Below are 72,089 nucleotides of genomic sequence, written 5' to 3'. Positions count from 1 at the left end.
TTATATGTTGCTACTGTCTGTATTATACTATATCACAACTGGAGTCAATGATTACCCACATTCTTGTAGTCCTTCAGGCAGCCGTGTGGACACAGCATGTGTATGTCATCTGTGATATCCATCACTAACTAATGGACAGGAAAGGTCTAGCAGTCAGCCCTAATGTATGGAGCTGATCACTGGATCTGAGATATAGGTCACATCAAGCATGTCAGCGTAGTAAGATGCCACGTATCTGTTACACTGGTCTACCCATTTGGTGATATAACTGTTTATGACCACATATGACAGTGCTGAGTAAATACCTCAGTGTGGATTTGTGTCAAATGCCTTGACCTGGTAAAGTTCCACAAGATGACACTGTTGTCATCACACATGCCCTCAATGACCTCTTTGAGGACATCTATCAGATTTAACATACACAATGTAGCATTAACAGCTCACACAGGTCTGTTGCACACAGCTGGAATATGACTAGTGTAAATGAACAAGAGGTCCATCTCAGTAGAGGCAAATCAGGATGTCTCTATACATGCATGCATCTGGTGCTGTCTCCTCTACTCAGATGGATGCATGTTGATGTACACCCTTGTATGGGAATATAGCTAATGTGGAGGGTGTGTTAAAGTGTGTATTCAACCATATCAGGAAGATGCATGTGCTGAGTCATGCCACAGGTGATCTGAGATGTTGCCACAGACTATTGCTTCTGTGTAAAAGACCTGGATGAAGGTAAGACAGTGCATACTGCCTATCATAATCTGGCCTAGGGTTTTGACACAATCCCCCATGAGGTATCATCGAGAAATCCTCCCAGCTGGGGATTAACCCTTACGTCAGTAGATGAGTAACCATTTTGTTCACTGACAGAATACATAATGTGAAAGTTGGTGAATCAATCTGTACCAGTAGAGCTGACATCACTGGAAAACCCCAGAGGTCTGTGTTTGACCCTTCACTATTTGGACTCTATTTCTCGACAGTTCAGGCCAAAGTATATGGACTTTGGCTTACCAAGATTTCTAATTCTTGCAAATTGAGTGCAATCATCGAGTCCACCAATAATGATAATATAGTACAGGAGGAGCAAACACAGACAAATGAATGGCAACAAAGGCACACAATGTACAACTAAATGCAGAAATGTGTCTTTTTTATGTCGTCTGTCTGAAAAGTGGAATTCCATGGTTAATCACAGCACTGACAACAGTCCTGCTATGCTAACACCCAGTGATGCCAGCAATGGGAACACAAACTCCATCAGAACAGTAATAGAGTATGATGGTATCTTTTGCATGTACCGCCCCAGATGCAAGCAGCAACTGTAGAGACTACAGGGCTTTCTCAGCAAGATAACACAGGGCCTACAAACCATGCCATGATGTATGTGGATAGAGTTAAAGCCATGTCACTGTAATCTGTCTAGTATAGAATGAGGTGACATCTGTGTAGCCTCCAAGCTAGTATCTGACCCTGCCCTGGTGGGAGTACTGCATATCCAAATATCTGATATAGCTAATGGCATCAGCAGTGTTTGTTGAGGAGAATATGGTAATAACAGTATCCCACATGCTCATGTAAAAGGCTCTCTGTAATGTCAAGCAAGAGCTCAAACACACACACACACACACACACACACACACACACACACACACACACACACACACACAAACACACACACACAGTTGACTGCATTGAGAATACAACCCTACCTAAGTACACAGACTACAGAACTCTGTACTTTATGCAACCACCATGGCACAAGTCTGACATTTATAAGATTGTAGGTAAACTTATAGTAGATGACATAAGCAGATGATGTGAAAGACAATATGTTGAGTGGGCTGCATGAAATGGATGTGTAGACATCTGCAAGAATCAAAATACTGTCAGTCCATGGTATTGCAGCAGTAAATATGGGATAGACAATTCTGCTCTTCTGTCTAGACACACACACACACACACACACACACACACACACACACACACACACACACACACACACACACACACACAGTGAGACCAAAACCTCTTCATATCTAAGTACACAGGCTACAGAACACAGTACATTAAGCAACTGCCACTGCACAAGTCTGACATTTATAAGAGTGCAGGTGAACTTATAGTAGATGAGATCGACAGGCCTTGTTGGAAACAATATGTTGGGAGCTTTGCATAGGCCCATAGCTTCATAGGTTCCTAGGAGGCTACTAACCTAATGGTCTTGGGTATTTAGAAGCTCAGATTTGTAAAAAATACAAGTACCCTTATTGAGCATAGCTGGATGGTCATTTTTAGCAGAGCAATTTTGTGAGCAGCACCAACTGGCTCCATAAGGGACATAGGTACCACCCAAGAGGTGACTTTACAATCACCCAACCAGTAGTCAAGGTTATCGAGGAGCACTGCTTCACATGCAGTGGAAGCCTATTACAGATGAGTACTAATTTTGGGGGGATATATCTGTCTCCCCAGCATGTTCTGTTTATGTCACAGGTTAGTTTGAGAACCCTGGGGTAACTTTTCTCATCCCATTTCATTTGTAGATGTCCAGCACTTCTAGAGGGGCAGGGTCTGAGACTGCTCTGTAAGGCAGGCATAGATCACCTCTCAGCAGCCTGCATGATACTGAGTACAGTGACAGGTCTTTCAGTTTTTCCGTGTATGTCATGTTTGGAGGCTTTGGAGTCTCTCGGGCACAAACCTGTGTTTTTTCCAATTGCTGCAGGTGTCCAGTGAGGTACAGACAGAAAGGAGCATTGTACTCAATTAGTAATCTGATAAGGGTAGAGTACAGCAGAGGTATGACCACCCTGATCTTGGATGTGATGTCCATATATATTGTGTGTGCAATGCAGAATGAGTGTATCACCACTATGGACACATAGGGATGAATGTGTAGATTGCTATCAACATGTGTCCCCATAATTAGCAGGGCTACTTCACTGTCAAAGTGGACAATGAGACATTGTATGCTTTAAGGTTCAGCCTGTGAGTTTGGCATCAATTATTTTTGTGTGGCAGTCCCTTCTGTAATACATTGAGGAACTCTATATTAGTGTGTCCAGTTACCAGCCATCTGCAATCTTGGTAAACCACAGGCCATCTACAGTTGCCTGCACTTCAGGGAAGTATTTTTCAAACAGGTGAGGGCCCAGACCAAATCCTTGTGGTATTCTAATGGTAAGTGGTTACTAGTAGAGGTGAAGTTCCCAACTTTGAGTGTGTGTGTATGTGTGTGTTCTGCAGGTGAGCCAGTTGCTTATCCCTCTACTACTGTATGGCTTAATTCCCGCATGGGAGATCTTCACTATGCGACATGAATGGGGAATAGTGTCAAAGGCCTTGGATAACTCAACATAGACAGTATGTCCTGTTATCCCTCATCCAGGTCTTTGGGGTCAGTATCCAAGAAGTCCACAAGGTTCAATAAGCAAGATCTACCCTTGACAAAAACAAAATGGGTCAAGTCAAGTATGTTGAAGGTCATCTATGTCCCTGTTAATATGTTCCATGTTGATTCCTTCCCTAGCCTTGCAGATAAGGCATTTTAGGCATATAGGTCAATAGTTATAGTTCTGCATGTTACCAGATTGATGTGCATTGCATAGCACAAAACATTTGACATTACATTTTGTGGTGTGATAGATATATGTGTGGAAAAAGTACTGAGACACCAGGGAAGCAGTGCTTTGGAGGGTGGCAACACATGGATGTATTGTAAATCTGTGACATATTGTTAGATATGGCTCTTAGTTTGTAATGTTTCCACATGTAATTTCATGCCATACACAGGAAATGGACAGAAAACAGCAGTAATACAGCATAATATGTACATTTCCATAGCTTGAGGAGCAGCATGTTTGAGCCTTGGTTAGCAAATTACATACATATCCAAAATACACATTTGCATGTAGCTAAGCACTGCACAAACACAAGCCAAATTGCTAAAGTCTGACAGCTAGTACTGAGTTTGTGAAATACACCTGCTGCTTAACTGACGCAGTTGCAGCATGTGTTAAAGTATTGATGCATTCCTTTTTTGGGAACAGGTGGTACCGGGTTCAAATACAGGTGCATTTAATACTTTACTTTTCATTGCAGAGTGATAATGCAATGATATGAATTGTTTATATGAGATGTATTGCTGCATATTGGAATAGTGCAGTGGGGTTAAGTGACATTGCATGGAGGTAATTGCAGAAGTTTTCTGCTTCTCACCATTGCTGCACACCTCCATGCAAACATAGAGCTTGAAAAGCAACTTATGTGTGTTGTCTGTGATTATAGTTTTTGACCATATTAAAATGTGAAATGGGATAGATAGGAAAGTGGTGAAATGGGAGCAAGCAGGAGGAAGAACAAAGTGAAAGCAGGACAGGAATTGTCAGGAGGAAGGTAGGAAAGAACCATAGCTATCCATTTCTTTAACAGTGTAAACTGAGCATATTTGCAAAATATTAACTGAATTTGGACTGTTACCTCCAGAGAGAGGGGTGACCATTACAAACATGTTATGTAGCCAAATGGACAAAATCGAGTCTGTCAAGAAGACACGTGTGTGAAATGGAGACCTACGTATGGGATGATTTTTTTTTTGTGGAACAGTGCCCATTTAATTTTTATTTCAGAGAGACAGGAAAGTTGGGGAAGGGTATTAGGAATGTCTGGGTTAGCTAAGTTGGTTAGCTGAGGAAGCAATTGCAGACAGACAAGACAAACAAGACAAGAGACAGGGATAGTGACTGACACAAAAGGTTGGGGGACACCATGATTAGGATGAGGGTGGGGACATCCCAAGCTCACAGTCATCAAGCTAGATGACAGTGAGAATTGAGTCCTCACCCACTGGACTGTCATCACTGTTACCTGTCTCCACCAGTGGCTAAAGTGCTTAATGTCTCCTCCTCCTCTTAGTACTATGCAAAATGAGGGAGAGCAGCCTCTCCAGCCAGCATAGGCATGCACCACCTCTGCCACTGCTCCCAGAGGGTTCCACTTGTCCCACCTCTGAGGCAAGACTAGCTGAGGTGTATGCAGTGCAGGGACAGCAGAGGCAGTGCTGCCAAGTTGGCTCCCGGGCATTCTGGGAATCGGTGCTGGAGGCGGTAGGAATGAGGCAGGCAGATCCTGTGTGGCTGGCCTACTCTGCTAGGATATGGAGCATTTAGTGATGTGGTACACATGGATGACATGGACACATTTTGATGACATATATTAAAATTTAAAAAAAAATTAAAAAACAAAAAAATACTTTTTACAATAAAATAAAAATAAAATAAAAAAGACAAAAATTTTTATAAATAATATGAAATAAAATTAAAATAAAATAAAAAAAGAGGGGATAAGCGTTGGGGGTGAGAGAAAAAAGTGATAAGGTTAGTACCTTTGTATGTTGCATACAATGCATTAATACAACTATTTGACTCTATTGTCTTAACTTTTACATTTAAGACTATCATTTCCTAACAGATGTACACTATACTACAGATTGCAGCAAGTAATTCTTGAAATGTGCATATATTGCACATATGCGGGTTCCAATTATACAGATTACAGTTTACAGTAGGGTATTTGTGCCTCTGGTATAGAGGTTTTAATTTAATGTAAATATTATTGAAGAAAGAGCAGTATTGTATAGTTGTGAAGTGTGGTATTTGAACCTACATCCTCGGACTAAAGTCTAATATTGTACTCTTGGTTTGTGCTACAGACTAGCACATGCATGCTTCTTTTTATAGTTGGGATATGCATGCTCAATTTGTTACAACTCTATAAAATACCAAAAAAGCTATCTAACTTTTAATGCTACAATAATGCTACTCTTCTCCTGCATATATACCACATGCTTCCCTCATTCTCACCAATCTGGCCACATGGGCTCAGACAATGTACTTCTGATCACCGGCAGCTGTAGAAAAAAGAATAGAACAGAAGACCATTATGAATACCAGCCTTGTCTATATTCAGCTTTCTGAGCCTTACATGTACTCTGTAGATGATATGTGCACAGGTATGGGATGTCCTCATTCCTAAATTCCTAAATCTAATATTGGCTAAGGCTCTTGCCACCCCCATAGTGCCTTTTTTAGGCAAGGCTCAAATTCTAAACCTACCACCCTAGAAAACAAAAATGGGAAGAAACTAAGGGTAATGCTGCTCAATGCCAGAAGTCTAAATCTCAAAATGCACGCACTCGAGGCCCTTCTCAGTATGGAGAACATCGATGTCTGTGCTGTGACTGAAACCTGGTTCAAGGCTCCTGAGAGCACCCCGGCACTATCAGGTTTTACCTCATATCATGCGTTCCGGCCCCAAAACCCGGACCACACCACAAAAGGAGGGGTGTATCCATATTCATCAAGGATACCCACACCTCCAGGTTGGTGGCAACGCACGAAGCATCGGAAACCATCCAGGTGCAATTAACCATAAGCAAAACTGCTCTACAATTTGTAGCATGCTACAGGCCACCCTCTCAAACTCAGAAACCCCACACAGCCTTCCTGAAGACACTGGAGGGTATAAATGTATCTCCAAACACCATTATATTGGGTGACTTCAACTACTCGAATATAGACTGGGAACATTACTCAAGCCCCAACTTTCTAGTCCAAAGGTTCCTGGAGTTCATAAATTCAAATGCCATGGAACAACTAGTCACCGTTTCCACAAGAGGAGAAAATATACTAGATCTCATCATCACAAACATGGGGACAAAATGCTCCACACCAGAAGTATATCCCTCATTGGTGAGATCAGATCACAAACTTATCTCACTGGAAATCCACATCCCGCCCCCACCCCAAACAAAAAAGACCACAGTGAAGAACTTCTCTAAAGCAAACTTCACACTACTCAAGACTGGTGTGGTATCCTTCAAGGCCCCCGAGCCAGTGGAAACCACAATCCAAGCTGCGGAAGCCCTTACAAATGCCTTCTATGAACACCTCCAGGACTGCATGGATCAGGCAATCCCTAATAAAACCAAGACTCTTTCCACCAGGGGCAAGCGTCCAGTCTGGTGGACCCCGGCCATAAACAAACTTTACAATAAGAGGAGAAAGCTGTTACATGATAGAGCAAAATCCATAAAAGAGAAGACACCCTTGATCATTATTAGTAAAAAAATACGAGCACTCATAAAATCATCCAAGGCCAACTTTGAGAGAAAAATTGCAGTAGTTTCAAAAGAGAAGACACCCTTGATCATTATTAGTAAAAAAATACGAGCACTCATAAAATCATCCAAGGCCAACTTTGAGAGAAAAATTGCAATAGATTCAAAAGACAATCATAAGGCCTTCTTCAGCTATGTTAGAAACCTGGGTGGGAACTCCCAGATATGTGCAGAATTAGTCCAAAAAGATACAAAAATCACTGAACCCACAGACATTGCCAACATACTGGCAGACAGGTTCAGTGCAAACTTCACCCCCCTCTCCCCCCAAAAGGAGAGATAACTATCTCAGCGGAGTGTAGCCTCCCAGACATCTCAAATGCGCAGGTGAAAGCTGCTCTCTCTAAAGCTAAAAACACAGCATCAATGGGACCGGATGGTGTCCCCGGCTGTGTGCTACACAAACTCAATGAGGAACTAAACCCGCATACAAGGCAACTGTTTAATCTTAACCTTACCACAGGATACGTGCCCAAGGAGTGGCATACGGCAACTGTGGTCCCACTCCACAAAGGCGGTGCCTCTACGGACCCTGGTAATTACCACCCCATAAGCTTAACAAGCCTGGTCTGCAAAGCTATGGAGAGGATCATAATGGAACTCATAAACAAAGACATAGGGGACTTGCAGACATTGGACCCGACCCAGTTTGGCTTTGTCGAGGGCAGATCATGCCTTTTGAACTTGGTCAACTTCTTTGAAACAGTCACCAAGGCCATTGATGAGGGAAAGGCAGTCCATACAGCCTACCTTGACCTTGCAAAAGCTTTTGACACAATACCCCACTTGGGTACTATAGATAAACTTACCAGCTTAAATGTAAACCCATATGTCACAAGATGGGTTGCAAACTGGCTAAAGGACAGAACCCACAGGGTTAGAGTTGCTGGCACCATGTCAGACTCCAAGCCAGTCACAAGTGGTGTCCCACAGGGCTCAGTCCTTGGCCCCCTGTTGTTCGGCATCTACTTCTCAGAAGTACAGGCAAACATAGGAGGACTATGGCTGACAAAGTTTGCAGATGACTGCAAACTGGGCGCCATAGTGGAAAGTACATCGGACACAGATATCCTTCAGAGGGGTCTAACGGAAACTGAAAACTGGTGCCAGAGCCATGGCCTGAAGTTAAATGCCAAAAAATGTATAGTCATACCCTTCGGGAAAAACAAGGTAACCCCAAGCTACCATATAGGTGGCAATCCATTAAGCACAGAAGAGGTTATCAGGGACCTGGGGACCCAGGTTGACAGTGGCCTTTCTTTTGACACTCACATTGCTAAAGTGGTTAGAAAGACCTTCTACATTGCCCACCTGATCATGAAGGGATTCACATCCAGATCAAGTGAGGTCATTGTTCCCCTGTACTCTTCACTTATCAGACCAATGATCGAGTACAATGCCCCATTCGGGATGTATCTCACCCGACACCTGCAGCAATTGGAGAGACCCCAAAAGTTCCTCACCAAAAGGATAAAGGGACTCCAAAATCTGTCATATGCTGCCAGACTGAAGAAACTCCAGCTCTATTCAGTCGCATACCGCCTGCTCAGAGGTGACCTGTTCCTGACATACAAGGCCATGTCCAACCCGGAATTAATGGACATGCTCCACCTCAAAAAATCCAAATCTACCAGATCCACTAGAGCAAGCGACTTAAACCTTAGCACAGATATAAATAGGACATGCTGGAGGGATAGATTTGTCACCCAGAGACTCCCTATGCTGTGGAATAAAATCCCGGTCCATGTGAGGCAGAGCACCTCGCTGGCTCTGTTCAAGAGAAATCTTGACCGGTGGATGGGAGATCATAGGTTTACCCCGGGAATCATCTCTGTGTCACTGCTGGACAGAGGCACAACAGACTAATGGGCACAGTATTTTTTTTACATAAGGGGTGGCGTAAGCCACAAAACTTTGGGCTAGGCTTATAAATGCCTTAGGGCAGATAGCCTAGTATAAACCTATGAACCTATGAACCTATAATCTTCCTCCTCTGTAGGTCACTGTAATGATGCCTACATTGCTCTGCAGTGCACGGGATACCAGTGGTACTGGACAGTCTGAGCTAAACTATCCAAAGCCTCAGACTTGTACTAGGAGCCAGAATGGTCCCCCTGCAGAAACCTTTGGCTGTGGTTATTAACTAGGAATACGATGAATATGTTGAACTCCTGGATACCTCAACTCTGTGCCCTAAACCGGGCACCTTCCCCAAAAACACTTGCCTTGTCTACCATGGATCTAGAGCAATGGAGACTGATGCTTTCTCACCAATTCCACTTATTCCATTTACTGGAGTGCACACACTGTTTGGCATTGCTGTATTCCACTTACCACCACACAAACATGTTTCACAATGGTAAACAGAGAGTAGCAGTGTCAAGCAGTGAGCCATTATATAATTGCAAGGTTAATGGATGTACAGGCAGTTGTGTATGTGTCTTAGGCAAATGTGAAGGCCATGCTAGTACAGATAGCAGAATTATACTTACAGGAATATAGTACACAGTATACCCCATCATGCATCTGATAATAAATGTGATAATACATAGATAAATAAATAACTGACACAGTACTACTGTCTCAGCCCTCATACTTCTAATTAATATCACCTCCACTATCTGAAGTGCTATATGTGGGAGTGATTATAATGGGAAGTGGAACAGCCATAAAAGTGCATGGAATATCCTGTATTCAAACCCAGGATCATGTGTATGGTAGTCCTACACTTAGACCTGTTGCCACAAGAAGGTTGAAATAACACTTTCCTATCCTTCAGTTCATTGCTATAAACTGCAGTGTCACAACAGTAAAAAAAAGGTTACACACCCTGTACTAACACCTAGGACCATCTGTACTCCAGCCCTACACCTGCTGCCACAGGACTAGTTACATATCATTCCCTATTTAACTAATCATTCTTAATGTCACTGTTAAATGTCACACAGCACCAATTAGTGTGTATGTGCATGATGCCCAATAGCATTAAATGAATGTGTCTGGTTTCTATTATTGGCTGTCTGGGTCCTGTCTGCTTCCTAGGTGGTCCAGTTATCCAGTTTGTGCACAGCTGCGCTTTGCACAAATGAGATAAGTGCACCCAAACCTGCCATTCATTTTCTCAGTTCCTATGATTGTGCTACCCACTGCATTGTGCAAATACTGGTCCCCCCAAAAAAAAGACATGAGATAAACAAAGACAGAAAAGGAGAAAAGAAAAAAAGGGCAAGTAGTTGAAATGAGGAAATTCAATGTATGACATACATACAAGAAAATACTGCGGTGGTGGTGCTGCGGTAGCATTGTCGTCTCACAGTAAGACGTTGTCCTGTTCGATTCTCAGCTAAAGCGTCTTCTGTGTGAAGACATGCGTGAATGGGCATACCTTCATTGAAGGTTGTGCATCAGGGCTGGCAACTCAGTATGTAAAAACCTACTGCCAATCATTAGCGGACCGGAGTTCCGCTGTGGTGACCCCTAACTGGGAAAAGCCGAAGGATACAACAACAACAACAGCAGCATACATACAAGAAAATGATGGCTCACATGAGATATGTCTACATAGATCTGGATCTGAACTTTTACTCCAATGCCCCTTCAGAACACAGGATTGGTGCCTTATCCCTCTCTGCCACACAAACATCTTTGCAGCAAAGAACTGGAGTCATTCTGCACACAACCAACTGCAACAGCATCTACAGTGATATCAAACCATACAACTGTTATTTGTACATGTTTTATTTTTGGATGTAGTGCACTTAATGATCACACAACCTGTTCAGATTACTGCTTGCAAATATACAGCTCGGTGCTACCTTTCTGTGTTTCTTGGTCATTCTTGAGTTATCTGACCATTACTCTGAGGCATGCAGTGTGTAAGCCATTCTATATCATTGGCCTTAAAATGTGTGGGGATATTGACTGGAAATGATATCATATCAGTTGCCAACAAATGAAGGCTAGGTTGGGTGTTAAGGAATACAACCTGTGAACTGTGTGCTGCTTATTTACATTTCCAACCTTACATCTAACACTTTGTAGATCTAACCTGACACACCCAGTGGAAGTAAGGCAGCCTGCAGTGCTGCTGTGTTTTCCTTCTTCTAACCAGCAGTCATTCACAGTTGCAATCCATTAATAAACACTGAGGGAGTGCCTGCACTATGTTTACATCTCCTACATGGATCCAAGTATTTGGGATTCAGACATTCTAATGAGTTTGCACCTCATTTTCATCTTCACTGTGCTAACAGCCCTGAGTCTACACCAAATAAAAAGGCAACCGTGTAGCTATGCAAACTTATAACAAGGAGACTTGTTTATGTTGTGAAGATTGCACATAAGCTATTTCTTTGGGATATATCTGTACAGAGTGTTCCTGAACTTCAGAAGGTATGCATGCATTTTGTCAGCTACATACTGCATATGCTGGAAAGCATTTAAGAAAAATCTGAAGCAAAAGGCTTTTACACTATCTGTATGCATTAGTTAGAAGTGTACTGATGGCAATGGCATGTTTGTCAAGATATTTCACTGGTATACATGATTGCCAATACATGAAAATGGAAGGATCTGTAATAAATATGTACAAATCTTTCAGGGACAGCTTCTTTGATAGCACCTTTACCATTTCAAAGATAGTTTGTTAGCAAAAATGTGTAATTTGCCTGTTCTTTTGGCAGGGGGAGCAAAGATGAGTTACTGTTATGGTACAAACATGGATATACTGTTCTTTTGGGGGGAAGCAAAGTTGAGTTACTGTTATGGTACAAAGAAGTATAAATTGTTCTTTTGGGGGGACAAACGTGAGTTACTGTTATGACACAAACAAGGATATGTGTCTGCTGTTACTCTCCTTGTTTTGCATCCTGCCTGTTCATTTTTCACATCTCTAGACTGTTTTATGTTTCTCCAGTGGATAATACTGTCTGACTACCTTTTCTATTTTTTCTGGAAATAGTTATTTTGTAGTTATGTGATACTTATGTCTAGCATCCTTTTGTTGTCTTTTAGGACACTAAGGAGTTTGTCACACAGGTGTGCCAATCCTCAGATACACCCCTTCATTAATGTTGAGAAGCAGGGGATTGTGGATGCCTTTAGGCAACATGGTGCTTCTCTACTGGAAATGGGATGGGGAGATATGGCACATAGGATGCAAATATGGTGCCAGATAGTTGATTATGTGAATGCTGTGGATGGTCACTAGCAGGTGTGCCACTGGGCCACTGACATGATCATGTCTGCATTTAGGAAAGCAGTTGTAGTGGGCCATGACCAGATGGTTACTAGGGGAGGGGCTGCCAGGGAACAACCGCTAACATGCAATGAAGAGTTCCTGGTCAATATCAAGGATCCAGACAGCTCACAGGAGAGTGCAGTACAGCATATCCTGGATGTTGGACTAACAGATTCAGAGACAGAGACAGCATGTCCCAGGAGGAGCTTCCAGTTAGACTTTGGTATCTCAGCAGTTGAATACTGCTGTATAGTAAAACAATTGAAATCAATACATTACTTTTGTGTCACATGTATTTTTTTGGGATCTATATCAGAAGCACAAAAAGACTAAACTGTGAACGGTCATATGAGCAAAAATGCCAGGAATCGAAAGTGTGATTGGGGGGTTATGTTACAGTGAGGAGTGGGATATTTGCCCTGTCCTCACTGTAGTGCGACCTTGGAGTTAGAATATATAGTCACAATACCAAGCTCGATTACTGGTATTTTCACTCATGTGAGCGTTCGCGGTTTAGTCTTTTCGTGCTTATAATATAGACCCATTTTTTTGAGGGGGGGGCTGAAGATTGCTACAGTTATTAGCCACATTCCTGTTGAAAGTATAATTAATGGACATATAAAGGGGATAAAAGCATTACCCCTTGTGTTAATGTTCCTGTGATGATGCTGCCCTTACCTTTTGCTTAACTTCTTCCAGGACCATGTGACTTGCAGAGGAGAATATCACCTGCAGATGGTAGCACAACATTTTTATGTCAGTACTGCTGCGAAATTTAAAGAAATATTTTAGTGTAAAATACACAAGTTGAAATCAAGTTATTTTTCATTTTTTATATAGTATATTATGCATTTATTTATTCATTTACATTATTTTATTGTATTATTCCTTTATTACATCATATTATCTACTACATTACTATTTATTGCATTACTGTTTATATATAGGTTTTAAACTACATGCTATGCTATATATATTTATATTTATATTTTTTATATATATATTTATATATATATATATATATATCTATATTTATTTATATACAATATATTTATTCTCAAGTTCATTAGTTTTTCCCCTATAGGTGTCAATTGACCTTGGTTTCACAAAATATCGAATTTCAGTATTTCGAGATTATAAAGTCGAATGTCCAAAATAGCGAAAGTGCATAACCACAAATCCAGATATGTCGAATTCGCAGTTATGGTTTTATGGTACGTGATGTGGAATGCATTTTGTGGATGGTGACCAGTTTAGTATGTGGATTTAGGTAGAATTTAAGGTAAGTGATTATTTTGTAAGGGTTTTGGGTATGTGTTTGAGTGTATGTGAGTGTGTTTGGAAGTTGTACGTGTGGGTTAGGCTAGGCAGGTAAAAGTATGAGTGTTTAAGTGTTGAAAGTGGTGGTGTTTGTATATATGTGATGTGTGCATGTGCGAGGGATTTTAGAATGTCTGGTTGTGAGTTTACTGCCTTTTTCTGTTTGGTGCGATCACACAGTTAGTATATATAAGTAGCAGGGATGTGGGGGGCACAGTCCCCCACATGTGGAGTGCAGGGGGCTTATTTGTAGTGTAGGTTTGTTAATTTGTGTTTTTATGTTTGTGTGTGTTTTTTTTTTTTGTAGTGTGGGTAGTGTGGCATATGTGTAGTGTGGTGTATGGCGTGTTTAACTTCGCAATTTTTAATTTCGCACTTTTGGGGTTTTGGTATTTTGTAGTCAACTTTATAGTCTCGATATACTGAAATTCGATGTTTCACTATTTCTAGATTATAAAGTGAGTCTCTCTCTCTCTCTATATACATATATATATATATATATATATATATATATATATATATATATATATATATATATTCAAAATTAATTTGGTCAAGACCATATGTTCAAGTTTTCGATGAGTCAAGAAGGCAAAAGGGTAAATTCCCCCATGGAACATTTATATGCATATTGCGGTACAATGGGATTGGGGAATTATCCCTTTTTAGCCATATGAATTTAGAACTTCCAAAAACTCAGCAAACTATATTTTATGTAAATACACACACACTCACACACTAACACACACACACACACACACACACACACACACACACACACACACACACACACACACACACATACATACATTTATATTATTTATTTACTTTTTGTTGACTTGGATAGTTCCCCTTGGCCAGTGTCCTCTTTTGAGGAAAGAACTGAGGATACATTCATACAAACATGGTGAAATTTGCTCAAGGCACTGGGGAGCATCCCCCTACTCATCATTGTTATGAGGGGAACCCATTTTGTAGGAGCAGTTTCTATTTTCATTCCAGGTGAAAGGTGGCCTGGAAGACAGGGAGGCAGATGGGCAGAGAAGGAGATGATGGAGTGGTGAAAGAAATGAAGGAGAAAGTAAATATCAAGACCAGAGAATGGATGCAGGATTCTGAGGAAATATTTCAAAGAAACCTGTTTGATGGAGATGAGTCAGCAAATGATGGATGTATAATTACAACCCTCCATTTGGGAGGGTTGTGGGATGATTTGCTTAAAGAAATGGTGGTGCAGAGTGAACCAGAAAATGAAGGAGATGTTTCCTGGGGGGGGGGGCATTATGGAGAAAATATAAAAGGAAGATACAGATACAATCTAGAGAATAGTGGTGAGATGGAAAAGAAAATATGTGCAGAGAAATGTAAAAGAAGGCAAAAGTGGAGTAGCATAAAAGAAGGCAAAAGAAACTGAAAAATTGGAACTATGTGGTAAATATTCAAAGTAAAGAAGACAAAGAAATGGACAGGTATTATTTATGAGACCATTTAATAGCTCGTTTGGGTGTAAAAGCACATGAGGTAAGAGCATTTATTCTTATTAACAAAGAGACGTTTTGTGACATTATATTTTATACTGTTTTTTCAATGGAACATTTTCTTGGAGAGTATGAAAAAAGAAAAGACTGTAACCCATGTTATATTTATCTGATAAAAGCATTTAACAGGGAAACAAAAAAAGAAGATTCATGCACAATTTTAAACAAAGGTAGAAGTAGAGACTTTGAAAGGACATTTGAAAGCTTTATGTAAAGAAGTACTGGACATTGCAACATTTTATGACAAAAGGGGTTTATGGACCACTGGCTGGGATTGTAATATTGTGTTAAATAGAAATAGAAAAAAATATGTACATATACCAAGCATCATAAATGTGGAGGGGCATAGTGGTGGTATAAAATAGTGGGGACAACCCAAAAACATGTTTTTTTGTGGAAAAGAAGGGAATTTGATAAGTAACTGTGAGAAAAGAAAATGTTATATTTGGTGTAGAAATGGGACATGATGCAAACAAAATATGAGCTGAAATGTTATAAATGTAACAAGATTGTAGTTTTATGGATGGATTGCAAACATGAAAATAACAGTAAGGAAAAGAAAAAGAAAGATAAGAAAACAAACAAAGAATGAATTTTAGAGGTAGTAGAAATAGAAGAAAAATTAGAAGAGAAAAAATACAGAGGACATAGAAGACTGCTCTAAAATAAGTGATGACATAAATTGGAAGGTAGGAAAAGGGAAAATAAAATTCTGTTGGTAAAAGGGCAAAAGACAGAAAAAGAACATTTAAAGGGATAAGTATAAAAGAAAAAATAAAAGAAATGGATGAAAAATAATGCATACAGCTAAAGATGGAGGCTCGGTATAATGGTTAAGGTGTTTGACTTACAGACACGAGGTGCAGTGTTTGATTTTCACCTTTGGAAAGGAAATTGGTTAGGCTTAGAATAAAATATTAAGAAAGCTGGCCTAGTAATTAGCTATGAACTTATGAAACCATAAATCTAAGGAAAAGGGAAAATGAATGTTTTACAGTGTTTTCTGTAAATCTGAATAGTATTAAGGATATAGCAAGAAGACTAGGAATTTTGTAGTGGTATAATACATGTTATGTAGATGTAATTATATTAGAAGACACAAGATTTTTAACAAATAAAGAAAGATTACAAACAGAAAAAATTATGGGGAGGAAAGGTAATCTGGAATTTGGGAAATGAGAGATGTTATGGACTAGCCATATTCTGTAGAAATACAATAAAGATATTAGATGTAACTTTACCAAAAATGGGAAGATTAACCATTGTAAATTTAAAATGAAAAGAACAAGTATATATAATTATAACACTATATCCTTATATTAATTGTAAAGAAAGAGAGTTTATTTCATTAGATTTTAGACTATGTAGGGGTAAATATGAATATTATACTAACAGGAGATTTTAATTGTGATTTAAGAGGTAAGCATAAAAAGAAAGGGAATGATATAAGAAAAATGTTAGAAGTTATAAGATATTGTAGGTTAAAACTTTGTTACAAAAATTCAAGGAGTTACAAAAGAGGTATGTAAAGAACTGAAATAGATTATTTATAGTAGCAGAAGGTTTAGCTATAGGAGAAGGGGAGATAGTTGAAACAGGATTTTCTGGTCATCTTGCAGTATGGCTAGAGATAAAGAAAAATAAGGAATATATAAAAATAGGCAAAGGAATAAAAAGAATGAAAGAGAAAGCATGGAATGAAGAAGGAAAGAGATTAGTAATACAGTTATGGAAAGAATACATTGCTATGACAACATTTTATAAAAACTGGTCTAAATGGTGGATGATATTTAATGAAAAAACATAAAAATGTTTTTATAGTGGCAATGTGATGTGAAAAAAGTACAGAAAGAAAAATCTAAAAGAACATAACAATGCATCGGAAGATTTCAAGCATAGTGTTAGAAAGCACTTTGACAAAGAAAAATAATTATGTGAAATAAATCAAGAAAAATACAAGAATTGTTATAAAAGCAAATATATTTTTTACAAGGAAAAAGAGAAGCAGTATCAAGTCACTTAAGCCGATTAGTAAAGGAAGATAGTAGTGTAATGAGAGAAGTAAAAATGTAAAAGGAGAAATGGAAAGAACTCGGGAAAAGATTATGAATAGAGTAGCACAATATATACAAGAAATATTTAAAGAAAAAAGAAAGTAGTGAAAACAACAGGGAAAGTAAAAAGTTAGAAGAAGAGAAAAAAAGAGTTGGAAAAGGAGATGTATTTAAATGAACTAGATAGAAACTATTAGGACAAGTAAATATAGATTTGGCTGCAGGCCCATATGGATAGGGTATGAAATGTATAAAAATTTAAGGGACTGAATGAATGGTTAAATGAATGTTTTATGTATAAAGAATTATGTAGTGGAATCCTTAAATTCATAAGAAAGCAGATAGATAGAAGGCTATTAAAACTGGAGAGAGATAGTATTGAATAATAGTGATTATACATTCTTTATGAAAATAGTACAAAAGCGATTTGAAACTAAAAGAGAAACTATTATGGAAGACAGCATACATAGTATAAAGGGGAAGGGTTGTCAAGAATTATTAATGATAGCAGAGTATATTGGGCAAAAGATGTTAAGGGTGAAGCTGCCAGGTAACAGGAAAAGAGGAAGATCTATGATAAGGTTTGTGGATGTGGTGAGAGAGGACATGCAGGTGGTTGGTGCAACAGAGCAAGATGCAGAGGACAGAAAGAAATGGAAACAGTTGATCCACTGTGGCAACCCCTAATGGGAGCAGCCGAAAGAAGAAGAAGCAAGAGAAACTGTGGATGATAGTCTGTACAGGAGAGAAGCAGCCAAAATTATGATGTGACCTTAATAAGGCATTTGATACAATTGTATATGAAATCTTATGGACAATAATGAAAGAATATAATATAAGTGAGAAAATTCAGAAATTATGTATGTCAGCATATAGCAATAATAAATTAGTAGTAACTGGCTGGTTAAGCCAAGTGGCAAATATGAAGAGTGTTGTAAGATTGGGATGTCCAGTGAACTGTATACTCTTTGTTATGAATGATAGTATGTGAAATAAATTATAAAATGAAGGATGTGGGCTATCTAACACCTGAAGGGTTAAGAATTCCAGTTCTGTTAACATATGCAAATGAGATTATAATGATTTCAAAAAACAAAATTTGGGGAAAAAAGTAATAATTTGCACAAATACATGTCTAGAAATTATACAGATGGTTTTAAATAAAGAGAAAAGTAAAGGTTTAGCTGATGTAGTACAGATTGGAGGTATGTATTTCACAATGAATGAAATTTCTGTGTTAGGTATAACATTTGGGAATAAAGATGTAAGTATAATTCAATGGGGAAAAAAACAATAGAAGAAATAAAAGAAGCCTGTCTTTTCTGGAGAATATATAAATTATCATTCAGAAAAAAAAGGCTTCTTTGATAAATGCAATACCTGATGTGAAAATAGCATACTCAGCAAGTGCATTTATACTGCCAACAGTATATGAAAAGGAATTATTCCAGATATTTTTTTTTTCATTTATATGGGGTTCTAGATTAAACACAATAAAAAGATGAGTTTTATGTATAAATAAAAAAGAATGAGGTTTAGGGCTAATTAATCCAGTAGTATATGCTGCTTCGTTAAATTTGTACAAAGTGCTAAAGTGGATACATGAAAAAGATGAGAGATTAATAGTAAAACTGTATGATAAATTTGGATGTATGGTAAAAAAGAGTAAGAGAGAAAGAGAGTATATAAATGAAGAAATAAAATGTTACCAAGAAAAACTATTTTTGTGATATAGAAAAAGATAGGAAAGAATGATATAAGAATGTAATGGCAAAATATTACTATGTAAAACCATGGGGAAATCTAACAGATGAGGAAATTAAAGTTATTAAATAAGAAGCAAATGGTGTAACCAAAAAGTAGAATGTTAAGATTTTTTGGTGAAGACTGGTAATAGATAAATTGCCAATAAAAGGAAATATCCCATATAAAAAGAAAAGTGAGAGAATATGTTTACATTGTCAAGAATAAGAAACTTCAGAACATGTGTTTTTGAAATGTAAGAGTAAAAAGGTTATGGAGAAAAGGGTCTATATCACTTCACCAAATACATGAATATTGAACGCTCACATGAGCAAATATTCATGTATTTGAAGTTTATGAAATTTTTTTGTTGCGGTACAGTGAAGATTGGGATTTTTGCCCTTTCCTCACTGTAGTGTGATCTCAACATAGGAATAAATATTTAGTGGGGAGTGTGGGGGGTGCAGCCCCCCACAATACCATTTTTGAGTACCTGAATATTCGATCATGTGAGCGTTTGATATTCACATATTCGATGAAGTGATATAAACATGAAAAAAAATATATAAAGATGATTTTTTTCAAAGATATAAAAGAAGTGGATAAAATAAACGTGGGTATAACTAAATATGGATATTATAAGAAAAGAAAGTAAAGAATACATTAAAAGAATAAATAAAAAGTTATTTTATGTTATATGCATTATAGGGAATGAAAGAATAAATGCATTTTTGTTTAATGGTAAATGGATTTTAGCAACACTATTAAGTAAAATCATATGGTGCTTATGGAAAAAGGAATGGGGGGGGTCTAACAGGGATGAAAAATTAGTATGGCTGTAAAGGAAATTATGAATATGTGTAAACAGATGTATATACTTATTATAAATATGTAAATATATATTTTGTAAAGAATTATTTTTGTATGTGTGTGTGTGTGTGTATATATATATATATATATATATATATATATATATATATATATATATATATATATATGGATTCCATACACTAGATTGAAGGTTCACTACTTCGAAATAGTGTATGGAATGCACACTGCAGTGAAAGTGCACTTAATCGAAAGTGCACTTACGCGAAGTTCAGTACAACGAACGAGAGTTGTACTGAACTTCTGTGCAGTACTCATGGACCTTAGGGTTAGGGTATGGGTCATGTATCCCCTTACCATGTCCCGTGCCCTAACCCTAAGGTCCATGATGACTGCAGTGCAGTGAAGGACATAGCAATGTCCTCCACTATGGTGCGATAGTCACGAACCTTAGGGTTAGGGCATGGGCTAGGGTAAGGGGATAGCTTTACTAACTATCCCCTTACCCTAACCCATGCCCTAACTCTAAGGTCCATGAGTATCACACCATAGTGGAGGACATAGCTTGTTTTTGATGTCCTCCACTGTGCTGCGGTACTTTTGGTGAAGTGTACTTTTGCGGAAGTTCACTTTTAAGTGAACTTTCGCATAAGTGAGGCTTCCTATTACAAGTTCGAAGTTATGAACTTTCGTTCTTGTAATAGGAATCCATCTATATATATATATATATATATATATATATATATATATATATATAAGGACCCTTTACTCTTTGGAGGGGGATAATTGTAGCACTGTTTGGAGCTGCTAGGTAATGTGAGAGGGCTGCTATTGCAGTTTCGGGAATTCCAAGATGGATGAGAGTACAGCAGAGATGGAGGTAGGAGCAGGAGTAAATTTACTGAAGGAAGTAGAAGGAGATAAAATTGTTACAGTTGGAAGTCTGAGGATTAGCAACATTTGTCTTGGTATATTTGATGAACCAAGTAGACCCAAAGGAAGGATATGAAGCGTGATGAGTGTCATGGTTAAGAGAGTATCACAGCAGGAAGAAAATGAGGGGATGGGAGCATAAATATCATCTGGTGAAGGGAAAACATATGAGGTATTCTTGGCTGGTTTAAGTAACCTATTTTAGGGGTTTACCTCTGCAACAGTTTCTTTTGCTAAAAGAAAACTTATGCATGTACAGCAAAGCAAGGAATAATAGAAGAATTAACTGAGAGAGCACATAGATTTGCATTTTTTCTGAAGACTTCCAGTGGTAAGAATAAAAAATAAAAGCAATAACAGTGTGAGCAAATATAATATTATGGACAGTACTGTTTTACCACAAGGGTTTGATAGTAACCATGTAATAGCATTAAATCATTTCAGAGCTGATCATTGCTGTGAAGTGATATTTAAAAGTTTTATTTTGCTGGAAAATGTATGTCTAAGATGTGGAAAGACCATTTCAGAGCTTGGGACTACAATTGAAATAGAAAACAAATTCAGGACTTCAGATATGGAAGAGCGTAAGTTAAAAATAGTTTTCTTTCACTGTGTGGTAAAGTACATAAAATTGAAAAATATTTGATGAAAATGTATGGACTGAGGGGTTGGTAAAAGCAATTAACAATGGAGGTTAAGGATGGGAAAATTCAGCCTATTTCAAATACAATAATTGTGACTGATAAGAATGCATTTGTTCAGTACTGGGGCAACCTAAAGCATGTTATTTCTGTTTGGATGAAAATAATGTAGTAAAAGACTATAAAAAAATGAAGGTGTGGCTAATAGGTGAGAGGTGGCATAAAGCAAAAAAACTATAAGCCACTTTGTAGAAAATGTCCAGAATTTGGGCACTTCTAGTTTAACTGCCCCATATCAAAAAAGGAAAGAGTAGATGAAAATAGAAGGTGGTATGGATAAGGTGATAGCGAAGAATGATTAGATAATACTGAAGAATGATAAGATAACGAACTGGTAATTAGAAAAGAAATAGTTCAAAGTGGTGATATTAATATAAAGTAAAAAAGGAGATCTGCACTTTTAGAAAGTAAAGATGAAGAAAAGGGAATGGGGACAGAAGAAGAAGAAGATAATGAAAAATTAATTTGTGGGAGAAAAAAGCGCACAGAAAGGAGAGGGTAACGCAGGAACTTTAACATTAAATGTGAATAGCATTAGAAATTATATAAGAGGTTTGGTGGTGGTGGAATGGTGTGCTTGCTGGATAGCAGATGTAACACAAAAATAAAAAAGGAAAAGAATGCAGACAGTATGGGGGACTCAAACTGTTTGGTCAGTAGGAAATGAGACATGTTGTGGAATAAGGATTCTTATAAAAGAATGAAGAAATAAGAATTATAGATGCAAAAATTGTAGTATGGGAAAAGAGTTTGATATGTGATAAGAGAATGAGACAAAACATTTGGATCTCATGTTTGATTCCTGCTTCTACACAAAATGTGTTTCTGTTTCTTGGTTCATGGATGGGCTGTCTTCTGGGTGGAATCTGTATGTACTCCTCTGCCTGTGAGTTTTTTTGTTGCTTGTTCTTGTTTCTTTTTACATCCCAAACATACACCACAGGTACACTGAAACCCCTTCAAACCACATATATGTGTTGTGCCATGTGTGTGTGTGTGTGTGTCTGTGTGTGTGTGTGTGTGTGTGTGTGTGTGTGTGTCTGTGTGTGCGTGTGTGTGTGTGTATGCCCATGCAAATGCAGTTATCATATAATACTCTCGCAATTCTCTGTCTTGTGTCCATTCAGTGGTAAAATGTGCTTCAACTCCCCAATGGCCCTGACCTGGATAAATAAGGAATCAGAGAATACTTGAATTAATGAATGAATTGCACCTACAAGAATGGCTTCCATTTTCTTACTTACATGGAAAATAGTTGCTGACTTACCATTCTCCTGAAATAAAGATATTTTTCCTCACTTTATAATGAACGTTGTCATCCTTTTTTTTTTCAACTGTTCACATCTTCCATTTGAAGCTCTAACCTCATAACATTTTTCTATCACACACCGATCAATCTTTTCCTCCCCATTGGTCTATCCTCTTTAGTTTAATGCATGAGGTGGCAGCATGGGCAAACATGAGCAGAAAGGGGAAGTGATGAAGATATATATCGATAACAATGACCCGATAAACTGTATCAGAATATTTCACAGATGACATGCCAAAAGACTGTATTATGTATGCCAGAGATTTTTGGTATTTATGTCTAAAATGGACTACAATCACTTCATAGGGAATTACTAGGCTATCTGCCATTGTGAGTCATTTTAAGCCTAGCCAATTTCCCTTTCAAAAGTGAGAATTAAACCTTGTACCTTGTAACTACAATGTAAACACTTTAACCATTACCCAGAACAAACAGAAACACAACTACATTTTAAAGCAGCACCTTTCAAACTCCCAGATGGTTTAGAATTCACTTTTTAAACAGCATACCTTAAATGATACTGTAACAGAATCCAATATCAAGATTACGAGGGGTCATGCACCTAAATTAGCATACTTGCACATGGCTTCTCTTCCTTTAACAACAGTCTCTACCTTCATACCTCATAACCTCTTAGCACAAAAAATCTGGGAAAAGCCAAAACAATGGAGGAAAGAGCTGAAAAATAGGGACAGTTTTTAAATATTGTTCTTACAATCTGAGAAAGCTGTTAGAATAAAAGGTTTTGCATTAGTATGTATTTTTCTGAAAGATATTAAGTCCAAAACACAAACAAATCTGTTATTATTTACTGAGTTCAATCTTCCTTAAATAGAAACATACAGAAAATGTGAGGCAAATATCTGGATGTTCTTCAAAAACCTGGACAGTTGAGAAAATTACCTTATACATGCACCTCTCAGTTTAAACAAAATGCAAACATTTAGACAAAGATACTCACAAGGAAATAATTTCACAGGCCGTAGAAGTTTTACAGGGTTTACCTTCATGTGTGCGTATTGCACACGGGTGAACAGGAATTGTTCAAAAGACTGTTTGCAAACGCCGAATGGAAAAAGGTTTGAATGCGCAATGAGTGAATGCATATTGACATTCGCTCATTGCACATTTGGCATTTTGGGGCGGATTGCACTGTAGTGGGGATCGGGAAATGGTCCCTTTCTCCACTGTAGTGCGATCTCGGAGTTGGAATATTAAAGTAGGGGGAGTGCAGCCCCCTACATGGGGGTGCAGGGGGGGCTTGCCCCCCTGCTTTAAACCTCAGTACATTTTTTCGACATTAATGTTCAAAAATCAGCGATCTGCTTTTCGATTTGCTGATGTTCGAACATTTCAAACTAACGCTGTTTTCACTTTCATGGTTTCGATTCACTCATATGAGCAATTGCACCACTGTGATTCAGCTTTCTAAAGGTAAACCAATTTACAGATATATAATGCCTGTCCCCAGCTCATGGTAATTGTAGAAAAGTCCACAAGCTACTACAGTACCAGTTGTATCTCTGAATGGCAAACGATTTGATTGCCATTACTCAGATTTACTTAATTTATTTAAACTTAAAATTAGAAGTCTAGTGCAAGAATGATTTGCTTTTATGTACTGCATCATCCTTAAAAACATTCCTTTACCTGAATGTTAAACATTTTGCTATTGCTCAAGTCAATTAATTAATATTTTTAAAATCCCATTTGTAGTTCAGGTTTACCTTTGATTTGCTAAAATTTCAGTATAGAAGAGGAAACTCAAACATTTTTTTTTTATTTTTTACACAAGTACCATATACGAATCTTCATTTTACACTCCATAAAATCATGATGGCATATTTGTCTGAACTTTGCTTTGTACTCATAACTGATTATATCATTTTAAATCATAACTTAGGTAATCTTTGAATGTGTAGGTTTTATATTAATGTCCTAAACATTCCTGTTACATTTCTGTAGATCAAAGCTTTTCTCAAGATCTCCTGGTTCAAATGTAATCATAGGATCATAGGAGGTTACTAGGCTAATGGCCCTGAGGCCCTTACAAGCCTAGCCAAGTGTTTAGCCCCCCCAAAAAAGAATCCTCAGTCAGCACCTGTCACCTCTGTCAATGAGGGACACAGGTTGAATCCATGGGACAAATTTGTGATTTCTCATCCACTCATCAAGATTGCATTTGAAGAGGGTCAGTGAGGTACTCTGTCTGATGTGTATGGGAAGTCTATTCCAGAGACATGGCAGCCTCTGGGAGACAAACCTGTCTCTTCAGCAGGTTTTGTTGATGTTGCATATTAAATTTAGGCCTTTCAAGTGTGTAATGCATGAGTAGTTAGACTTATGGATATGGAGAATCTCTAGTAGGGCAGGGTCCAAAATTGACTTGTAGATGGGACACAGATCACCTCTGAGCAATCTGTACAATACTGAGCAGAGTAATAGTGATTTGAGCCTGTCTGCATAGGACAGGTGTTGGAGGCTATGGATCTCTTTGTGAGGTATTTCTGTGGCCTTTCCAGTTGGTACAGGTGTTTGGAGCAGTACATACCAAACTGGGTGTTATACTCAATTACTGGCCTAATGAGGGAGGAGCACAGAGATGTAATAACCTCCTTTTTTCTGGATACAATCCTTTTACTTATGAGATGAACCAAGTAAAAGGCTTTTCTGACCACTGCTACTACATGATGGTCGAATGTGAGATTGTCAACCTGAGTACCCAGGTCTCTCACCACAGGTTGTGTGCTTAGGGGATTGCCATTGGTGTGGTAATGAGTAGGGGCCATGTTTTTGCCGAATGGTATAATAATACATTTTTCTGCATTTAACTTAAGGCCATGACTGGCACCAGTAATTTGTTGCTGTGAGACTCTCTTGCAGTATGCTAACATCATTTGGGGAGTCAATGACAGCACCTAACTTACAATCATCTGCAAATCTGGTCAGCCACAGGCCTTTTGTTTTTGCCTGGACCTCTAAGAAGTAGATGCCAAACAACAGGGGTCCCAGGACAGATCCCTAGGGAACACCACTAGTGACAGGTCTGTTGGAGGTGGAGGCACCTATTTTGACCTTGTGAGTCCTATCGGTAAGCCAGTTGACCACCCACCTAATGAGAAAGAGATTTACAGTTGTGTTAGCTTTTTGATGATGCCCAAGTGGGGTATTGTGTCAAAGGCCTTGACCAAGTCAAGGTAAGCTGTATGTACTGACTTTCTCTCATCCACGGCCTTGGTGAGAGTCTCAAATAAGTCAACCAGGTTCAACAGGCAAGATTTTCCCTTGATGAATCTGAACTGGGTGGGATCAAGTGCTTGGAGATTGCCTATGCCTTTGTTTATGAAATCCATAATAATACACTCTATGACTTTACAGATCAGACTTGTCAAGCTAATGGAGTGATAGTTTCCAGGGTTAGTAGTGGCACCACCTTTGTGCAAAAGGATGACAATGGCAGTTCTTCAATCTGCTGGAATGAAGCCTGTACTTAGGCTGTGGTTGCATAAGGTGCTCGATGGCAAAGCTAGTTCTTGCTGAAGATGGTGCAGAATACAGACTGGGATACTATCAGTTCCCTTGGAGGCTATGTTCTTTGCCTTGGATAGGGCCTTTAACACTTGATCTATGGAGATGCGTGGTATGGAACAAGTATCAGGGATGTTAAATGGGGTCTATATTATAATCGAAGTTGCAAAACTTTGAATGTTATAATATCGAACCCACTACATCGAAGGGTGAAAATAGCGAAGCCACAGAACATCGAATTCTTACCTAGGGCAATATTTCTGTGGGCTGTTCCATGGCTGCGCTATTTCCTCCACTGTGGTGCGATAGTTACGGACCTTAGGGTGAGGGTGCTGGTTAAGGTTAAGTGGATAGGTGGGAATGTATGTATGGTTTAGTGTATGGTTAGAAGTAGCGTTTTGTTAAGTGTATGTGTGTGTGTATTAATTTGTTTGTGTATAGTTTCTTAGGGTAAGTGTGCGATAGTTACGGACCTTAGGGTTAGTGTGCGGGTTAAGGTTAGTGGATAGATAGGAATGTATGTACGGTTTAATGTAGGGTTAGAAGTAGAGTTTTGTTAAGTATATGTGTGAGGATTATTTATTTTGGTATGCTTGTGTTGTGTGTATGTTTCTTGGAACAGCGAATTTTTTCCCTGGGAAAAAATTCACTATTCTGAGTGTTCGATGTTATCACATTTCGAAATTCCAAGTTCGAGCTTATGGTGTTCGATATTCTGGAATTTTGATTACGTGATATAGACCCATTAAATGAGCCATTGGGGGGGACAAGGGGTGAAGTTTAAATGAGCTATTGAGGGTGACAGGGGGTGAAGTTTGTGCTGAACGTATCTGTTAGCAGTTTGGCTAACAACAGGATCACTGTAAGTGATACCATTAATTACTAATTCAGAGCAAACCTGGGCTTTGCCATAGAGGTTTCTGACATAACCGAAGAAGGCTTTGTGGTTTCCCTTTGTTTTGGAGGCTAGTTTCGATTCATAATTGGCTTTGTAGGTTTTCACTAGTGACCTAATTTGCTTGTTGAGACTAAAGAGGGAGTTTTCCCAATAGGGAATTTGTTCCTTTTTACCCTTGGACAACAGTTTATTCCTTTTGTTGTAAAGCCTGTTGATAGAGGATGTCCACCAGACAGGTTTATGTTTCCTTGAGGAGTAGGTTTTAGTTATGTGGGGTAAAGCTGAATCCATGCAGTTGTACAGGTGCTTGTATACTGCATTGGCGTACTGTTCAGCATAGTTGTCTGCATCCTCTGAGCAGGGTGGCGGTGTGAAGCTACTGATACCCTCTCTTAGGAGGTTGTTGTCAGCTTTTTGAGAAGATTTTTATCCTGGTTATGGCTGGGGGAGGGGTTGTGTGGGAGAAAAACTTCAAATGAGATAGACCGATAATCTGATCCAACCAGGGAAGAACATAGTATGGGAGTGGTACAGTGGTCACCCATGTTGGTGAGAACCAAGTCTAGAATGTTATCTCCCCTTGTGGGGGATGAGACAAACTGGTCTAGTGCATTAGAACTGATGGAGTCAAGGAATCGTTGGGTGAGCACATTAGTGTAGGAATAGTTCACAACGTCTATGGTGGGGTAGTTGAAGTCACCAAGGATCTGGGTGTTAGGGGTACCATGCTGGAGTCAAGTAGGTCCAGGTAGGTGGACTGGGCATCCTGAGTCATGGAGGGGGGGGGGTCTTGCCAACTGTCAGTTGTACCTGGAGTAGTTTCAGTGCATCATGCTGGGAAACCAGTCTGGAAGTCTGCCTGTCCTTAATGAAGATAGAGACTCCACCACCCTTAGTCTTCCCAACCTCATTTTGGGGTCAGAATGTGTTGAATGAGGTATAGCCTGGTAAGGCAGGGGTATTCTCCGCAGCCCTAAATGAAGTTACCTTGACCGCACAGACAGCATCTTCCAGTGCAAGGAGACCCTCCAGTGAGTGCATTTTCAGGTTAAGGCTCCTATCATTAAACAGCATGACCTTCAATTTGCTTTTTGACAGATCTTTTATATTGGAAGATTTGTCTTTATGACATTGCCTTAAAAAGGCACAATGGGGGAGGCAAGTGCCTTGACCAGGATCCAGAAACCCAGGGGTGACAGGTGGAGGCCATCTCTAGCAAAGCATAGAGGCCTGTCAATCATGTCATCCCTGGCAGACACTGGATGCCCTTGGAATGACACTAGAAACTAAGCCAATAGTTAAAGTCAATTATTTTTTGTTGGTCTTGTGGTATCATTCTTGGTGAAGGTAGGATGGTGCTTAGGGCTAAGGTCATACCTGCCTAGGACACATACACTGAGAGCTCAATCATGTCTCTATTCATATAGTCCAGGGAAGTGCATCTCAAGTCACTCACACCAACATGGACAATAGCAGTCATACTTGTACCTGTTGTGGAGAGACTTCAGTGCATGAATGATGTGACAGATTCTGGCACCTGACAGACAACTGACCATGAGCTTCTCCTTGTCGAGCCTGGTAAGGGGGACATCACTGTGTCTCATAATTGAGTCACCAATAACTAGCATATTTGGTTTATTGTTATGCCTTATGGGCTGTGTTTGTTTATTGTTATGCTTTATGGGCTGTGTTTGTGACACACTGGCATGTTGTCTGCTTGTGTGTGATGTGTTTGATATTGTGTCTGGAATGTTTGTAAATGTGTTTTGGAGGTCTCTCCTGTTTAGGCAAGTTTTTATTGAGGATGTGGTGTGTGCTGTGCTTGGCTATGTGATGTTAGTTGTGTGGTGTTTGTGCTGGCAATCTCCTCTATGCCAGGAGTACTGACTGTGGCATGAGAGAGCATGGACTCCATGTTATTGATGTAGATGCATTTCTCATAAGTAGAAGAATTATGTGCTAGGAGACGAGGGCTGTCAGTGAACATGAGGCAGTTGTTACACTGTCTCAGTATGCCCACATCGACCAGGCTGGCAGGAGAAAATGATGGGAATTGTCCAGGCACAGTGTTTTGAATACTTGGGTAGACTTATGGACAAAGGGTTTTGATAAAGGTTTGTTCACAAGAGTGTAGACCACAAAATGTAAAGTAACTGGCCTGAAGCCCGAGTGCTAAAAACAAAACTAATATGCTTAGAATAATAGATACATTTAATCACGGTACTAACAAGCAGTAATAAATGTAGCAGAATAAAAGCATTAAACACTTAAGAGCATGCAGCAAAGAAAATCAGGTAGTAAAGCAGGAAGAACACAATTACAGTAAAAGCACCTGAGTAAAGTGTAATTTTTTTTTTTTTTTTTTTTTTTTTTTTTTAGTGGAGAGGGAGGAAACAGAAGATAATTCAAGGTTAAGAAACTAAGATGGTTGGCTTTCTGAAATGCTCTCTCTGTACACAGTAGGTTCATAGGTTCATAGGTAGGTACTAGGCTATTGGCGCTAGGGCCAATATAAGCCTAGCCAAAAAGGTTCCCTGGCTGTTGCCACCCAAGAAAATTATTTTTCTGTACCAGTAGACTGAGATGATTAGATGGGACTGGGAGGAGTGTCCAAAATCAAATTTACAGCAAGGCCAGGCAATTACAAAGCCACCAAGTTTAAGAATAAAGCAACACTTGGGCAGTACAGTGGGTAAAACAAGCAAAATGCAGACAGAGACCAGTAAACTTCAATGAAGCAAATAAAAAAATGCAGTACAGTTTTTTTAACTATCACTGAAACAGATAAAGTGCAAACAAGTATACTTATATCAGTTTGGTATATCCATATGGTTATAGAATCAACCACAGCCAGCTAATCAGTTCTACAACTGAGTACAATTTCACAGAAATGTAACTTTTTATAGCAGTAGTATAAAAGATAAGATAGACCCTCAGGCAATCAGATAAAAAAAGGTGTTGACCAGTAGCATTCTGGCAAATAGTTCTTGAAGTTAACAAACCCCCAGGTTTGAATGACAATATATCTTTGGTTCCACTATTAAAACTCAGGTCTGCTAAACTCTAATGTTTTGTTGTTACACTTTGTAACAACTATCATTATGTATTAAGTAGTAATTTTATGTAGTATGATGTTTTTAAACAATTTTTACAATTAAATTCTATGTATAAATTATTATTATAAATGTTTTTATAATCTGTGTTTTTACAATATGTTTTTTAACATATATTTTTTAACATATTTATAAGTACATATTTTTTCCAATATATATGCATATATATAAATATGTTTTTAAAATATGTATTATTTCAACAAATATGCATTAGTTTTTATGTAACAAGTCAGTATAAACCCAATAACATGATGTTTTCTGCCTATTTTACTATATGCCTTTAAGACAAGTCAATTATCGATTCTAATTAATTGTTTAATGAGTTTCATTAAGATATATAAAGGGAATGTGTGTAGGGACATTGCTTTATCTGAAGAAGTCTGGGTGATACTCAGACGAAAATGCTTGTAGTTTTAAGGATTTTGCATTAATAAAGAGTGGTTTGCATCTACAGGAGTTTCCTGCTTTTATTCTGTGCCTTTTGGTTAAGTTGAGAACATTTTTTGGTGTGTGTTGACCAGTAACTTACACCCTGGGTAGGCTAACTTCACAGAATGTAAAGCAGCCCCCACTGTGAAACCAGCTGTCTTAGAGCTCAAGTGCTGAATTTACTCTGAAAAACAAAATGCAGACAGCAACCAGCAAAATTCAATGAAGCAAATAAAAAATGCAGTACAGTTTTGTTAACTATCACTGAAACAGATCAACGCAAAAAAGTATACTTGTATCAGCTTGGTATATACAGATGGTTATAGAATCAATGAGAGCCAGCTAATCTCAAACAGAATGTTATGTTACAATGTCACATCACAATAGTAAGCAGTAGCTTTCAGGTAGGGCCATCTTGTGGAGTCTGCATATCTTAAGTAAAATCAACTTGTGTGTGTGGGGGGGGTATCTCTGTTTCCTCCCATATCTCAAAACAGGCAGTGAGTGAACCAGTGATCCTCCAAATCAGTGTGTGTGTGTGTGTGTGTGTGTGTGTGTGTGTGTGTGTGTGTGTGCGTGTGTCAGTGTGTGTGCGTGTGTGTGTGTGTGTGTGTGTGTGTGTGTGTGTGTGTGCGTGTGTGTGTGTGTGTGTGTGTGTGTGTGTGTGTGTGTGTGTGTGTGTGTGTGTGTGTGTGCTCATGTGCCCTCTGCGATCGATTAGTATCTTACTCTGAGTTACTTTCACTGTCTTGAACCCATGGGATATCAGAATATGCTCTTGGATCTCAGCGGCCCTGAATTGGACTGAAAAGTAAATCAAAGAATGAATGTGTGGGCCTCTGTCAAACCCAGATAAAAGTGAAAATTATCATATAATAGTGTATTTATTATTCAAGATATTGATAATGTGTCCATTATATCCTTGGTTATATAAAGCTCAGCAAAGTAACTGATATCGCCTTTGCCCAAAATACTTCTGTTACTCAGACTTCTATCAGCAAGAACTGCATTTCTTTGTCTTTCTAAGTATAAGCTTTTAATTTATTTTTGGGATTTATTTAAATCTACTGACAAAAGTGTCATCAAGTTTCTTTTTGTCAGACTCAGTTCTTTCACTCTTATTTCATTGAACATACATTCAATCAATTATTTGTTTTTGTTTACTGGGGGCATGATAAGTTTGCTATCAGTGGGCTGTTATGGATCTTCCATTCCTACATCTGGTTCTCACAATCTAATCAGGAGCTGTCTTTATATCATAGATGGAAACTTGTTTTAATATATGCATCTAAACATCAACGAGACTGTACAAACACCAGTTGTTAAGACATGCAGCACTCCTGTAGCCTCTTGTATCATAAAGGTCTTGTTGCTCCCCTGAGGCACTTTTCATGATTATACTTCTCACAGATTTGCCAAAGTTGACCATAATCCTTTCTATTATCTCTTTTGATTGAGCCATCGTAATGTTACTATTCTGTTGTGTTTTCTCAATTAGTTCTGTTTTTTTTTTTACAAACTAAAAAACTATCCATTTATGGGTCTTTGATTCTATTTATTTATTTTTTGTTTGGTATTCTAAAAGTTAATTGTCAAGTATTAGGACAGCTACCTTTGCCAATATTATTTATGTTAATAGGTACCACAACTGGTAACACTGAAAACGAATCAAACTGGACCAACCTATATTAAATGGATATTAAATGGATTATGCAGTTTCATTCTAATATCTAACCAAGGTAACTTTTGCAGCTCTATCATCTAAACTGCAACATTCACATTTTTGATGTTATTTTATTATTTATTTTATTTGCATTTGCTGATCAGGAAAGTCAGACTGTGTAAAGTACCCTTTTCAGAAGACACGCAAGAAGAAAAGTTCTAGAAAAAGAAACAATATACAAAGTATTTCATTCATGTTCACAGTAATAAAATATTTAATAAGGTAGTATTTGCTTTATTAAATACTAAATGAATGAAATAATTTACAGAGCACTAAAACAGCTATATTAGTGGTATACTAAATAAATCAAATTAATGGTAATTGTAGGAGAGTACAGTCATGGAAGGAAACTGAAACATTAAGTACTAATAAATCTGTACAAAGTAGTAGTTTTACATCATTTTTGTGAGGGAGTAGGTTGAAGAGGTGAAGAGAGAGATACTATGAATATTATTGATAAAATTATAAATAAAAGTAATAGAGGTTATATGAACGTTTTAGTATAAAGCCTGGAAGCAGTATAGTCCTGTCGGCTAAACTAGCCAGGAGGGTGTGAATAATAACAGATACAGTTGTTTTTGTAATCTGAGTTAACTGCATTTTTAATTAGTGTTGGTTGTGTAATCCGTTTCAGTGAGAGAGGTAGATAATTCCATAATTTAGAGATGTAGAGTATAGGGGTTTCCCAAAGGTGTTATGAGCTTTAAGGGCAGGGACAAGGTACTGCGTTTTTGATCTAAGATCTCTTGGTGGCTTAAACCACTGAACAGCAATAGTAGAAGTTGCACTTTTATGTGATTGGTGGCATGATATACCTTCATGAGGCATGATCTCTGCCACAGAGTCTATTCCTGGGAATCATATTTTCCCTACTAATGCATTGGCTTTTATAATTAACAAGTGTAGATAATAAGTAGATTCAAAAGCCTTTCTTTGTAAAGATTCTGTAATGATTAACCTTTTCATTTTTAATAGATATTCTCCTGATACTGGTAGAGTAATATTACATCCCATCCATATGATTTTTAGATCAGGAACACTTATCTTTTTATTTAACCAGCTGTTATGCTTACAAAACTGTTCTACCTTCAAGAATAATTAATCTCTACTTCACAGTAACTTTCTTCTAATGTTGATGTTTTTATATACTTATATGTTAATATATTCCTCAGCTAACTTTCTGAATGGTTTGTTTTGTGTGTGTGTGTGTGTGTGTGTGTGTGTGTGTGTGTGTGTGTGTGTGTGTGTTAAATTATTTTCTGTAGTTTCTTAATCTACTGTACTGTGAATTAATACAGTAACATCCTTATAGCCTACCATTTCTGATGTTAGTTTTGATTTAGGGTTAGTGATATATAGTCTCCTATAATCTGTTAGTTTCAGCAGTTATCCCATACAAATATACATGTAAATACTCATGCACCCAAACAAATTTCATTTCTACTTTTCAGTCAGTAAGTACTGCTTCTGCACATGTGATTAATATGGTATGTGTAATTTTGTCCATCATATCTTTGTTGTGGTTCAGCGCAGCTGTTAACCTAACAGGTCCTGCATTAATTATGTTCATATTTTTTCTAATATCTGTAAATTCAGACTTTTCCTTAATATCTCTAAAGCAGCTTCTGTTATTCAGTTTAAAAGGATTGTCTTCTACAAACTTTCTTAAAGGTGATTTTATTACTCTAGAACAGGGCGGAATACTTAACATTTTTTAATGCCATGATTAGTATAAAGAAGGTTTCCCAGTTCAGGCTTGAGTACCTTCTGTGTGGAGTCTGCATGTCCTCCCTTTGTTTGATTGGGTTTCCTTCCACATTTCAAAGACATGCAGTAGATGGATTTGACACTATAAATGGTCAATAAGGTATGAGCATGCACTGTGAGTTTGGGGTGTGGAAGAACTACTGCGGCAGGGCTAGCCACCCAGCAGTGTAAACCTTTGCTCTAGAATGGATTTCCCCATGTACAAAAATTGGAAAAAAGGGGTAGATGGATGGATGCATGTAATTTGACATGTCAGCTTCTAGCTTCATAAGCACTAACAAATGATGTTATATCACAGTGTCTAACCATTATTTGGGTAAGGAGAAATGCTTTTCTCACAAAATTAACCCATACAATGCTAACACTGACTTATTAAACTTTAATTTGTTTTTAGTTAAGTTTCCATGTTGTTTTTGCAGTATACAATGATACCTTCACTATAATGTCTTACCGTTTTGCATTTGCTGCATTCTCCTCCAATATGCCTTGTTTTCTAATACAGTCACTGAGTTTACTGTCTTTATGATACCAAGCTCCTTTCCCATGGGATAGATTATCAGTGGGGATGATTTTTCCATAAAACATGTAAATCTTTTGTTTTAAATCTGCACCTAACCCAGTCTACGACTATTGGTATGATGTACAAATATTTCACGTCATTCTATTCTGTGTCACTATATTTCGTCTCTAATCCACTACTGTATGTAAAGTTTTTTTTTCAGAACTTTCGTTCTTGTGATATACTGTAATCCTCTCACTTTAATTTATTTGCCGCAGTTCCTTCTCTTGTACACTTTTGTGAAACATTCTAATTTCTTACATAATTTGCATATTTTCTCTCTTCCTGAGCATATTGCATTATCTCTACAAGTGACTTTACATCATCTTCATATTGGTTTCATTTCTCACCTCATATAATTTATTTCACTGTCTTTGACTGATCTTGTGTCCCTAGGCTAGATGCATCTTGCTTCACTTAAGACATTTATAATTTAATTGCATTTAGGTATTTACTATTTTTACCTTCTTTGCTTCTACCTTGTACCACTGGCAATTGAAGTCACTTAGTGTAGTTTAATAAGCTATAATGCATCTTGTACTAATAATGCTTTTCTACAAACCTATCCAGGGCATATATTTTATATAATCTGTGTTTTAATCTTTTAATTTATATAACTATTCAGTTACAGTTTTTGTAGTTTTCTTAATTCTGTGTTGTAGTCATCTATATTTTCTACTCTTGTTGTTACTATTTGCTTCTGCTATATATTTGGATATGTACCTCTAGAAGCTGCTATATACATTTTAAGTTTGTTTCCTAGTATGTATATTAGCTACACTTTTGCTCTAAACTCTACTGTTATGTTTTCTGTAGTAACATATTTTGATATCTGGACATCCAGTATATCCACTGTGGACCTAAATGGTGACTATCTGCATGTGGATAAATTGCCATAATATGGTACTTTCAGAGATAATTTTCAAATATGTTGCATACAATGCTGTTTCCTTTTTTGTTTCTTTTCTACTTTCTCATTTTTTATTTACTGTACATAGTTCTCTGATGTCTTTATTTGGCTGACACATATCATGTTTTCCATTATTTTTAAAGTATTCCTTTAATATTTTAGTTATCTGGTTGATCTTGTTTATTTTCTATTGAATATGCAGATGTACATATGATTGGACTCTTTTGTCCTTGATTGCCTGATTCTGCATACTTGTTGCTTCAAAGTCACAAACTGCGTGGTATGCAAATTTACTGTTCTATATATACTGCAGATTTAAAACTATTCACCAGTTCTCCTGGCTGCCAAGTCCATTTCTTTATATTATTTATTTATTGACTTATTTTTTTATTTATGTTAGTTTAATTCCAGTTGGTGACACTGGCAGATGCATAAAGCAGCAAGAAAATCTTGACAATACATTATAAGCAGTAGACTTGCCAAGTGGTAACAATTCATAATGCAAGAGACATTTATTTACGACATGAACTATGAACAGTGATTGATGCGAGACTGAACAGAAAAAAAATCTAGTATGCAGCAATTACTCTTTCACTTTTACTCTTTTAAATGCTTTGAAATTTACTTTCTAGCAACATACTTTGATTTAACTGCGGTGGTAGTGCTGCGGTAGCATTGTTGCCTCATAGTAAGACATTGTCCTGTTCGATTCTCAGCTAGAGTGTGTTCTGTGTGGAGACATGTGCTGAAGGTTGTGCGTCAGGGCTGGCAACTCGGCACATAAAAATCTACTGCCAATCATTAGCAGACCGGAGTTCCGCTGTGGTGACCCCTAACCGGGAAAAGTCGAAAGACACAACAAGCAACATACTTTGATTTGCACTTTAATTAAAAAAAGAATACATTTAGCAAATATTTATCTAATCTCACATTGAGGTTAGCTGGGGTCAATGAATATTAATTTGTATATATGTGCATATGGCCTCCATTCTCGCTGTCCACTTATACTATTCAGTACTTTACAAATTATAACAAATTATAAGCATTTACTTGCAGATACTCATAAGGTGTTTGTAAAGTGGCATGCAGTTAAGCATGACAATGATGAGACCACTTTCTTTCCAAAAAAGTGAAGCAGTTTGTTTTCCAGCCTAAAGCCACTGAAATGGAGATGGAGGCTATAGTAGTAAACACTTAGAAATGGTTATGCACAGTAGTAAACACTTAGAAATGGTTATGCACACAGGGTCTCTGTATAACAACAGCATCTTAGTGCTTGTTCTACAGATGTCATTTACATGCCTGGTGAAATTAAAAACTTAAGTTAAATACTCATCAGACAGTTAATGGTGTTTGATAATTGCTCAGAACAGATCAAGCTTAGTAAGTACTATAGGTATAGACTTCCTCTGACATGTAAGGAAGAAAATAATTATGAAAATAAAGCTAATTTGTTATAATTATTTAAACTGCAGATGGTTTTGCTTTATTTTTGAAGATTGCAAAATTATTGTTCTTAAAATGTTTTGTAATAATTTGAAGCTTTTCTCCCAGGGTCACTGCCGAAAATGAGCTTCTACTCAGTCAGACTTTCCCAGTAATCAACTGTCAATAAATAAATAAATTAATTCATTCATTTTTAAATAAACATTTTTATATTAAATGATACTGCAAATATTCTGTTTCATGGCTCAAGTGCTGCTTCTATCTGCGGTTTAACTAACATAGATTATAATTTATAATGTAGACCATTACAAGGTGGGAGTAAGGTTAGAACGTCAAAGGCAATAACAAATATTCACTGTTACGTGAAAAAAATAACCAATAATGTTTCCCATTTAAATATTGATAGAGTTGTTTACATGCAAGAATTATTTCCACCCTGGGTTGCACATTATCAGAGTCTCCACAGTTGATGTAAAATATGAGTAATACAATCATGGATGCTAAAACAAGAAAAAGATGATTCGGGCCTTTTACAGATCTAACTGAGAATGTACAGAACTAGAGTCCTTTTTTGTAATATGAGCAAAAGAACAGAATCCGCCTCAAGTTCCAGTGGTTTGCATCAGCTGCTGGGATTAAGTACCTTTTTTTTCAGTTATGTGTATGTTCATAGGTAAATACTAGACTATCAGTCTGCAGCCTCTTACAAGCCTAGCCCTGCACCTTGTATCTGGGTGGCTAAGACCTTAATAATTATGTCAACATTCAATTCTGATAAATGAATTAAAAGAAAATTGTGAAATATTTTTGGATTATTGTCCATTTGCTATTAAAAACATTAACAGAAATGAATGCACACACACACACACACACACACACACACACACACACACACACACACACACACACACTGTATTTTGCAGTACTGTAAACCTAGTTCATTTTTTATCACAAGTCTAAATAAAACTGCCTTCTTGATTTATCATCTATACCTTTTATTAGTTATTACACAGTTCTGCTTAATGGGAACTGTGCTGAGCTTAACAAAAGTCACAAGAAAGGCTTGCAGCTTGGCGGAAGACTTACTTTGTATGATATATTTCATGATGATATTTTCACATGTCACTGTATCCTTAATGTATCTTAGTGGGTTTATAAGAAATTACTTGCTCACAGCTGTTATTCTCAGTTGATGCCACTGAAAGGCTTTCATGCATTAACTTAATGTAGGAAAAATGTAAAATGCTAAAGTCTCCATTTAGCATACATTTGACTTGAATAAGGCTAGCTGATGGACTTGCTGCAAATTACACTACATGCTGCATTAATAAACTACTTTTGTACAACAATACTGTAAAAAAATCATCTGAAGGCATATCCCTCTAACTATGGGACTTATTACAGGTCGCAATATGACCTTGGAGTAGGCTATTCTACTAAAGGTACTATAAAGACTAAGTTCCCACAGAGTAAATCCTGGAACATAGTGCTCTGTGACAAAAATGGCTCAATCAATTTATTTAATTGTCGATGTCTAGGTGAAAAGACTGAAAACTTCCATACATTTTCAGCTGTGAACTCTGTCAAGTTTAAAAATAAATAAATCATTGCAAGCCTAGTAGAAATTATCAGTGGCAACACCCAAGGACTATCTGATAGACATCATTATAACCAGTGGCGGCTCGTGGCATCGGCCTGCAGCCCTCCCAGCTGTGTGAGAAAAAAGAAAAGCACACCACTTTGCCCCAAAAACTATTTTTTTAATTAAAACTGGCTTGTTTGTATAAAAAAAACAAGTCTGGCTAACTCGCAAAGTCCCAGAACTCGAACTGTGCATGCTCGTTGCTCGGCGAGTTCCGGGTTTTTTTTTTTTTTTCCATCTAAATATGGTTGCTGGACCGTATCTGACTGCTGTAGAGACAGTCTGGACTATGGAGAGTTCTGCATCAGTGTGTGATGCCCAGAACTCTGTGCGGTAACCGCACAGTAACATGGAAGGGGGGCGGACTGCCACGTCCGCAATCACGCATGTGACGTGATGGCAGGATGACTACTGATTGGTTCTTGCTCTCTTTCTGAAAAAGAGAGTGTGAAACAATCAGTAAACAGGCAGTGCATGAGTGCAGGACAAGACAAGTACCTCACTGAGCGGTAAACTTGCTACCATACAGTACGGCGTTGCTGCTAGTTGCATACGTTATATATTGCTGGCAAAATTTTTGAATCCTGATTCCTGTCCTGATATCCTATCCTCCTAGCTAACTCTCTGTTGGTCAATGTGTTTACTGCTACTTGTGTTGGCTAAGGGCTTTACGGGGAAAGGAAATGAATATTTCTTGAGTCTTATTGTTGTGTTCGTGGCAGTGGGAAACAAACGAAATGACAGTCTCAAACTCTCTTCATCGGATCATCATTATTTGTTTGAGGTAAGGTAAGTGACTTCTTACAGAGTACAATCACGGATGTTATTTACTTCTTTATCAGTGCTGCAGTTAGAATTTGAAGTAAAAAAAGCACGAGGTGGAATGTGGAAACATCAGCATGTCTCCATGTGCTTTTGCATTCAGTCAGTCAGTGTCTCTCCATGTTCTTCTATCACGAACTATTACTAGCTAGTAGTCAAGTACTTTTCTCTTGCTGCCGCTGATCTCATGTATTTGTTGCTTCTTCAGCTGTGTTTGGGGCACTGATGCTAAATTCTCCAGCTCTGCACTTGTCATGCTGTCCAAGGTGACCTAGACAGCTGGCTGAGGTCCTGTGTTGTTAGAAAGGCTAAGTCATTACATTAGATTAAAAAGCCGATTTTTTTTTTGCTTTTTTACGGGAGTTCTGATTTTGTTAGACTTTTGTCTGAGACTAGAGCATGTACAGATGCAGAGCAGACTTCTGGTATGAGATTTTAAAGCCAGGCAGTCTTGAGATAGTTTTTAAATTATAGCATTATGCTGAGCAATTTCTTTTTCTTTATTTGCAGCATTAGGAAATGAGGATCCCATGTTAGTGTATGCAGCACTGGTTTAGCATTACCAAGGTTTGTGTGTGTGTGTGTGTGTGTGTGTGTGTGACTGTGTGTGTGTATTTTTGCATGCAATCATGGCCCAGTTAGTTGGAACAGCCTAATTAAATAATTTGCTCAGTCACAGAGAATCAAACCCTGGGCACCTTAGCTAGAGTCTTAATGGTCCACACCAACTGCCAGACCTTCTTTAATTTCTTTGTTTTTTTTTTGTAGTAAATCACTAGGATTATAGTCTATTAATGTCAGCCACAGAGTTTCATAGTTATGTGGTTCAGATTCAGAACTATCTTTGTACGAGAGTGGTGAATGACCTTAGAAAAAAAAGCATCTGAAGGATGTGTGCTGTTGTGGGATGTCATGCATCTGTTCTTGGAAGACTGCTTGTTCAAAATAAAATGTTCACTAGCCTCAAGTTTGAGAATCTTGAAGAAAGAGCTGAGAAATTCATAAATAATGAAAAAGATGACTGGCGTGCAGGCAATGTATTAGAAGGAGAAATGTATGGTCTAAGATTTAAGAAAAAAGGCAAAGATTTGGCATATATATTTACATTTTTTATTCATTAATTTTAAGAGGAACTTAAAAAGAGTTAGAAAAGGACAGGTGGAGTTAAAGGATATAAGAACTACTGGAAAATGCATATGACACGTAAATTTAAATTTTCAGAAAAATGAAGGAATTGGAATTGAAGCATGAAGTCTGCAGAGATAAGAAATAAATAATTATATGTCTTAGGAAGAGATAGAAAGAATGTTTCCTCATTGGTTGATTATGCAGTTTGGATCTCAGCAGGTGGTTACTATGCAAAATTCTCATGTCTTTTGTGTGTGTGTGTGTGTGTGTGTGTGTGTGTGTGTGTGTGTGTGTGTGTGTGTGTGTGTGTGTGTGTTTGCGTGCGTGTGCTGGTTTTTCAATGTTTTATTATGTTCCTGACGACTTTCTGAGTAGTTTATATTTTCCATCAATGTGAACTGGATATCCTATGAGCATTACCTTAATTTGTTGTTTCATATAACTTATTTAAAAGTTAGGAAACACAACAGTGTATTAAAAATATTTTGGAACACTGAGATATAAAGTGATAAAAATAGATATGCTTTCACAATTAGATGGCGTATGGTATGTACTTTTGTAACGCACACTGGTAGTCAAATTGCCAAAGTCTAAATTATTTATCATTGTTTCTCGATTTTTAATTATGATGCCATGTTTTATGATCTGACCATTTATATTGTAATCATAAAGTTGGGCTTCCTGATATCATATTTCTTGACATTAGAGTTCTGGTTATTGATGCTGCATGTATTTTTATATGTTGAAAATGTTTATAGCTTTGTGTCCTCTTTTATTGAAATAATTCTATTATTTGCCTGAAGTGGTTAGAATTTCTGTTTCTCCATAATGTGTTTTCCAGTTTTATATTTCAGAAGAATAGTTTAGAGAAGAATAGTTCAGAAATTATAATTATAAGGGATACCAGCAGTTCATAGATTTGGATTTAAATAAGTAGTGAGCTGGAAGGTTTTGATAAGAGAAGAAAAAAATTTCTGTACATAACTAATTTACATTTTTTGTGTGATGGATGATTTTAGAAAGCTAAACAATAGCTCCAGTTTGTGTTGTATATCTTACCACTTTACTGATTCTAAAGTTTTTTGTTGAATTGTACCTGCAAATTTATATCTTTCCAGTATACACTGATGACAGCAAAGCTAATAATATCTCCAAACTTGGATAACTCAGAATTCTACCGCAGTCTGTTTTCAAAAGTATATTACTCATGGTCTTAGTTTTTATTGGTAAGTTGTAGGAAGGATATTTACTTAAGTTGGGCTTTAATCGCAGGTTAATTATGAATGATGATGATACCACTTTGTGTTATACAGATGTTTTAACCAGAGGGTGCTCTAAGTTTCATCCGACCAGAGCTGGGGGGAAATAATGAAGGCTTGTTGGAAAAACTCGATATCAAGTGAGCTATTAATTTACTGGCAGGCCAAGTAAATACATGTAAATGCTTTTTTTCTGGCACATTTGATTTGGGGACAGTGGACTGCAAAAATAACTTGTAACTCATTCAGGTTTGTTTCTGGTATATAGAGTTATTCAGTATTACTGGTAACCTGACAACAGTGATTAATCTGTAAAATGTGTAAAGCTATAATATGCTGCTATTGGCAACTGTGGTCTAAATAATAGCATTTTACAATAAAACAACAGCTGTGTTTAAAAAAAGCACTCAGCTAAAGAAATGCTCAATGAATTTCAGAAGTGTGTATATTAACTGCATCTTGTTTGATTTATGTATGTGGTTTAAGTTTAATAGCCAAAAAGTATAATAAGGCTAAATGACTGTCCTTATTTTCTCTGCATTGGGGAGCATGGTGGCTTATTGGTAAGATTTCTGCCTTACAGCATTCAAGCTTGGCCTCCCCCCCCCAAAAAAAAATGCTGATTTTTGGATATATCAGTCAGTACTTGTCACCACTGTCAATGAGGGATACTAGTGGAAGTTGGAAAGCAAAATGTACATGACTGTTAAGTGATATAAGAGAAATCATTATGTAACAATGTGTGCTGTGTAGAGTATGTAGCATGTGCCATAGTGACTTGAGCATTTATTTCATGTAAATTAGTAAGCACATCCACTTGCAGCATTGATCCGACTGCACCATAGCCCCAACCCTTTAGTTGGCCACACCCCTGCCCATTGGCCACACCCATTCAGCTGTCTCCTGCAGCCCCCTTAAATTTGAAGTCACCAGCCGCCACTGAGTATAACAGATATGAAGACAGCACAACAGGCAATGAATGGCACTGCTTAAGAGTAGTGCTTTTTAGTCATATAGAAGTAATAAATATAATCATCAGTTTACCAACAGGAAGTGACATAAAGGCAAGAACATGACATAGGGGCACAGTTGGAATTAATTAGTAATTGTCAAACAGTTGAACATAGTTATGGATTTAAAATGCTAGAAAAGATTTCCACTAAAGATTTTAAAATCAGCAATGAGCTACAGGTGGCAGGACCAACAAAACTGAAGGAGTGATTGCAAAGCTTCAATGATGTTTTCTGGCTCACATGGTTGGCAGTGTGCCACTTCCGCTGGAACAGAGTCTAAATTGTTTGTGTCTCACTATCATCTTGAAGATAGCTTGAAGGCAAGAAGTGCCAATCAAGGAGCTGGATCTTGTACAGAAGAAAGAAGAGAAAAGTAACATATTTCTGTCTTTTACTGAGAGTTACTCAGCTCATCCCACAACACTGCTATGGAGTTCACACCTTAGAAATTGATAGAGATCTGACAACATAATTTACCACCTGCTACAGGGCTTTTGATTTACTTCCAGGAGTAGATTAGACTAAAGGAAGTTGGTATGCAAGCTATGATATGAATATACCAGTTCTAATAGCTTTCCTTTTTCTAAGACGAAGACAGAGTTCAAAACATTTTAACCAATGCATTGCTAAATGACAGCAGCCATGTGGCTTTAACTAACATACTGCTAAAGTAATGGACTTGCTGCCCCAAGTGTTTGAAAACATTTCTAGAAATGTTTCAGTCAGGTAAAATGCTGAATGCCATGCTATAGTCCTATGTAGCTAGATTTGAAGCTTAGATTTGTTACTGGCCAACTTCTTGAAGTAAATCCACTTGGGGGGAAAAAGCAGGAAATTCCTGCTGAACTGTCTCTTAAATGCATCATGGGAGATAAAGTTCTCTAATCCAGAAGGTTTTGTCCATACTCCGTGTCACTGACAATGGGAAGATCCATGATTAAGAAATACATTAAAATAATGTTCAAATCCTAGCTTCATGTTGGCAATACCCATTAGCAGAAAGATACCACACCAAATTCCCCTGACATCATGGTTGAACTGAGCATCATTTTAATCCTCTAGTAGTATTACATCACTTCTTGGTTAGTGAAAGACACAGCTACTTCATACATACAAGTTCACAACACAATAAACATAAGATAACAGGAATAAGACTATCATGCTATCATGCCCTCGGATTTACTAAACTTCCGTGCAGGACTAATCTGAGAGCAGCGTGTCTGAGAGCAGAGCTCTCAGAATAAACATGCCCCTGCAAAGTAGAACAGAAGAAAGTGTAAATAAATGAGCGAGACCTCTCATAGGTGTCCGCATATCCCCACCAACAGTCCCCATGTGTTCAACAGCAGCAGTACATTTAAATAAAATGAAGAGACCCTTTTATTTATTTTTTTTAAAACCCCGAGTACAGCTAACCGTAGGTGCGCGGGTGTGCCCATCGCCTAGCTATGGTTAAAGCAGTTGAAAAGACTGAAGAGGATAACAAGGAATATATACGCAAATGAAGCAGCAGAGCAATAGTGTAGTGGTTAGAGTATCCACCTAATGAACAAGCATTCCCTGTTTGAGTACCACTGCAGCACATATCATTTTCCATGTGAAATCTGTATATGAACATAATTTTACATCTTTTTGCCGTATAACCTACATAATAACATTTAAATGTGAACTGGAGTACTGCATGAAATGTTCATGTGAAGTGTCAGTGTCATAATGAATAATGCACTAGTAAGCAGGTTTAAGCACAAATAAACAGTAGTAAGCATATATAAGCACTAGTAAGCGTATTTAAGTGCATTTGCGTGGGGGTAAGCATTGCCTACACAGATTAACCAAAGTAGAAGCTAATTGAGTGTAAGAAACTGTAACCGGAGCTTATCAGTGCTTATCATCACGCAAACTCTCTTAAAACTGCTTTAAAGTACCTTAATCACTCTGGATCCAACAGCCCATGTTCTGCCCAGCAACAAAATAAACTGTCTCTGCAAGGCCCAAACACAGGACTCTGTACACTATAGTCACAGTAGTTAACCACTAAGCCATCACAGCAATAGATATGCATGAGGTATCAGCAAACTAATCTTCAGCACAGGAAAATCAAACTAAACATGTGAACTGAATCTATGTACAGTGTGATGTTAGATAACCTGCCACAGAACATAAATATGAGAACTGGAGTACTGCAGTAAGCATAGATTTCAGGTGCTATGGTAATAAAGTATTGAAGTTCCCAGGACACCATACAGTGTATGTACACATGAATCACTGATACCAGACACATATATAACCTGTAATGTAGAATAAATCATTGTCAAATGGCAAATAAAGTGATAATCAACAATGAAGCAATACTAACCACAGCACAGCTCATGTTAGTAAGTGTAAGCAATGTGTAGGGGAGCCAATTCAATCTCCATAGTGGTATACCTCTTTAAACAGTACCAACCTTATGTAAGCAAGTGTGCGCATAGCTTAGCCTTTTCAAAACTGGCCAATCACGGCAAAGTGCAGGAAAATGGCCATATTTAAACCCCACAGGCGGGAATATGTCTCATAACTGGTTGTAGCTTCCCACTGCAGGCAAAATGGCTGGTGTGGGTGAAGGCACTCGATTCACAGCACAGCGCTGGGGCAGGAATCAAAATTCATGGTATGGCTCCTGGTACAACACCATGATCAGAGACTACTGCAGAGCCAGTACCAGGGCTCGCAGTACAAAACGGAGGCCTGGGACAGTCTCGCCCATGACCTCACCAGTGCCACAAGTATCCCCCGGACTGGTGAGCAGGTCAGGCACCACCATGCTGACCTGAAGCGGTGGAGGGGGGATGTCCTGGAACAGTGGCTCCAGGAGTATTGGCAGATGGCAAATGCCCCAGTACTAAGTACGCATTCTACTAAGTAGTAAATAATTGCCTAGCTTGGGTATACTATGGATAGGTATGGCTAAATATCAATGCATTTCTCTGACAGCTGCAGATGAGCAGGCTGCGAACCAGCAAGCCCATGATGCTAGGCTGCAAAGACTGCATCACGAGGTAGGTTAGTAATCACTCTGCATGTACTGTCATAACAAAGATTATAAGAGCCTTAGAAAGTGTTGTGCCAGTAGAAATAAATGTGTTAATAGTCTGTGAATAAAGGTATAACCCCTGGAGTGCTTCTGTTTACTCTTCTCTCATATGTTTGCGATCTGTTCCATACTATAAATAGCACTGTTTTATCATAAGCAGTGTCACCCACACCATGGTATGCAGATAAAATGGGTATGAAGTTATGCATAACAATGTTGGAAGTGCCAAGAAGTCAGTCATATCGTACAAGTTAGGGAGACTTAAGAAACAGTCGAAAGCTGTACGTCATTTCCCTGATAGCACAGTGTACTGTGATGTTAGCAAGAATTTTTTGTCACATACAACAGGAGTTTGACTCCTGAGAGTGCTACTAAGTTGCATGCATAATCATACACCACAACCGTATAGACTGTGAATTTTTTGTCACATACAACAGGAGTTTTACTCCTGGGAGTGATACTAAGTTGCATGCATAATCATACCCCACAACCATATAGACTGTGATACAATGTTCAGATAGAAAGCTGTATGCATAATTATACCCAAATGTACAGAATTTGCTTGAATGTTCAAATGTAAGGTGTATGCATATTTATACCCCACAAATGTTCCAGTCTGTCCAGCATGTCCAGATAAATGGCCCATATCACCAGCTTGGTACCCTGTTCCCCTAAAAATTCAGTGTGATGATCCAAGAAATGTAGACAGCTGTCAGTGACATATAACTAATAGTCAAACGTGTACATAGTCAGAGAATGTATATGAAAACAAACCTATCATTCTAGCACCTCACCCAATGTGTATGACAGCAGTTCTCAACATATGTTGCATTAACACCTGCAGCCTGTCACGCCTGTATTTAAGACACAGGTCACGTATATAGTACTCTATAAACATACCAGTGTACAATATAAGGCCATTGTGTAGTTTAATAATACATGTAAGGGAAAGATCACTGCAGTGACTAAGAATTTTGTGAAAACTACAAGGATATATTAGTTGTTAATTGAATCCTCTCTCTCACTCCTACCATATGTGCATAATAACCCAATGACACTCCTCAACTGGTATGCATACATTCCAAATGTTTTTAGGACATATGTCTTAATGGTTAATAAATATTCACATTTGTTTCTATGTATGTGCCATGTTAAAATACACCCATATTGGTGGTCTGTTGCCATCAATGAAACCCGCATGTTCCTGTAATGGCTACTGTTGTTCCATATATGCATGTGTTCTGCTTGCTCTGCAACTGTGTTAAATCTGGTGTGTTGGGTTAATGGGAATACCTATGCATGCTGTTATAACTAATCCTGAATGCTGTTGACTGTTACTAACCCATATCTGCCATAAACCTGTGACAACAAAGTTTGTATGGGAAGGCCAGTCCCAGTGGACCAACCTCTCCCACATCAGCTGGCCATGGCACCGAGCACCAGCACATCAGGGGCCCAGCCTGGGACCTCCTCCTCCCTGCATCCCGCACCACATTCAGGAGGAACAGCTGCAGGGGATGGGGCTCGCCACCCGTCAGAGCAGGCGCGGAGGGGAACCTGTCACCCATCAACAGGTCTGGGCCATGGTGCATAGGGAGATCGATCTGGAGTATCAAGAGCGCTTACACCAGCTTGAGGGCCGAGTGGCGCTATTAGAGGGTGAGCCTGCCCCTCCTACACAGCCCCCAGCACAGCCACCTTTGGGGCCGTGAAGGAGCAGTGGTGACTGCCTATGTGTGGGGACCTCAGTCCCACTGTTTCCAGTTGAGGGCTCATGGGCTTGTGACTTCCAAACACCCCTCCCTGTCCAAGGTGTTTACCCCCACATGTGTAATATACTGTCCGTATATGTGTCTTGTGTGTCTTGCCTGTTAACCTACCCAACCTCCATCTCCAAATATACCTACTACCCCTCCCCAACATCCCACTCTCACCTGAAAAAAAAAGGGCAACCTGTTCCCACAAAAAAATCTTGCTCCATACATAGCTGTCCATTTTGCATACATGTCTACTGGACACATGTAATCTGGTCTAAATGGCATCACAATGAATATAAGTTGTCCTCATCCCTCTCCCTGGGGTTTGAGGGTCCAAAAGTACCTGCAAATAATAGTGTATATGCACAGCAGTTGCTGTAGAAGAAATGGGCAGCTATGGACCTTTCCTATACCCTTCATGCCTAGCTATTTTCCCTACTGTCTTTCCCTGTTTGTGCCTCATTTTCACCACTTTCCTATCAACCCCTTTTTCTTTTCTTTTAAAGGAATTAGCATGGGGGTAAGCAGCAGTAAGCACTGTTGAGCAGCGGTAAGTGGGTTTGCGCAGGTTTGCATGAGGGTAAGCTATGCCTATACAGGTTGAGAAATCTGAAGCAAACTGACTGAAAGAAAACATAAGAGGAGAGTGGCAGTGCTTGCTGTCATGCAAACCTGCACAAACCTGCTTACAACTGCTCAAAAGTGCCTTAATCACACTGTATCCAATGGCCCTTGTTCTACCTAGCAACAAAATAAGCAGGCTCTGCTAAGATCAAACCCTGGAATCTGCACACCATAACCAAAGTGATTTACTACTAAGCCATCTCAGACATACATATCCTTGATGTATTCACAAACATATCATCCAGCCCAGTCATTCAACAGTACAGAGAATGTATTCCAACATGTAGATGTATGTGTGTGAGTAAATATATTAATATCTAAACAGTTACAACATTTTGATATATGTATATATATATATATATATATATATATATATATATATAGAGAGAGAGAGAGAGAGACATATAAATATTTATGAACATATAAACATGCAAATGCCTACATCTATAGATATATATGTCCACATCTACATGTCTAAATATATACGGCAGGTTATATAATGATGTCATCCGATAAATAAATATATATATATATATATATATATATATATATATATATATATATATATATAGATATATATAGATAGATAGATATACATATATAGGTATATACGGACATACATCTGGAGATAATGGGAAAATAACAAAACATATATGTCCTCATACAAGGTTAATGGTGTTGAGAGGTCCCACACAATATACATCTGGTACTATTAGGTATACCCCCCCAGCCAAGCATGACCCCCCCTCCTGTAATACAGTACCAAGTGTTGCAGATCCCATAACCAGGACCAGACACGACATGGCCATCCCTAGGATACCTATACATGACACATATATGCAGATACAGGTGTGTATATATATATATATATATATATATATATATATATATATATATATATATATATATATATATATATATATATATATATGTAACTACACATACCCACATACCTACACAGAGATTTGTACAGTAATATACATATATAGTATGTGCACTCAATATGGAGCAGCCAGTATTCCTACAGTCACCACCTTACCAACTGGAAACAGTTTGAGCCACCCATACGAATGACATTCATAGCCTGCAACATATACCCACAGAGATATCAAAGGGTATAACACCACACACAGGTGTGCATAAATGAATGTGAAAGCTTTATGTGTGTATTATGACAGTTGTATATGCCATGTCATATAGCTGTTTAGACACTGACATCCATATGAGTAGTCTAATGCAACTGTGAAACAGTTATACTAAGACAGTAGTCTGGAAAGGTTGACATATGTTGCTGTCCAGGCTGAGGCCTCCAAGTAGTACATTAGTAATGACAGACTGGGCCACAGCATACCAGACAATCACCAGTACGTAATGCAGATGTATAGGTCAGCAGCCTCTGTCTACACTGTGTACACAATCCCTAGGGGGGACAGACCCCAGTTGACACAATGGGATGTATCTGTTACATAACAAGGCATACCTGACACCATCACAGTCACACTGACAAACCGAACATCCCGTATGGCAGGAGGCAGTAGGCCTGCATTTAACCAAGGTCGATTGTATGGTAAAGTACATCCAGATTCCTTAAGTCAGCCTATCCCAGATACCCTCATATGTTGTAACAGCCTAGGTTAGTCATGGTGCACCCCCCTACGCTCATTAATACTGGGCCATATACCACTGTAACATACACTGGCCCCTAGAGTGCATTAGGGCACACATGTATTGTGTAGGTGAAACCCACACATATATGACCCAAACCCTCCAGTATGTGTGGGGGACACAACAGCAGTAGAGTGATGGCAGGAGTCCATCTGATAGGGGTGAGGGTGAGAGGATGGCGTAATGATTAAGGTGTTTACCTTAGAAACACAAGGTGCAAGGTTTGATTCTCACATTGGGGTAATTGGCTAGGCTTAAAATGGTCCCCGAGGACAGTTGGCCTAGTACTAATCTATGAATCTATGGCAGCATGACATACACACAGCCCACTACATAACAACCCCTGACAGCATGTCATATGTGCAAAGTGTGGTATGTAGGTGGAGGACAGAGGCTGGAACACAGGCACATATGTGTAAAACTGTTGTCATACAGTAAGCAAGATATGTATATGTGTACATATCTATATGGATATATGTATACTTATTTATACATATATGTTCACAATATGTCCTGCACATGGAGTGGAGCCCTACCTCAGCCCCAATAGTCCTAACCTCTCAGTATATTTGTAGACTATTGCTACTGTAATAGGGATTGTCCTCACAGAAATGGTGTGTGTGTGGGAGGCCACATCTGCTGTTAACATGTGCACCATTGGCTACTTGCAGACATCCTACGGTCATCATAGTACAGTACCACTGCTAGCACAGTAACACCCCTGTGGACTACAGCTGTGATATGGCCAATATATGTAGACAGTCTGACACACTCGGGTCAGTCCAGGGGTATACACAGAACCCCTTCATGCAAGACATGTTGACCAGGCCTGTCAATGTGGATGTTACCAGCCATGTAGATGGGTATAACATGTACATACTGGTATACATTCGCCCCCACTCCTGTCTGTTCTGACACATAACTGCTGGTACAGAGGTGCCATGGCCACATACTATCCACTAGTTACTGACATACATCTGAACAGCATCCCACTGCTTTGTCTGACATACATGACTGTCATGGTGGTCAGGCAGCAGTACATTTTGCAAGTATCTGGACATGACATCTCACTGGAGAAGAACAGTAAGCTGCTAGGCATGTAACAAAGCACAGTGCAGGCTACAGGCAGACTGACTCAACACTGGGCTACATCTCCTATGTGGGAATACACATGTACCTGCATAGATAGCAGGCTCTACAGGCATGTTGCATCACAGAGTAACAGACACCTGTTAGAAAGTGCATAACCACAACCAATGTGAACACAGCCACATATGGTAAGCTAGTGTACTAAGCTAGTGTACTGTCACAGTATATGGACTATCTGATGTACACCATCCTCATGTGAGCCATTCACACAACAACCCTACATATATTGGGCCACTACACACTGTGGTTCAATGGCTGTCTGTGGTTTGGGACATGTGTGAGTTCACCCCTACAAACATGTAACCTGATAGGGTGACATACAATGGAGCAGCATGTAACATCAGCTAGAACAGGACCAAGAACAATGACATCTACCACAGTCTCTACACAGGCCAAGGTACATATGCACTATACTCACACTGTCAACAATTACCAGACTTACACATACCTCAGTACTGTATACACAACCACAGAATGCCCAGGCTATGTCCTCAAATATAACCCCTACTATACATAGCACGTGTAGCAGTCTGATATCTCACTGGTTTATCAGATATGCTGTCACTGAATATGGTGTACAGAACATATGCACCCCCTACTGCATGACATATGTAAAAAAGTTGACAGGGTTGTGGCTGGAGGCACAAACACAGGCTTAATATTGACATGTCACTGTGATGACCTCATACATTTCCTGTCGTAACAGGGTTTGATGCAACATATATCCTATGAGGGATATGATGTCAGCAACTCTCCCGGCTGTCACCATGTACTGACTGCAATCCTCACACTACTTTATGCAGTTGAGAGATAGGTGCTCTGTGGGTAACACAAAGAACACAAGGCACCAGACACTGCCCAGTCTGTACATGGCCCTACAGATGGGGATTCCTCATAAACATAGCACTGCCAGGACAAGTATTAAAACATGTAGGACAGCCATATCCACACACACCCTGTTACACCAATAGTACCCCAACTGCAGTATAGCAGCACTTACAGTCTGTCATCACAGGTATATCCCCCTCCTGTGTGTTAGCATGTTTCCACAGTGTATGTTGCCAGAGGTAAGCCCCCAATCCATCTGTGATGCTGTTTGCCAAACAACAGATCTAGTTCCTGCTTACAGTGAATGATAAGGCCCAACACCAACAAGATGTTCCTAGATATTGGAGTGTGTTTCCATGCAATTGGCTATGGGAATGTAACCACAGCTGTTCCACATGCAATCAGCTAGAGGAGGGCTGTAATCTATGCAGAGGCCATCAGCTGATAATGAGCATTACTGACAATACACGTCGCTGCCTAAGCAAAGCGGGTGTAAGTCTCCACATCCACCAGAGAGGGAGTGAGAGAGGCAGACAGAGGCAAAGATAAGTCAGGGTGGGTTGGGGGAGTAAAAGGTGAGCCTGTTTGTGTCACACATCTACCAGTCCCGGGTTTCGAAACTCTGACTGACTATGTACTGATATCACATCTGTTATCCCTGCACAGTGGATATTGATTTATGTTAGGGGCACCATAATAAGAAAATTTACAAACACACTCATCATTGGGTACAGTTGTTACACACTCACAACCACCTCCACACAAAACATGAATGACATACATCAGCACACTAAGACACACACATGGGATTAGAACCCCTACATAACTAGTTATTACACTAGAGCACTATGCCATTACAGAATGCACCATAGAGATTACTTGAATATTCTTTCCCCAAAGGTTTATTTCACAGTGAGTGACATCAGCAGGACTGCCAAAGTAGAGCAAATGAATTGTAGTGAGTGTGACTAGCCAAACTTGCATTGTTCTCTACACAGGAATAGGAACAAACACAAGCATCAACAACTTCCATGTGTGAGAATAGAACCCCTACCAGAGTTCCATCTCACACTATAGCATTACACTGTTATAGCACGCACCACAGAGAATGCTGGAGTACTCTGTTCCCCACAGGTGTACTTCACAGTGATTGACATGAGCAGAATTGGCAAAGTAGGGAATTTGAATTATATTGAGTGTGACTATCCTAAATTGTCCTAATTAGTTTGTATGCATTAACCACTGTTCTGGCCAGAACAAAAATAACCTGCCTTTGCAGGTCATGAACCCAGGACCCTGTACACTATAGTCACAGCAATTAACCAGTCAGCCATCACAACAGTATATGGGACTGCGGTTCCATCAAAGTAATCCCACCATAGGCTAATCAAACTGAACATGTGAAAGGAATGTATATTCTGTCACTGCTCAACAGAGGCACAGCAAAATAATGGGTATAGTTCCCCCCCACTAAAAGGGGGTGCGGTAAGCACAAAACTATAGGCTAGGCTTGTAAAATGCCCAGATAGCTAGCCTATGAACCTATGAACCTATGAACCTATATACAGTTGTCCATAAAACATAAAGGACTTCTCCAAGGCCAACTCCATGCTACTCAAGGCAGAAGTGACAATATTTGTGACACCCGTGGAGAAAGGAGCTGAGAGTTCAACTGATAAATCCTGCACTAAGGCACTGTATGAGCACAGCCACTTGTGCATGATTCCTGACATCCCACATAGAACCATGACGCTCACCTCCCAAATAATCAAGCCAGTCTGGTGGACTCCTGCCATTAACAGAGTATACAACAGATGGTAGACACTGTTGAAGGAAAAAGGATAATCCAAGGATGCAAACAACTCCCTTACCAGCTCCAGTAAGACAGTGAGATCCCTCATGGAATCCTCCAAAGCTGATTATGTAACTAAAATCACCACAGATTCCACAGACAACCACACAGCATTCTGTAGTTATGTCTGAATTCTAACTGGCAATGCTCAGAAGGGCACTGAGCTGCAACAGAATGGCATTACATAGACTGCTCCCATGGAATGTGCCAATATTCTTGCAGATTGATTTAGTGCCACATTCACCCTCTCACACCCCCAAAAGGCCCCACATCAATACGTGAAGGGTTCCATTGCCCAGTAATCACAGCCATACAGGCAGGAAATTCACTACTCACAACTGAGAATACAGCATAGATGGGACCAGATGACATCCTGGGCTGTGTACTACATGAACTACAAAATGGAATGGCAACTCACCTAACTGTCATGTGTAATCATAGCCTCACATCAGGCCTGGTGCCCACTGAGTGGTGCACAGCTGCAGTTACCCCACTCCACAAGGGGGGATCCACCTGTGATCCCTGGAACTACCATCACATCAGTCTGACGAGCCTGATCTGCATGGCCATAAAATGCATTATCAGGGATGTTTTGAATGCAGACATTGGCAACCCTCAAACACTGGACCCCACACAGATTGGGCTCATGGAGGGCCAGTCTTGTCTCCTGAAATGATTGACTGCTTTGACTCAGTCTGCATAGCTGTTGAAGAGGGTAAGGCAGTCCACAAAGCCTATATGGACCTCACCAAGCCCTTCAACACCATACCCCAGTCTGGAAATATAGATTAACATACTAATCTGGCCATACATCCCTATGTCACTTGCTGGTTTGCCACATGGCTTACTGACAGAACCCAAATTGTAGGTGTGACTGATTCCAAATCCATCCCCAGACAAGTGACAAGTGGAGTACCTCAGGGTTCAGTCCTGGGACCACTGTTGTTTGGCATCTGCATCTCTGAAGCACAGGCAAATGGTATGGGACTCTGGCTAACAAAGGTAACAGATGACTACAAAATGGGAGTCATTATGAGCCTGACTGTACTGCATGAAATGTCACTGATACCAGCCTGACATCATACAGGTGGGATGGAGTACTGTTAGCATCTTATGCCCTTACCGTGTAAGGTCCAGGTTATGGGCTCTGCAACAGTTGGTAGTGTATTGCAGGGCAGAAATGTTTGGCTGTGGGGGGAATACCTATTTGTGCATGGTGTATCTTGTTTGTGCCTGTCAACCCCATTAATGGAGCATGTGGACATATATGTTTCTGCTATGTTCCCACAGATGTATGTCCGTATATACCTAGATATATATATATATATATATATATATATAAATATATATATATATATATATATATATATATATATATGTATATATAAATATATATTTTTTTTACATATATCAATATGGTGTATCTGTTTAGACATTAATATATTTTCACACACACATACATCTATATGTTGGAATACATTCTCTGTACTGTTGTATGAATGGGCTGGATGATATGTTTGTGAATACAGCAGGGTTAGGCAGATCTGAGATGGCTTAGAGGTAAATCACTTGGGCAGTGGTGTTCATGGTCCTGTGTTTCAGTCTAGCAGAGTTTGTTTATTTTGTTGCTAGGCAGAACAAGGGCCGATGGATACAGAGTGATTAAGGCACTTTAAAGCAGTTGTATGTGGGTCTGCGCAGAGGTAAGCACTGCTAAAGTCTGGTTACAGTTTCTTATACTCAGTTAGTCTGGTTACAGTTTCTTATACTCAGTTAGCTGCTGAATTGCTTAACCTGCGCAAACCTGTGCAAACCTGCTTACAACTGCTTTAAAGTGCCTTATTCACTGTGTATCCAATGGGCTATGTTCTGTCCCGCAACAAAACAAACAGCTCTTACAAGGCTCAAACCAAGGACCCTGCACACCATAGACAAAGTGACTTACCACTAAGCCATGACAAATACAAAGAGCTGTGATGTTTGCAGAAACATATCATCCACTCCAGTCATGCAACAGTACAGAGAATGTACACCAACATCTAGATGTGTGTGTGTGTGTGTGTGTGTGTGTGTGTGTGTGTGTGTGTGTGTGTGTGTGTGTGTGTGTGTGTGTACCTATATTAATATCTAAACAGATACAACATATCTAGATATGTAGATATATATATATATATATATATATATATATATATATATATATATATATATATATTTCTAAAACTATATACATATATATCAATATGTATGCACATATATACATGCATATGCCTAAATCAACACGTATATGTGTCTACACCTATGTGTCTACATATACACAGCACGTTACATATGTGTACGCAGATATATATCTATGTAGGTGTATACAGACATAGTTATATATATTAGCAGATGTATAACTCTATATAGGTATATATGGCCATACATTTGAAGATAGCAATGGCAGATTAACAAATACACATATGTGCACATGCACCATTAATGGGGTTGAGAGGCCCCACATACTATACGTCTTGTATGAAAAGGCATCCACCCCACAGCCAAACAAGTGGCTGGCCTTGATGTCACATGTATGGGTATGGCTTTGCACCCCAGCTTCTCAGCTAATTTACATCTGTTATCCCTGTCTAGCTGACATTGTGATATATAGTAGGGCCTCCATAAAAGAAATAAGCAAAACCTCCTCCACATTGCCCACAGCTGTCACACACCTCTATACAGGATACAAGTTACACACACCTGTTATGTCTGGGAGTTGAACCCCTACCTAACTAGTTTATTACACTACAGCACTACACAGTTATAGTACTTGCCATGGACATTACTAAAGTACTTCTTCCTCAAAGGTGTATTTCACATTGAATGACATCAGCATGATTACCAAAGATGGCCATTTCAACTGTACTGTTAGTGACTAGTCTAAAATGCATTGCTCCCTACACAGACAGCGAGACACACACAAAACTTCCACAACTGACGTGTGGGTATAGAACCCCCAACCAAGGTCTATATCACACTACAGCATGGAGCTGTTATAGGACACCCCACAGGGATTACTAGAGAAATCTTTCCCCAAAGGTGTATTTCACAATGAATGACATCAGCAGGATTGCTAAAGTAGGGCATTTGAAATGTATTGTGAGTGTGTAGCCTATAATGCATTCCTCCATACACAGACATTGGAACACATACAAAATATCCAGAACTGCCATGGGTGGAGATGGAACCCTACCACGGTTCGAGATCACACTACAGCTGTGTGCAGGTACAGGACTCGCTACAGAGATTACTGAGCTACAACCTTCCCAGAGGTGTATTTCTAGGTGGATGACATCAGCAGCCTTCCAAAGTTGAGTATATGAATTCTAAGGAGTGTGAGTACCCTAAAAAGCATTGTTCTCTACTCAGTGTAAGACAGACAGAGACACATGCACACACAGATTCACACACACATTTGCCAAGTTTGGGGTTGGGACATCTACCTAATCACTTTATCACACTACAGCAGTATGCAGTTACAGGATGTGCTATGGAGATTACTAGGTTATGATTTTCCCAGAGGTGTATTTCTAGGTGAGTGACATCAGCAGCCTTGCCAAAGTTAAGTATATGACTTGTACGGAGTGTGAGTAGTCTAAAAAACATTGCTCTCTACTCAGTCAGACACACACACACACACACACACACACACACACACACACAGATTCACGAACAAACACAGTTGCCAAGTCTGGGGTTAGAACACCTAGTTAACTACTTTATTACTAGACAGCTGTACACAGTTATAGGACACGCTTCAGGGATTACTAGGCTATTACTTTCCAGGAGTTGTATTTCCAGGTAAGTGACATCAACAGCCTTGCCAAAGTTGAGTATATGAATTGTACGGAGTGTGAGTGGCCTAAAAAGCATTGCTTTTTACTTAGTCTCACACACACACACGAACAGATTCGCACACCAACACAGTTGCCAACTTTGGAGTTAGAACACCTACCTAACTACATTATCACACAACAGCTGTACACAGTTACAGGGTGCACTACAGGGATTACTAAGCTACTACTTTCCCAGAGTTGTATTTCCAGATGAGTGACATCAGCAGCCTTGCCAAAGTTGAGTATATGAATTGTACGGAGTGTGAGTGGCCTAAAAAGCACTGCTCTCTACTCAGTCAGACACACACAGATTCACACATCAACACACACACACACACACACACACACACACACAATTGCCAGGTCTGGGGTTAGAACACCTACCTACCTACTTTAACACAATACAGCAGTACGCAGTTACAGGACACACTACAGAGATTATTGGGCTATGATATTCCCAGAGGTGTAGTGCTAGATGGGTGACATTAGCAGACTTGCCAAAGGTGAGTATATGAATTGGATGGAGTGTGAGTAGCCTAAAAAGCATTTCTCTCTACACAGTCAGACAGAGAGACACGCACACAAACAGACACTCACACAATTACCAAGTCCGGGGTTTGAACTACTACCTAACTAGTTTTCACTACAGTAGTACACAGTTATGGGATGCACCATGGGGATTACTGAGCTACAGCTCTCCCAGTGGTGTATTTCACATTGGATGACCTCAGCAGGCTTGTCATGATACTGTTATGGGGAGGGCAGTGTGTGCATGGGCCATAACCCATTCATGTAGGGGTTGTCATGCCACATGCAGGCACACACACAGGTACGTGCATACAGCTACTATGTGACTACTTCATTGTACAGTCATGTTGCACAGCTGGCACATGCACCATATAGTCTGTCATGCTGACAGATACTGGTGGCTAGTATCTGCAGCAAGTGACACCTGCACCTCATGTGTTTGAGGCCCTCTGGCTGTGTGCTGGGTGGGACAGGCCCAGATGACTCCTTGTCATGGTCATCCTCTTCCCCACATCTATGTCCATCTACCTTTGGCTTATTAGTGTGTTGTCCTTACATATATGTCTGTATTCCCATCCACTGTGTGTGCAAGGCAGGAGTGATGCATACTGACATGTGTCTGCAATAAGAACTGCAACTGCCAGATATGTCTGGTCCACTGGTGTTTGCAGACATGGCCTTCATGTGTTTAAGTGTGTAAACATGCCCAGTATGACCTTGCAGTATGTTGATGACAGACATTGCCTTCATTCGTCGTGTGTGAGCATGCCCAGTATAGCCATCTATACTGCATGTGTGGATCAAGTCCAGGTAGTTTGTACTGCGGTGCTGACCTTTGTGTTGTACACCGACAGGTAGCATGCTGTGTCTACAGGGTATATATTGGTCATTTGGCATTGACTATTGCTACATTTCTGCATAGTGGGGGGGGGACACCTGACTGTTTCTACATTTCTACACAGGGGTGGGAGGGCACACCTGACTGTTACTATAAGTGTAAGTAGGATGGTGGGGTACACCTGACATGTTTACACATTTGCTAGGACTGTACTAGTATGTCAAGTGCACCATTTCAGTCTGTGGACTTACCTATCGTGCTGGCTAGAGGCATACCAGTGTACTACAGATCTTAGCTTTCACTATCTACATATTAGTATCTGACTTCCTATACTTCACAACTTACATCCAACTGCATGGCCTGCTGTAGTCTGTCTGTGTAGGCCTGGGGGAGGGGTTACCCATAGGGCTCATTAAGAGGCAATAGTACAGCATTTGTTAGTGTTTGTCTACACCTATCCTGCTAGCTGTGACTGTTGTTGGGTATGTTCCTCCCCCCAACTGGCATGTGTGAGTCACTTACCTTGTGGGTGTCCCAGTATTGAGGGTGGTGCTGCAGGACTGAACTATGTCGGATGCACATAGTACACTCCCTATACATGGTTGAGCACAGGTAGTGTCATGTTTGGCATCCCTTTTACTGTATGTGCGAGTCAGAGAGAGGTGTCATTCCCTGGGTCCCTACTGTGTCAGTGCATGTGCTATGCGTTGTCTCTTTGCCAAGGCCAGGGCATACTGGGCACACCTCCTTCTGCCTACTGTGGCAGGCTCAGGTTGTTCCTCCTCTGAGTCACTCTGTGCCTGTGCAAGGCTTGGCACTGGTGAGAGGCTGTGTGGCCCTGCCCCATGCTATTCCTGCTGCAGCTGTTTCCACAGGATCATATTGTATAGCATGGCACATACAAGGACAATTTGGCTACATGTAGTTGGTGAGTACTGCAAGGCTCCAACGGATGTGTCCAGGCACCGGAACTGTGACTTGAGCATCCCAAACACACGCTCTATTATGATATGTGTTTGTGCGTGTGCCTCATTATGGAGTTCTTGTTCGGGTTTGTGTGCATTTCTGATGGGAGTGCAGTGCTTATCTAGCATCCCTCACTAGGTGACCATGTGGGATGTCCACATTGGCAAATGTCTGGTACAGCTGCATCAGATGCCAGATGTGGAAATCGTGGTAGCTTCCAGGACAGCCATCACACACATTCATGATTATGCCCTGGGCATCGCACATGACCTGGCAGTTGATGGAGGGGAAGCCCTTGCAGTTGATGTAGACCCTACCCCACTCACCTGGTGGTGCTTTAATGCATATATGCGTGCAGTCTATTGCACCCAATACCTCAGGGTATTCTGCTATTTGGTGGAAGAGATGCATATTGCTGGCCAACACCTCATGGGTGATGGGGAAATATAGGTGCTCACCGAGATGTGCTGACATGGCATCCAGGAACTGGTGGAGTACCCTGGATGCTGATTCCTGTGAAATCCACATCATATTCCCAGTTGGCCTTTGGAAGGTACCTGTAGCTAGTATTCTTAGGCCTACACATACCTTGGTATCCACTGGGATGGGTTCCCTTCTGTTAGTTCTGTGTGTGAGGTGTGGTCGGCAAAGCTCAACAATTTGCTGTAGGAGGTCACTGTCCACCCTATAGTGCTCCACTATCTCCAGCTCTTGTAGGCCTTGGTAGCTTACCCTGGGTCTGTACACTCTTCTCCGTCTCCTCACTGTGGGTTGCTCAGCAGCATTCACATCCCCATCACCCTCAGCCTCTTGCACATGCTGGTTTATGATAGCAAATGCAGCCCCTAACATTTTTTTTCTTGCTTTCATTTTGTAAAATCTCCCCATCTGTATACACCAGTGGTGCAGAGGTTTTGGGAAAAACAAGGGGAACAGGTGTTTGCATAGTTTATAGTTGTGTGCTGGGCTGCTGCCTGTGTAATTGGCTGTTTCTGATACATTTCACCTGTCAGCTAAGCTAGTTCTCCTTGATTACCTTCCTACTGCTGTTTTCCTTTCCCATTGCCTCCCTGTTTAAGCCTGTGTGCGTGCCACACAAACAAAGTGCTGAAATGTGCACATTGCTGCTATTTCCTGGTTTAACTTCCTTTTTCTTCCTGTAAGACCTGGTGCATGGCGCGCACACCCGCTTACACTTTGTAAAGAGTGCTAGGCAGTTTGGACGCACCTCTAGCTTATCTGTGCTAAGCTAGGAGCAGTCCCGAGCCACAGATCTCCAATCCGCTTACAGTATGCCAGACACACACCCCCATAATATCACCTATGTCCTAGTCTTGCACCCAGCTATTTATACTCTTACACTCTTGGGACCTGCCTCACACCCTGGGAATATTTGGGATTCACTAACTTTTCACTCATTTGCATAGGATTGCCTACTAATGCATAGTTACATGTCCCACACTGAGCCTCCCCCCTTAGCAACCACTACTCACTGGCCAAGTTGTCTTTTGCCTGCCATTGACTTGCATGGCAGAATACTGATTTTTGTTAGAATGTCCATTTTCAGTTTATTTTATTATTTTCCCCCCGATTTCATTTGCATGCCACTGCCCTATGCTTAAACAGCCAAGATCGGCGAAAAAAAAAAAATCTTGTTTTATTTTTTTTAAAGCAGTTTGCAATGCCAATGGCCTTCTACTTGGCCATTGGCATGCTTCCTCAATAATATGCATCCTTTATTTGGAGCTGTCATAGCTCCGTTTTGGAATTTGCAGAAATGTATTCAGTTACTAACCAAGTACATTTCTGCAGATTGCACTTGTCTTGCCTGGACTACTGCAAGCTTCCTGGATTACAATATCACCTCATTTGCATGGATTTCTCCAGCAAATGAGGTGATTTGCATACCAGGGCTTAGTCCATGCATGATTAGTGCTGCAGCTCTCATACATGTCCCTGCCGGCTGTTCCTGGATCGCACGGCAGACATATTGCCTGCATGGACTCCTGCACTCATCTTGCACTCTGTGCAGGCTTTTGAGAGTCTGGGGGGTGGTGTCAGATTCTGCCCTGTTTAACTGCAGCACACTTTGTGATAATGTAGAAATGGCTGAGTGTGATATACAATGCTGAAACATACATGTGCAGTGCCTTATCTAGAAAACATGGTTATCAATGGTATATAAATATCAGAATGAAAATTGTTATCAGATGTTCATTTGGTTTACCTTTACATGTGCATAATGCACATGTGTGAAATACAAGTTTTCGGAAGGCCGAAAACAAAATGCATCGAATGTGCAATGAGGGAATGCACAGTAACGTTCGCTCATTGCAGATTGGGCATTTTTGGTGCGAGGTGCACTATAGTGGGGATCGGGAAGTGGACCCTTTCCCCACTGTAGTGCAACCATGGAGTTAGAATAATAATGTAGGGGGTGGAGGTGCAGGGAGAGGTGCATCCCCCCTGAATTATGCTATGTCTTTGAATTGAAGTTCAAAAATCAGCGAATCTGGTTTTCGATTTGCTGATTTTCGAACTTCGATGCACATCGGACTGACAATTTTCGGCATTCCAGTTCACACAAAGGGCAGTTTGGTAGGTTGATTTTCAACCTTTCAAAGGTAAACTGTTCATTTCCTCATATTCTATGACACCATGGTCGAATCACAATTTCCATTCTCAATCTGTATTTAATTTCATAACTGTGGAGAGATAAGTAACTTTTTGTCTCATTTAATAGTATTAGGTAAAAGACAAAAGCAATAAAGATAAAGCTTCTAGCTACCCTATATATCTAAGGCCAGAGTCACAACACCTACATTAAATGCACACGTACTTTATTCCTAACTTTCAGCCTTGCATACAAAATTGTATCTGCTGTATGAATGTTAATAGCATGTAGGTTTACATTAACAGTTTTTGTTCGAAGGCTGAAACTGCATTTGAGCCACGTGTTGTGGGAAATCTCATGAGAATGGATAGTTAGCCTTAAAGCTTGGATGGTTAATTAAGATGTAGGCATACTGTACGTATGTAGGGTATAAACATGGGCTACTGCTACTGATGAAGAATGTACAAAAATTCATATATTTTAATAAGGTCATTAAAATCGACCTTACAATAAAAAAAACTTTTTTTTTTTGACCAGGTGAGGAGACTGGTGCAAGACTTAGCAGCCAGTATTTAATGTCAAATGGCAACAACAAAATAGAAACAACACATGCAGAGCAACTGCAAGACCAAAAAAATCTGTTGTATACAGTAGCATATAGTGTCATATTCAGAAAATGCAGGACATACAGAATATGTACAAGTAATACCAAACTTGCTAACAGTATTTACAGTTATTACAAAACTTATAATAATGAATCTTTGTAAACAAAATCCTAGAAGCTGGAACATTGTTTTTTGTAGTATAAAGAACTGCAATCATCCTTTATCTTAAAAGCAGGTGCATTGATATTATTTTGCTAAGTTTTGTTTTAACATTTTCTTGAACAGTATAATGTTATCCAAAGTTCTGATTTCATTAGGTAGAGTGTTCCAAGAAGTGAGGGTTAGTTTAGAAAAGAACTACTTGAGAGATAGCAGTGTAAACTGTGACCATGCAAGTCTAACTGAAAAATACAACCACAATGAATAAGGTGTATTTTGTACAGAGAGTTTGTTAGCTACAAAGGGTAATCTATCGGTGCACTGAGAAAATGCATTTCTAGCAGATTATGAGGTTGTACAAAAGCATTATCTGGAGACCAAGAAAGATGCAGAATAAAATTTAATCTGCCATTAGTGTAAAGGATGACTGGTGGATGATTGTCCCACCACTTCCAAACAATGTAAACAGAGAAGGATGGTGACAGACAGACAGGGGTTTGACTCCCACAACTGTTAATCAATGCAAATGGCCATCAGTGGCATAGTTCCTTCAGTCACATCACTGGTGCCGAACAGATTAAAGTATAAACAAGAAACACAAATATGAGCCATTAAACAATTTCCTAAGTGCAGGCTGACCACAAGGGCATGCAGAGAATATGTGCTGCTTCTCCAGATGTGGGCCTTCAACATCTATCTCCAAGCATAGGTTTGATACTGATCAACACACTGAACAGTCTTTGACCTAGTTCCCCAAGCCACTTTCTCAACACTGTTTTAGTTTCAGTGCCTTCTAATGCTCACTTGTCTATGGTATCTGTGCTCTTTCATTTACACACACACATTTCCAGGTAAGGCAGCCTTTAAATACTACAACTTCTGTCATGGCTCATTCAAGTACACTGCCAACACACCAGATTAACAGGCTTCAGACCTCCCCAGTTACTATTTCATTCTTGGAGGTAAGCTAAATAACTATAAACACAAATGATAGTGTGTAGCAGGGCAGACTTCCCACTTAGAGGCAAATGCAAGCAGTCTGTCATCACTTAGTAATAAATGACCTCTTATCAAATGATAAATGAGTAAAGGAAGACCCACTAACAACCTTTTAAAAAATGAAGAAATTAAAACACTACTTAGAAAAGAATGAGTCAAGCAATGCAGTCAACATTTTAAATGGACAAAAATCTTTTCTGAACAAATAGATTGCAAGAATGAAAACATCTAACTACAGCTAGACTTCTCTAGTTATTTTTTGACTAAAAGAATTAGTGGTCTAACTATACTAACAGAATTTTCAGAACACATTTCAGGCAGAAACAGAACTGTATAGATACAACTCACTGTTTTTTTTTCCAACTATTCTTGGCTTATATTTTTTCTTATAGGCTACAGATGACAACAAATTGGTTTTCCCACATTTATATACTAACAAACTTGTTTACTGTCACTTGGTTTAGCCATCTCTTTGGAGAATCTTCTAATTGCAGTTTTTATGATGCATTACCTTCCTGGCTTGGGAAAAAGTCACAAATCTGGTAATTACATTTTCACATAGGTTGCACATTTTAAATCCTTGACATAATTACTGTATTTCCCAATATAAGACAGGAAGTCACACTTAACACTTCAGTCACATATGCCATATACTTTCTTTGTATATTTTCATGCCACAGGAAAAAAAAACACAGTACAGATTAAATCACATATTTTAGTTTACCTGCTGCTGGATTTTATGTGCAGTTCACATCTCTGTTATATTCTGATTTAGAAATGTAGTGGCATATTTATATATAAATCTCACAGCTGGCAAAAATCTTAAGGAGATATAAAGTAGGGAAAAACTCTGAGAAAGAATTTTAGTGTTTCTGATCTTGAAAAAAGATAATTCACTGGACCATGTATCATCATACTGACCATTTCCAAGACTAACACTCATAGTATGAGGTTTATGCTCATAATAACTTCTAGGTGACAAGGAACTACTGCACAATTTATTGTAGCAATACATCCAGGATTTACTCTTAGCAAAGTATACAGACATTTGAATGAATAATCAGGATAGTTTTTATTCAGTAACAAATCAACAGACCTTGTTTCTATTCATTAGTAATTGCTCACAAACTTAAATAACAGTGTAATACTTTTCTTCCAAGGTCCCAATTTGAACTATTCAATAGTCATTTTAAAAATAGTTATAACATGGCTATTTCTTATTATATTGGACCCATGCTTTCAACACGTTGCCTGAGTTACATCTGCTGAGCTATAATATTGCCCTTGTATAATTTTTTCTAATGCATTCAAATTTTGATATCACATTGGGCAATAACAGTGCCATAATTCAGAAGACACAGCTTAGAGTCATGAAAGTTTTGGCGATGCACTTAATTCTGGAAGCATATTCTCATATTCTTGCAAATTTTCCATATCATGTACAAACTGCTATGGCATTTATAAAACACCACTTTATCAACTATGCTACAGACAAATTCTATACAATGCAGCAAAGTGGTATACCAACCACAAAAATCACCCTTCAGTATAACATTTTACTGTAACAGCATCTAGTTCAAGACGTTGGACTTAAAACATCAGTTTCAAAATGTGACCCAAAGCTATTGATTTCTGCAAAATATATATACGGCTGCATTTAATCTGACATACTTACAAATATACAGTTTTTTAAAGTTGTGAACCCTGGTGTTCATAGGTTCATAGGTAGGTACTAAGCTATTGGCCCAAGGGCCTATGTGAGCCTAGCCAACAAGGTTCCCTGGCTTATGCCACCCAAGAAAGTTAATTTCCTGTGCCCCTGTTGAGCAGAGCCACAGAAGTGATCCCCAGGGTGTATTCCCTGTTTCCCATCCACCCATCAAGATTTTTCTTGAAGAGTGCTAATAAGGAACTTTGCTTGACATAGATGGGTAGCTTGTTCCATCAAATGTAATCAGTGTCTCTACTACTACTACATAATCATGTCTAAAATGTGTTTTTTGTGCATAACATTCTTTATTAGTATTATTTAGATTAATATATGAAATGTTGTCATTCTTAGTATGACTGGAACAACAATTTCCTAGTAATTAGGTAACTATATAATATTTATAAAGCACAAATTAACTAAATGAACAAATAGTATTTAATACTTTAAGTAGAAGATAATTAATTAACAAATGAAAAAAATATCTATGACATCAAAATGCAGAATCAATGCTGTGAGGCACAATATTCTGGAGAGGAGTCTATCAGAGGTAAAACCTTAGACAATGAAATACTGGCAAAAGGTCTTGGTGTTATTCTATTTTTCCTTATAATTATCTCCTCCAAATGCCTTCTTGCACTGAATAAAGATATATTTGAAGAGAGGAGGTGTTGTGCTTTTCCAGCTTCTTGTGATGGTTTTTCATGCAAAAGCTAAAATTGTCTAAAATAGGTAATGATTTCTGAATTGATACAAAATCAGTAGTAATACTGTAAAGAGTTAGGAGTTTGTTCAGGGAAAATGTGTCAGTTCAGAATGCTTGAAAAAATTACTGATTTGCCCCCATTAAATATTTAGTGAATCACAATCAAATAATAAATGACATAAATCAACTCTGTCAGCCAGATTCAATAAAGCCAATATGGTCCATTTACACCATGTGCCTGTTGCGGCGGTAGAGCAACATTTTGGATTCAGTAAGTAGAGCACGCCACCGGCAACAAGGTAAACACTATGGCATGCTAATTACAGCCTAAGCAGCTGAACTCTATGCTAATCAACCAATCCAAGATGGAGGAACTTTTCAACAAGCTATAAAGCAACTGTGCAGACTCAGTGCTTGTTTTCCCTGTGAATTCCAAAACCTATTGGAATACAGCACAGAAACTAGGCTACAGGGAAGAATGTTAGGGGCTGCTGTTGCTCTAATTCATTTGCATGTTCAACGGGCTGAAATCTATGCTGCTGCTGCTAATGCACCAAAACCATTAAGGAGAAGAGTTTTCAGATCCTGTTTAACTTATCACAATCTAGATAATGTGGAAATTGTAGAGTACTATGGGGTGGATAGGGATGCACTACAGGAACTCTGCAACCTCTGTCATCCTCAACTCAGAACCAGGGCAAACTGAAGGGAACCCATCCCAGTGGAGACAAACGCATGTGTAGCACTTAGAATCTTACCTACAAGTACCTTTCAGAGGCCAACAAGGGACATGCTGGTGGTGTCACAGGCATCAGCATCTGGGATCCTCCATCAATTCCTGAATGCTATGCTCCAACATGTCAGTGACCACATATATTGTTCCCGTACTCCTGAGGATAGGGCCAGAAATATGTAGGAGATCTACTGTGAAGCAAACTACCCTGAAGCACTGGGTGCCATAGATTGTACAAATACAGAAATTAAGGGACCACCTGGAAAAGAGGGTAGGCCCTACATAAATAGAAAGGACTTCCACTCTATTAACTTCCAAGTCATGTGTAATGCCAATAGAATCATCTTGAACATGTGTGCTGGCAACCCTGGCAGTTACTATGACTCACATATCTGTCACATCTCACAACTGTATCAGTAAAGGATATCCCACAGGATCATTTACTGGGGGTGCAGGTTATACACTGAAACTGTGGCTGATGACACCCATCAGAAATGCACACACACCCACTGAAGAATGCCATAATGAGGCACACAAACAAACCAGAAATATCACAGAGTGTGTGTCTGGGCTCCTGAAGTCACAGTTCTGGTGTCTGGATACATCTGGGGAGCCCTGTAGTACAATCCACAGACATGTATTGAAATATTCACTGTATGTGCCATGATACACAACATCATCCTGAGGAAACAGCTTCAGCAGGATCAGCAAGGAGAAAGGGCACACATTCCACCACTAATGCCAAGGTCATCACAGCCACATGTAAATGAGGATTCAGAGGGGGAGCCATTAGCTGCTGTGGTTGTAGGCAGAAGTAGGCGTGCTCAATATGCCCTTGCACTGGCTAAGAGACAGCACAGAGCACACTCACTCTCCACCTAAGGGCCTAAAACCTTCCTCCTATGCACCTACATATATTAATATTGATGCCAGACAACTCTCACAACCTTTACCTCCTCATGTGTTGGCTGTGTACTGCTTGCATCACAGAGAGTCAGCGCTGAGCTAAAACTTTTGCAAACTGCTGCATTTACAAGGTAAGTATTTGACCTGGAGTTTATTGTGTAATAATATGAATGAGTGGCATATCTCAGTAAAAGGAAGTAAAAGGAAGTAAAAGGTGGGAGATTTGTACATTAATGACCTTAACATGTGACAGCAGAGACTTATTTGACTTACACGTGCCCATTATTAAGTAGTAGGTCTCAGTCATCAAAGATTCACAGTCATACCTGTCTTGCATGCCCTCAGTTTAGCACCATGAGTTTGTACTAGAAAGTAATGATACACATTGCAGTTTCAGACTTCACAACCCTCACAAGGTTGTTCAGCATAAAGTTGGGAAATGTTGATGCCATCAACTGTCTTACTTTCTAAAGCCAATATAAGTCCAAGGTAAAATTACCAGTTCAACATTACAAATACAGATATACTAAGCACTAAGTCAGCTATGCACCCAAAGCATCAGACACAAAGCTTATGTATTCCTGAATCCAAAAGATACAAAACATGGATATGGCACAGTTATCATCACTTAGACAGAGTGTTGTGGGGGGTGGGTAAGAAGCCTAGGCTGACATAAAAGGTTGATGAGTATGTGTGAGTGAGAAAGAGAAGCAGGTAGACATTTGGATAATCCAACAAATGGCCAATGAAGCAAAATGAGTTTTAACCTGCAAGGCTGAACAATGTAACTGGTGTGTGTGTGTGTGTGTGTGTGTGTGTGTGTGTGTGTGTGTGTGTGTGTGTGTGTGTGTGTGTGTGTGTGTGTGTGTGTCTTTAGGGGACCTCCAGTTGAAACTGATGTGTGAGTGTCTGCATGAACACAGCCAAGCTCTGTGCTAGCTCTGTGTCTTGGTATGTTGGACAGGTGTGAACCATGCATGGTAGATGTGGCAGTTCATAGTTGTTGATCCTGACCATGAGAACAGGCTCTAGCAGTAGTTGCACTGTAATGTCCATGCTCATGATCAGATGCACTGCTCCTACCTGAATGTGACTGATGTCTGCTGGATAAGTTCCCTTCATGAGGACACCCAGGACCACAACCCCATGGCCTGCCATATCTGGGTGTGGACAGGTCTATATTAGAAAGTTGACTGCTTACTTACCTGAATGCCTAAACGTCGACCCGTCTTTATTGAACTGCGAAAATATCTATCATCCAGAAGTGCAAAAGCAGAAATGTTGAATCGTCATGGTTGGCCTTCTGCAGTATAGCTCCGTAAGGTAAGTGTGCGATAGTTACGGACCTTAGGGTTAGGGTGCGGGTTAAGGTAAGTGCATAGATGGTAATGTATGTTAGATTTAGTGCAGGGTTTTGTTAAGTGTATGTGTGTGGATTATGTAGTTTGTTTGGGTTTAGCTTTTTAAGGTAAGTGTGTGATAGTTACGGACCTTAGGGTTAGGGTGCAGGTTAAGTTAAGTGCATACATGGTGGTATATGTAAGATTTAGTGTAGGGTTAGAAGTAGGGTTTAGTTTAGGGTTAGAAGTAGGGTTTTGGTTAGTGCATGCATGTGGTTTATTTAGTTTGTTTGTGTAGATAGTATGTAGTGGGCGGTGGGGTGGGACAAGTCTGAGAGTTCGACTTTTTAAATTTCGCGGTTTAGAGCATTCGGTGTTTATGCAGTTCGATGACAGGTCGACGTTTAGGTATTCAATGAAGTAAGCGGTCGACTTTATAATATAGACCCGGTGTGGACAGCTCACCCACTGACAGAGCAGTGGAAGTACTGCCACAATGGGAGCATGATCAGGCATGGCTACACTGGCTAACACCAGATGATGTGGCAAACCTATGCCCACGAGGATGCCATTCTCCTCTCAGCAGATGTTCCATCACATACACTGCTCATTCATTCACAGACACCCCCTCATGCCAGTGTATCATTCAACCTATCCATTGAATTAGCAACACTGTGGAGACTGTCAACCATGTCAGCAACAAACAGAGGAACAATTATTACCTAAACTATTATACTCCAATATATGCTAACAAAACAACAGTGCTGCCAGTGTTAGACAGTGCAGCAATACACACAACAATCCTGACATCAACATCACACACTAAAATATTTCTTTAAATTGCTCATCAGTACTAACATAAAAATGTTTGGCTTATCATTTGCAGAAGAAGTTATCCTCTCCAAGCCAGATGGTCCTGGAATAAGTTAAGCAAAAGGTAAGGGCAACATCATCAGAATGAACAGTAACACAGGCAGTAATACTTTTACCTCTTTATATATCCATTAACTATACTTTCAACAAGAACTTGGATGACAGCTCCAACCTAAGTTAATCAATCAGAATGTGTTGATATCTGTAGCAGTCTTCAATCTCCCCCAAAAAATTCATATGACCCAGAAGTAACATATTGATTTCAGTTGTTTTACTATACATCAATAGTCAATAATTAAGATACCAAAGCTTACCTGGAAGCTCTTCCTGGGACATGCTTGCTGTCCCTAAAACTGTTGCACTGATGTTGAGGACATGCTATTCTGCACTTTCCTAGGAGTTGTCTGGATCCCTGACGGTGGACATGAACTCATCATTTGGTGTTAGTAGTGGCTCTATACCAGGCCCCCTGGTACCCATCCAATCATGGCCCACTGCAGCTGCTCTCCTCCATGCAGATGTGATCTGTATTACATTTGTTTTGTTTTAAGTTTTCTGTTTTATTGGAGTTTTAAGAGGTCTTGGCTAGGGACAGTTAGAAAAGTTAGCAATGAATTCCTATGTGAACAGTGAATAATAGCTAATTTGTGGTAGGAGCTGGAAATAGCATTTCTCATTTAGTTAGAAATATTTGGAGGCATCTCTATTTAGCTGGAGTGCTTGTTTGGCTTGCTTGTTGTATTCTGCCTGAATATTGCTGATCTCTGTCGGCATTTTATTTTCCCCACCCATCTGACCAACTGTTGCTGTATTCTTAAACTTCGTGACTTTTGAGTTGTCTGTCCCTACTATACATCTGATTTTGGATTTTGGACACTCCTCACTGTCCCATCTCATCAGCTTATTCCACTGAGTACAGAGGGATCAGTTGGGAAGGCCCACCTCCTTAATTTCTTAACCTTGAATTATCTTCTGTTTCCTCCCTTCGTACCTAACTTAAAAACATTGCACTTTATTCACCCTTTTACTGTATTTGTGTTTCTTCCTAATTTATTACTTTATTTTGTTTTTGTTGCTTGTTCTGAAAACTGTCCAATTGCATTTATTCTGCTGCATTTATTAGTACTTGTTAATAGCTTGATTAAATTGTAACTATTATTCTAAGCATCTCAGTTTTGGCTTAAGTACTTGGGCTTCAGGCCCATTGTCTTA

The sequence above is a fragment of the Protopterus annectens genome, chromosome 6.part0, assembly GCF_019279795.1.
Source record: "Protopterus annectens isolate FY-2018-M chromosome 6.part0, PAN1.0, whole genome shotgun sequence".
NCBI lineage: Eukaryota > Metazoa > Chordata > Ceratodontiformes > Protopteridae > Protopterus > Protopterus annectens.
Note: the sequence above shows the minus strand (reverse complement) of the source record.